The 72,089-nt window shown below is 33.2% G+C and overlaps 4 protein-coding genes across 10 annotated transcripts in view; 2 read left to right on the forward strand and 2 right to left on the reverse strand.

Moving 5' to 3' along the window:
- The window catches only part of LOC108778748 (Malic enzyme b), a 12,060-nt gene extending 7,176 nt beyond the window's left edge, over positions 1 to 4,884 (forward strand). For 5 of the 6 annotated variants that reach the window (XM_018546004.1, XM_018546030.1, XM_018546039.1 and 2 more), the window contains 9 exons: positions 896 to 1,054; positions 1,124 to 1,305; positions 1,701 to 2,010; positions 2,140 to 2,322; positions 2,436 to 2,661; positions 2,720 to 2,862; positions 2,956 to 3,250; positions 3,321 to 3,465; positions 4,719 to 4,884. In XM_018546004.1, the coding sequence (XP_018401506.1) occupies positions 896 to 1,054; positions 1,124 to 1,305; positions 1,701 to 2,010; positions 2,140 to 2,322; positions 2,436 to 2,661; positions 2,720 to 2,862; positions 2,956 to 3,250; positions 3,321 to 3,465; positions 4,719 to 4,761 (1,686 nt within the window). In that variant the 3' untranslated portion in view covers positions 4,762 to 4,884. Of the gene's footprint in view, positions 1 to 895; positions 1,055 to 1,123; positions 1,306 to 1,700; positions 2,011 to 2,139; positions 2,323 to 2,435; positions 2,662 to 2,719; positions 2,863 to 2,955; positions 3,251 to 3,320; positions 3,466 to 3,779; positions 3,938 to 4,718 lie in introns of those variants that run through there. The other variant, XM_018546023.1, reaches the window with a different exon arrangement.
- A 1,522-nt stretch (positions 4,885 to 6,406) lies between these two features.
- On the reverse strand, positions 6,407 to 7,921 carry LOC108779126 (RWD domain-containing protein 1). Its single transcript, XM_018546488.1, has 4 exons — positions 7,720 to 7,921; positions 6,932 to 7,278; positions 6,685 to 6,871; positions 6,407 to 6,593 (listed from the first exon to the last, which is right to left on the reverse strand). The coding sequence occupies exons 1-4, from the start codon at positions 7,787 to 7,789 to the stop codon at positions 6,472 to 6,474; spliced, it is 726 nt and encodes a 241-aa protein (XP_018401990.1). The 5' UTR covers positions 7,790 to 7,921; the 3' UTR covers positions 6,407 to 6,471.
- A 10,343-nt stretch (positions 7,922 to 18,264) lies between these two features.
- Positions 18,265 to 21,628, reverse strand: LOC108779088 (transmembrane protein 230). Of its 2 annotated transcripts, XM_018546454.1 has the most exons (5): positions 21,480 to 21,628; positions 20,351 to 20,465; positions 20,052 to 20,174; positions 19,087 to 19,158; positions 18,265 to 18,457 (listed from the first exon to the last, which is right to left on the reverse strand). In XM_018546454.1, the coding sequence occupies exons 2-5, from the start codon at positions 20,441 to 20,443 to the stop codon at positions 18,413 to 18,415; spliced, it is 333 nt and encodes a 110-aa protein (XP_018401956.1). In that variant the 5' UTR covers positions 20,444 to 20,465; positions 21,480 to 21,628; the 3' UTR covers positions 18,265 to 18,412. The 2 variants fall into 2 exon arrangements, with proteins under 2 accessions (XP_018401956.1, XP_018401948.1); XM_018546446.1 differs by lacking the exon at positions 18,265 to 18,457 and having other exon boundaries at positions 18,966 to 19,158.
- A 4,193-nt stretch (positions 21,629 to 25,821) lies between these two features.
- Positions 25,822 to 40,677, forward strand: LOC108778962 (uncharacterized). The gene is made up of 5 exons (XM_018546296.1): positions 25,822 to 25,835; positions 28,275 to 28,392; positions 37,905 to 38,021; positions 39,402 to 39,904; positions 40,103 to 40,677. The coding sequence occupies exons 2-5, from the start codon at positions 28,282 to 28,284 to the stop codon at positions 40,593 to 40,595; spliced, it is 1,224 nt and encodes a 407-aa protein (XP_018401798.1). The 5' UTR covers positions 25,822 to 25,835; positions 28,275 to 28,281; the 3' UTR covers positions 40,596 to 40,677.
- The last annotated feature ends 31,412 nt before the right edge of the window (positions 40,678 to 72,089 follow it).

Below are 72,089 nucleotides of genomic sequence, written 5' to 3' on the forward strand. Positions count from 1 at the left end.
ACAAAGACGTGGAGAGTATCCAGTTTCATTTTATTTTTGTTTTTTTATCTAATGGAAGCTTATATCTAATGAAAATAAGAAACCCATAAAAATTGATGAATTAGTACGTTATGTATATCACTAAATGAATGAATAAGAAGTGACAAAAGTATATACTTGTCACTATGCCGAAAAGGGTTAAGAGTTCCTCTAGCTGCTTAATTCCTTGGCTCTACGACCTGGAATTCTGCAGATCATCAAAAACATCCAACGCTAACTATCTAATTTAATTCTATTAAACAAACAAAACTTCTATAAGTAATAAGTACGATACTTTTTCTCCAAGTGTTGTGCTGTCTTCCATAAAACGTATAAAAATTGGTAATTGTTGGAATTTTGTTTTCAAAGTGTACATATTAGTAGATTTTGAGTAGAAGTAATAGGAACTGTCGCCAAAAGTGGTAATATTTATCGTTTTTTTTGTACTTTAGAAGAAGAGTGTCATAGATTCTTATTATATTCGCGAAGTTAGTACGCTATATTTTCATATTCCGCAATATGCGGAACTTTTTTTATTTTTATGCAGAATTGTAGAACTGTGAAAAGTATTACTGGAACTATCATTATTTTTTTTTTATGTTAATAGAATGTGATCATTAATAGAATAAATTCACATTCACAGATTCACATTCATTCATTTCGTGCAAAAATATGTCGAATGAGCCTAATTTCATCTAAATCGATGAAGAAGACAGAATTTTTGAATATAGTATCGAAAAATAATATATGTGTACACTTTTGTGTGGCGTGGGATTCCGTTCAACGACGGTATTCTTGCGAAGCGAATTGCTGTAGCGAAAGGGTTAAGTACGGTAAATGTAGTATCTCAACGTGAATATTTCGTAATGAATGACAGGGCTTGGCGTTCACTCTGAAAGAAAGAATAGCCCTCGGAATACATGGGTTGCAGCCTCCCAGATTTAAGACGCAAGAGGAACAGCTGGCGCTATGCAAAGCCTCAGTAATGAAATATTCAGAGGATCTGAATCGATATTTGTATCTTGTAGAACTTCAGGTAAATAATATACCTTTTGCGGCATCGTTATAAAAAATTTGCCCTTAATTATTTTGGAATAATTTCTAGGAAAGGAACGAAAGATTATTTTTTCGCTTGTTAAGCGAAAATATCGAGCAAATGATGCCAATTGTCTATACACCTACCGTTGGTTTAGCCTGCCAAAAGTTTGGTGTCATATATCGTAGACCTCGCGGACTTTTCATTACTATATACGATAAAGGCCATATTTACGAGATCTTGAACAATTGGTTAGTATCACAAGAAAAATATATAAAATATTATTATGTCTGTAAAAAAAAGGTGAAAACTATACGTTTGTAGCCAGTTTTTTTATTGTTCTCTTATAATAAGTCACACGATTAATTAAAAAGTAATAATTAGTTAAACTGTACCACTATATAAATAAATCAAATAAAAAAGGCTAAATACGATCGAGGCTAAATCTTGTATCACTCTGTGGAGTTTAAACGGAAAACACATTTGGAGTATATTTGCTAAAAATAGAATTCTATGCATTGCATGTTTTGCTGCGTTGTATAATGCGTAGCAAGAAAGAAATCGATTGCTGTACATGTAATATGGCGTATTAATTAATTTTTTTATTAATTATTTTTAATCACGACAATTTCCATCGTATTTTTAGGCCAGAACAAGCGGTGCGAGCCATCTGCGTGACGGATGGCGAGCGAATTTTAGGTCTCGGTGATCTCGGAGCTTGTGGCATGGGTATCCCCGTTGGAAAACTGGCACTTTATACAGCTCTAGCTGGTATCAAACCGCATCAATGTCTCCCGATTGCTATTGATGTAGGCACTAATAACGAACAGCTAAGAAACGATCCTCATTACATTGGTCTTAATAAGCCTAGAAGCCAAGGCGCCGAGTATGATGAATTAATCGACGAATTTATGGCTGCTTGCGTGCAAAAGTATGGACAAAACGTTCTTATTCAAGTAAGCTAACATATACGTGTATACACATTTTTAAAAATATATAACATTAATCCAAGTCTTTAATCCAAATTTTGTTAAATGACCTTTTATGATACGTACACGTAATATTGCATGCTTTCTGTATTTTAGTTCGAAGACTTTGGAAACCACAATGCCTTCCGTTTCTTAGACAAATATAGAAATAAATATTGTACGTTTAACGATGATATACAAGGTACAGCTGCAGTTGCTGTTGCTGGAATTTTAGCATCGCAAAGAATAACTAAGAAAAGAATGGCAGATAATAAATTTGTCTTCCTTGGTGCTGGAGAGGTTTGTAAATTTTCAAGATATTACAATAGCCTTATTTTAAACTTTAAAGATACTAAATATTTATGTTTGTTTTGAGATCGCATTGTAACAATATTTATTTCACTCTACTGCAGGCAGCTATTGGAATTGCTGATCTTTGTGTCAAAGCAATGGAGGCTGACGGTTGCACTCAACAACAGGCGCGCGATAATATTTGGATGATGGATATTGATGGGTTACTCGTAAAGAATCGGCCTGAGGGTAATTTGGAAGGCCATAAGATCTGGTACGCGAAGGACTACAAAGTGATGAAGACATTAATCGAAGTTGTGAAAGATATCAAACCTTCTGTCTTGATAGGTAAGCAGATTTCTTCAAAGAAAAACGATCTTGGTACAGAACTGAAATATTCGCATAGGCGCTTCGGCAGCGGCAGGGGCATTTACTCCCGAAGTTTTAAGAGAAATGGCAAAAAATAATGAGAGGCCATTGATCTTCGCCTTAAGTAATCCAACCAGTAAAGCTGAATGTACGGCGCAACAAGCGTATGATCATACCGATGTATGAATATAATACAATCTTAAATAACACAATGATAATTTTGCTTTTTAGCATACTAAATTCATTTGTTCAGATTAAACGTCTATGTTTTAGGGTAGATGTGTATTCTCTTCGGGTTCGCCCTTTGGTGAAGTAAAATACAATGGAAAAATATATAAACCTGGACAGGGTAATAATGCATACATCTTTCCTGGTATCGCTTTAGGCGTTATTGCGACCGGAGTACATCATATTACCGAAGATTTATTCTTGATTTCGGCACAAACTGTCGCTGATCATGTAAAAACTGATGATCTTGAAAGGGGTAGTTTATATCCGCCATTAAATAATATTCGCGAGTGTTCTATTGATATCGCAGTTAAAATAGCTGATTATGCTTATGCTAAAGGTTGGTGTTGTTTTAATTACGGACTTGTGTGTAAAATACTATTTAGTATTATCTATTGTTATATCTACAGGTGGTTTAGCAAGTGAATATCCAGAGCCGAAAGATAAGCGAGAATTCATCATAAGTAAGATGTATGATGCCAACTATGACAGTCCACTGCCAAATCTGTATGAATGGCCTGGTGATTATGCCAAACCACGTATTTTACCGGAAAAGTAAGTAATAAAATTCATGATTATAAGTTAATTCTTCCATGTAACGTCACATTATTCAATCAAGTGAAATTTCATTTTCACAAGCTGTAAAATTATTAAAAAAAATATTGGATTGATATTTTTTAAATATTTGCAAGAAAAATGATAAAATTAATATTATTCGAATTTATGATTATTTTTTTTCTTAATAATTTTATTTTCTCAAAATAGTGTCATGTTAATTGCTGATGTTTCTCATTACAGTGTTGTCCCTTTTTGATTTGCTTATTTCCATAATCAGCGGAAACTGCTGAAACTTAATTAATTTTTTTCAGAGACACAATAGAAATTCGTCACAATTTAAAACATCTGTAATGGATTTCATCGACTGGAATAGTCGGAGGCTATTATTGTTATTTTTAACGATAAAAATACTGCGCGCGCGATGTCTCTCTTCAACATTATATTTAATGTTATTTAAGTCATATACAAACAGCAAAATTTGTGAACAATTTTAATCTTAAGAAAAATTATTTCATCTGAAAACTTTAACGTCATAGTACTTTCATCGGTACAATTTATATGAATTGCTAACAAAGTACATGCAGTATGCATCGATTGACAATGTATTATAATATATATATATATATATATACACATTATAAATATATGTATATGTATGTGTGTGTGTGTATGTATATATGTATACAAAAAGTTGACAATGTAATATTCTAATGTTCTCCTTCATCTATGTATTAATACTAAAGATAGTAATTTTACTGGAATGACAACTGAAAGTAATTAATAGCGTTTTTCACTGGTAAAGCTAGTCTGATATTAAAATGAGATATCTCAATTGATAAAATGCTTATTGTGTTATTTTGTCAAATAACAATAAGCATTTTGTTATTGTGTTATTTTGTCAAATAACACAATAAAATATATTGAAGATTTTATGGTTTTAATTTTTTTATTTTTATTAAACATATATTTCTATGTCGATTTGTGTACAAAGGCATTAAAGTACACTGAGTGCGCACTAGCTCTGCTAGTGAAAAACGTTATAAGAAAGTTTATGCTGCATAGTTTTATTTTGCAAAAATATGTTGTATTATTTTACACAATTTAATATTAGAAAAATGTATGTATGGCAAAATAATAACATTAATAATTCTCTTTATCAAAATAAAACTTAAATTTTAGATATTTTTCTGTTATAAATTTTGTTAAAAATTTAATCAATTTTAAAATGTTTAATAATATAATATGTTTAGATTTCCTGACTTCTCTTTTACGGACGATAGTTACAAGACATGAAAATATCCAAAATCCTTCCTTTGTTTCCTCTCCTGAAGATTCTTTTCAAACTCATCATGACCGTAAAACAACCCAAGACGAGTCAATTTCCAAAACTCCAATAATGATCAAGTATACGCTTTAAGCTCGAAAATGTTTATTTTACAATATTTTATATTTATATACAGATTAATATTTTATATCATTATTTTAATATTTTTTAAACTTTAAATAAATGTGTTTAAATAAAAAAAAAAGATTGTCCAAAAATTAGAATTGTTTCCTTTGATATCAGCGAAAGATTTAATTTTATTGTTAAATATTTAGAAAAAAAACATACTCAAGTTTTTAGTGTTTTCGTAAATAATTACAAATTAAGGGAATTCTAAAGATGATTAGGTATATTGTAAATATACACACATATCGAACATCACTATATACTATAGTGCATCTATAAGTGCGTTCGGGGGGAACGTTATTTGTGTAATTCTATCCAATTGTTTTACGTTTAATAAACAACGAAGATAGAATGAGACAAAAATAGACGCTAATAACGTCTCCTCAAACACATTAAATATCTCACGCAACATACACATAAAGGACACCGCACGTTTCATATGGAAAAATAAGTTCGCTCAAATTGGTTCGTTTTGAAATATGTTGTACTTCTTGTGATTCTGAACATTGTTTCCATTGCCACATTTACATAAAATTAACAAATAAAAAATATAGCACTTTAATTTAAGTACCGCCATATTATCTCCTTAACTTGATGTTTTTTTTTATGTGTAATAAGTATATACAACTCTTGTTTAAAGTGAGTCCCCTCGCTTCTCTCAGAGTGCTGAGTTAAATCACTGATGAGATACTATTAAAAACTTTCGGCTCTTATGAAAATTCGCGTGACTGTTTTTATTTATTATATATAATAAAAAATCGCGAATTTAATAAATGTATTATTGATATATATTTATTGGTATATTTATGTTAATAAATAAAATTTTACCTTTACGCATAAAGTGCATAAAGTATCATTTTATTCTTTATTCTTCGGTGAACGAAGACAAATGATGCATCATACGCTTTGTGCGCAATTCGGAACGCACCCCAAGATCTATCTATACTATTCTGTGTCTATTTTTATCATTGCTTCGTATTGTGTTCAGAGCTTAATATTAACATCGCTTAATCAATGCGTTTATGGATGCGGTTCACTTGACTTTACAAATGTTTCAAAATGTTTGATTGATCAATTAGAAGAAAGAATTTTGCTTATTAATTAATAAAAAATGCTTTGAAGCATTTGTAGCTTTAAGTGGATTGTAGCTGTGTATAAATGTACACTGTATAATAAATACAAAAAAATACAGAATTAATACAAGATATATATTTCTTTAATATAATCAAAACATATGACATAATTTATGTATACATAAGTATAAAAATTATTTAATTCCTTAAATATTGCGCTTTGTGAATAACCTTTCAATAAAGAGCATATTGTGATTGAAAAGATATATTTTCTATTTCAACCATGAGAATTTAGCACTGTCATTTTTTACTAAGTATCAAGAACTTGCAAATGAGAAATTCTAAAATATTTTTCAGGATATGTATGTGTGTATATATGTACATACACACACACATACACATACAAATTTTTTCTTTTTTAATAAATTCCTGTTCAATTTGTTCTATGCATTATTTTGCTAGCTACTGAATTAAACTGGTTTAGGCGCTATCATCCGAGATATTTGGATCATAGTCTGGGTCATCATCATCATCGTCGTCATCATCTAAATCTAAGTCATCCAGATTTTGGAACAAACTCTCATCTACTTTGACAGCATCACCTATTTGATCAAAATTGCACAACATGCAATATCAGTATCTTTTGGAAATACTAATTAAAAGTCAAATAATTAAAAAAAAAACATAAATTACCATCATCTAAGAATTTAAGATCCGATTGATCCAGTGTTTTATCAGTCATAAATAATTCTCTGCCTGTTAATTTTTTGCCTTCACGATCTGCCAATTCTTTCCGTTTTGTATAACCCATTTCTTCATCAAACATTTCTTTCCACTTTAGGAATGATTCCACTGTTACACGAGTTCCTTCAAACCGTCTCTATACATGAAAAAAAGTATTAAAATTGACATCTATATAGATTCATTTAGAACATTTTACCCTTTCTGCCTCTTCTTCCTCTTTCAATTTTTGTGCCGCAGTCTCTTCTCTCCTGAGCTTTATTTTGTCCCATTGTACATTAAGCCATTCTTGAGCTGTGCTAACCAATGTAAAAACCATTACCATTCCAAGACTTTCATTCATCTGTTCTATCAGATGTGCCTTCAACTTCTCGTCGCCATCCTCAAAATTTTCTTGCTCTGTAATTGATATGAGCAGTGGCTCATCTGGATATTTGGATGTATATGTAAATTCTAATCGACAACCGAGACCGTTACCAGTTTCTGGTTCATATTCCTCTGTTTTAATTGGTATAGCAAATGTATAGAATGGTTCTGTTTCTAAAACTGTATGACATATACACACTTGTATTACTTGTGGCAAATAGTAATTCATAATAAAATTCAGAAAGAATGTATTACCATTAGTTCATAAATCTCATCTGTCTTAAGGAGACTCTACATGATCAATAATAAATATTATCAGTTATCAATATTAACAAATACTGAGAATATTACTAACTGTATGTATGGTTAATATTGGATTGACATAAAATATTGATCTGGATTTTGTTTCTCAAGTATCATTGCTTTATTAGGACCTATATTCACACAGCATGTCACAGTGTAATAGATAATATATGTAAAACTAAATCGAAGTACTTATATTGTCAATACTGAATACGTAAGCTTGTAAAAATATCAAAAATATCATACTGTCAGTATTATTGACCGTATAGGGTTACCTCTTGGAACTGAATTACAGGTTAAAATTTTAATAATACGTACTCTCCAATTCTCCGCAATAAATCGACTCCAAAGCCTCAATCTCATTAACTTGCTCATCCTTGTAATCCATGCTTAACAAAAGAAATACGATTCCTAAGTCAATTAAAGTATATATTTCATAATTACAAGCAAGCAGCAAAACAGAGATCCACGCTTACAAAGTCACAACACTCACAACGTCACACGATACACGCGCGTAAAGTGTAACTAAGGATGCGTTCTAAAAGTCAACTTCAAGTTCTTTTATCCTTGTTCAACATTCAATGAGTAACAAGGATAAAAGATACTCAAGCAAAGAAATTGGACAGCACAAACATCTAAAACGCTTGCTTTACCGATAATACAGGCGACTTCAGCATTCTCTTATTAATAATGTGCATCAGTACGCATTGAACGTATTCAATCGAATTTGCTATTAAATTTTAATAGTCCATCATATGAACTTCGTCCATACCTTTATAATAGTAGAGAAAAATTTTGGGAGCATCCTGGCTTTTTTCATGAACCAAACCTCATAGGATAATGTCCACATTTTTGTAATTCTTTTTCATACTACTAGATGTGTGTTATACAGGGTGAAATTGATCTATTGATTACATATGTAATTATCTAATTATTCGATTATTATAATAGATATGCAGTTGATGTGAACTTTACCATATGAACTTTCTCATATGGTAAAAAGCTGGTTCAACGACTCTAATTCATTCTATTTGTCGTCGTTCTATGCAGTAGAGGTAAATTGAAAGCGCTGATGTCGCTAAATATCGATACAAACGCTTGCGATTCTCGAAATGAATACTTGAATGTTTCCGCGAACTGGAGGAGGAGAATCACTAATCAGTCTGCAACAAATTGTGTAAATTATTCCTTTTTATTAACTTTCAGGAGATGACTAAGAAATGGATGTGATGGGCATATGCGTACGTTTTTGGATGCAGGTAACAGATTTAAGAGTAATACGTAATCTGTACGAAAAATTATTCAGTTAAAAGACCCCATCTTACCGAAAGAAAGCATGTAATAGAGAGAATAAAAGACACAGACTAATAGCTGCTTGCTTTTTGTAATATTCTTTTCCTATTAAATTATTGTTTTTTAGACGATATCCATGTATAATATTATTGTGTCTCTTTATCTAGTATGAACTTAACGATACATTTCTATATCAGGTTGATTTTGCAATACTTTCATGCTGCTTGGCTATAATTGAAGAAAAATATGTAACGACGCTTTTTGAGAACCTAGAATGATGAGAATATTCACTGTCAAGTTAGATGCATAAAGGACTTCATTACTTTCAACAGAAGAAATTTGAAAACTGGTTTTTGTAAAACTTTAGCAACTAACGTATGTATAATCAATTAATCAAACAGAATGGCAAAAGCAAAAAGCGTGAGAAACACACAAGCAAAAAATAATAAGTTAAAAACATCGAACAATCTTCGTATGTGTAAAGTTGTATTGGATAATATTGCTTTAGATAAAGATTTAGTTCAACTTTACCAATTGCATTTCTCTGAAAAGAAAACTGTGGAATTAGAACATTCGTCACCATGTATTAATCATACTACAAATCATAATACATCTAATAATGTATGCATGTTAAAGGAAAACGTGCTACAAGATAATACAGAGGATAATACTTGTCGATTAACAAGAAGTCGTATGAAAGAATTAAATAAAAAGCTAAATGAAGAACGTAAAAATGTTGAATTTTTAGATGATGTATCATGCAATTATAAAACAATTCAACCAGAAGAATCTATACCACAAAAGCAGCAATTAAAAGATGATATTAGTGTTAAATCATTTTCAAATACAAGTACTGATGAAATATTTAGCAACTCTTCTCATATACATTGTAGTTATACACAAAAGAAGATTACGTCACTAAATAATAAAATGCATTGTAGTAATAAAAGACCAAATGTTCGGAAGAACAGTAGAATAGGATGTAAAAGAAAACTACAATTTGATAAATCAGGTAACATACACATACATACACACATACGCATTAATATTGTATTCTGTATTATTATTTATTATGTATAAAATGTTGTTTTAACTGTTTTTTATCTAAACAGATACAAGTATTGAATTAATAAAAAGCAATTCTTTTGATGAAAATTATTTTGATGAAGAAAATTTAAACGTTATTGATTGTAACAGCAAGATGCAAGAGACATCCAGTGAATCCATCAAGAAATACATTAATATCAACTTAAATACAATTAATAGCGTTATTAATGGAAAAGTTTGCAATGTAAGATTAGAACAATGTGATATGAATCAAAACAGTAAAGGTACGTATATTATTAATTATATATTCAGTAATATTATAAAAAGAGTAGATATTCAAAAATTTAATCTATAATGCCTTTAAGCAATATTTGACCTTTTTAGCTGTATTCTCAAAAATAATTAACACAGATATAGAAAATGAAATACCAGGAATGTCTAAGGATAAGACAAACTTTAAATCTAAGAACGTAAATTCTAATAATCTTTTTACTTTACATAATACAATAAATGGAGCACAAGATCAGAAAGATGCAAAGAGATCAAATAATAAAATTACAACTTTAGGTATTGATAATATACAAACAAGTGTTTCAAAATCATTCTCTTTAAATACAATACCTATTATTAAAATATCTGATGTTACTGAAATATCCAATTTTCCTACAACACATAATAAAAAACAACATGCCAATAAGATAAATAATACAATACCTGTTACTAAAATATCTGATGTTACTGAAATATCCGATTTTCCTATAACACATAATAAAAAACAACGTGCCAATAAGACAAATAATAAAAGAATAATCACAAAAAACTTACCAAAAATAACTGAAAATCATATTTTACCAAAAGGTATGATAACATTTGTAAAAGTAAACACGAGTGACGAAAACTTACAAAATAATGTTTCTAATGATACTAATAACAGTGCAAAGCAAGTTTCTTACATTGAAGATACCTATCATATGCCTGAAATAGATCAATCAATTGATATATCAAAAGTATCAGAATCTACATCTGTATTTAACAATAATAATTTAAAAAATAAAAGTATAGATGATAGCGCAAAAGTTAAAAACGTAGATTCAACAGAAATATATGAAAATGGAATTTTGAAACGTCAAAAATTAAATGGATTAAATAATGACAAAAGGCATAAGAATAATATTTTACAAAATGATAAAAAATATAAGAAAATAAGTTCTGATGAAAACATTTTAAATAAGACCACTTCAAATCTTGTAGATGTAAGAGAAAGTTGTAATACCAGATCATTAATATTGGTTAATAAAAAGGACGCTATAGAACAGAATCGAAAGCGTATTGCAGCAGAGGAAAATATTATACAGTTGGATAACAAAAAAAAGAAATTAAATAGAACTAGGTGGCTGCAAGATAATGTAACACATACTAAATTATTAAATCCTCGAGAATTTGATTTTCCAAATACATCAACAGAATCAAATATATTCAAAAAATTTCTCATACGAAAAATAGACTCACGTGAACATTTAAATAAAAAAAGATCAAAATCTCCCAAAATATCAACATGCGAAAATGAGTTTAATAATGAAACTAGTATAAAGTCTGAGCAAATAAAATTAAATAATAAAAATATAATTACTCCAATAAATACAATAAAAAATAAAAGATTTTGCAAAAAGCTTTCTTTCGAAATAGAATCTACTTTTAATAAAACGTTATATAAAGAGAAAGATATTCAAACAGATTCTGTTTACAACAATTGTACGCATAGCATGTCACAAAGTACATCAGAAAAAATGCAACATTTAAATCAAATAGATAAAAATATTCATGAACATGCCAATATACTGGAGGAACATACGAATAGCACAAATGAGGACGATGATGATTGCATTTCTCTGTTTGCAGAATCATTTGATACAAATTTGTAAGTATAATTTAGAGAAAAATATGATAAAATTAAATTTTATAACATTAAAAAATTTTTTAACTTAAAATATTTATAGTTTTTTAAATAGATATATTTTATAATTTTCAATATAAGAAATTATGTATTCTAAAAATCATAATGTTTCCAATAATTAAAAGTTTAATTGTTTTTATAGCTGTGAAAATACAGTTTTACATGAACAAGATAAATTAAACAAATCTCTACATTCTGATGTACCATATGTAATGACTGATAATAGTTTTAATAAATATATGAAACAAAATGCAACAGAATTTAATAAGGAATATGCTAAATGTGTAGAAAATAATACAGAAACGTCGAATAAAACTAATAAAAATGATAAAACTGATAAAAACGATAAAACTGATAAAAATGAAATCAGTAATAAATCCGAACAGATTACACATACAAATTGCATACCTAAAACTAAAACTATATCAAAAGTAACAGCACTTCAAACTAAAAACATGCAAGTATCAAAATGTCATTGGTCAACAAAAAATAATCTTAACAGCTTTCTCAATGGATACTGTTTTTCGTTATTGAGGAAAGGTATCTGTTACAAGCTACAACAGTGTAGATTCAAGCATCAGGTAACCTTTCATTATTTTGCTTCTTTACAGTCAGCGACACACGATGTTTGTTTTCCTGTTGGATTGCTAGCTGGATCAAATTCTTGCCATCGAATTGGCTGTGATACTGGCACTATCAGCACAGTGCTTGCCACAGCCAATACAGTGGCAAGATTTTAATCCAGCTAGCGATCCAGCAGAAAAACAAATATCGTGTGCCGCTGGCTTAACTTTTGCATTTGCGTGTGTGTTTGCATAATCACTTGTATACTAACTTGATATAAAATTATATTTCTAGTTGCAGGATCTCCTTAATACAATTCGTTCAGGAGGCTTTTCAGCAATGCTAAATATAATGCAAGATGCGTTACATCTTGGCTATAATTTTTTTTGCAGAACGATATATGTAACATCAATACAAAAATTAACTGTTAATCAAATCTTAACAATTTACGAAATATTTCACGATAATAGTATAACAGAAGAAATGACGCTTTCAGCAAAAAGATATATTATTCAGAATATTATTAAGGAATTGTTAAACCGGGAATTATCATTAAAAGCGATCGTGAATTATTTGGTGGAATATATACCCATTAAAGATTCAAATAATCTTATGAACATATTAGAATGTGTTGAAAAACATATCAAACGTGGTGAATATTGGAGTACCGTAAGAACTTTAGTTTTGAGATTGCCACCTGATAAATGTATTATCGAAAAAATATTATGTGATTGCATAGAGAATGAAACTTTATTTGATGTTCAAGATATTAATGACAACTTAATAAGTACAGCTCCTCCTACGTTAATATCAACATTGGACAAAAACACATTAAAACGTTTTAAAAATATATTGACTGACAAAACTGCAAATAATTCTGTGTTGCAAGTAACTCATTCTATGGTTCAGAATTTCGGAGAAAGTTTACCAAAAACTATTGCTTCTCCCGATGGAAGTGTGAGCTTATCACAGGTAGAATCTCCAAGACATGATACTTTTATAAGTAAGGACCATATAAATATGGAAACAAACGTCGGAAATTATATCATACAACCTATCGGTAATTATTTATTTTATATTATTATTGACTATGTAAGAAAAAAAAGAATAGTTTTACTTGTGCTTGTTTGCATGCGCGCATGCATATTTTATGCGTACATATATTTTTTATAAAATTTTTAAAACATCTATAGGTATATATATATATATACATATTTTTTTTATAGATGATTTACCTGATACGCGATCCGTTTATAGAGATCATGACCATCTTTGGAAATTTTATGTAGATTTAGATCGATTTAAAAAGGGACTTTTACATCATGATTATGATTACGTTATTAATATTTTAAAAACTTACACAGAAAAGCAAGATGAAAGTCCATTATTTGTTCGTTCTTGTTGTAATATACTTCGTACAGAGGTAAAACGTTCAGAATACCACTTAAAAAACATCATACGTCGCACAGGTAATAAATATTTTAATGACAAATAAAATACTTAAAAGATGTTGGAAAATATAGGTTGTATTATAATATATACTATATGTATAATCTGCTTGCTACATTAATCGTTTCCCTTTCATTATTCGTATTTAATATTAATGAAGAAGTAGTCATAATCTGAAGACTTCTAGATCTAAGAACCGTTATTGCTATGTATATAGAGAAAAATACAACTTATATATGAATTATACGTAATATATATATTGCACGTAATATATATAGATTTTAAGTATCAAGAGTTATATATGACGAGTTATATAATTTTATATTATAACAATTAACATTTTCTATACATTTTTTTATTTATTACGGATATTCGAAGATATATTTTTATTTAATTTATAAAGTATAAAAGAATATTCTTTATTAATTGAATAACGTACGATGTATGTATTGCATATATTTTATGTATGTGTAATATAATAAAATAAATAAAATATCAATGAACTTTAGACTACAAATTTTATTTATAATTTTACCTAATTCATACATTTGGACTTCTCAGTCCAAATGGGTACCTTCGATATTCTAGGTGAAATCTTATTTGACATAGGATTAGACATTTTGATCAATTTAGTGGATAACGAAGCCTGGGGGCTTGCATTAGATTTGATTCGAACACTTAATATGCATAAATTACCATGTAATGCCGAATATTTCTTGCTATCGGCCGAGATTTACTTGGCTAACAAAAAGGCAGTAAAAGCATGTGATTTACTTAAATGTGAGTTTATTTTACAGAAATAAATTGCTTTTTAAATTTTAACGTATAAATAATAACAAACACGCGTTATAAAAAATATTAATGAATATAAAAACATTAATAAATATTTTAAATATAAAATTCTTTAACAGTAGACATAATTTATTTCTGACAAATATTAATTCATTATTAATTATAAAAAATCGACATGAAATAGATTTCAAATTATCTTCATTTTTTAAATTATTATTTATCTCGTTTTAATATATTTTTCATTTATTTATATTAATTTTTCAGATAAAAATATTATACATACTAGTCGTGATAAGTGGTTTGTTAAAAGTACCATTAATGATGAGCATGTACGACACAAAATAATTTACATTTTATTGGATTCATTTTGTAATGAATTTATTGAACATGCTTTTTTTCTTTTTCAATTTTTACTTAAAGATCAGAGCAGTCAGTATTATCCCATAGGTAAAGTAAAGGATACCCTTGTGATTATAATACTTATATCATAAATTAATTTTATAATTTTATTGTATTTTCGTAATAATATAACAATTTTTGACTATGTTATACTCTTAATAACATTTATAACAAAATTTATCCTTATCATTTTAGATTTATCTCGTTATGTGGACAAATTAATAATATTAGCTTTGTCAAAAAAAAATGTGAATTTAATCACAGAGATGGCGAACTTAGTACTTAAACATACTTTTGCATTAAGTACCACAACGTGTCGCGGACTAATTTCAACATTAATTCATATAAATGAAAATTTAGCAAGACAGGTATATAATTACGCAGAAGGAATAGGTATCTATCCAGCAGTGAAGGTAAATACATAATCAATTTTATTTGATACAGTAAAAACAGGCTATAACTTTAATTAATTTATGCAAAATAGTTTCCTTATTTATATATATATAATATTTTTGCATATTTTTTTTCTCAACATTAATAATTCTTAAATTACTTTAAAAATTGCATATACAGTGTCCCATTTTAAATGACCTTAATTTTCTCTTAAACAGTACATTTTGGAGAAAAATGTTTCAAATAAAAGGTTTGTGACTTTGAGGGAAACATAAGATCATTGATGACCTTGGATGGCGTTGTCAAAGTCAGGGCAAGATTACTTTAAATTTTTTAAACGGAACATCTCATTTTTCATTACATATTCTTATAGCTTTACCTTGAAAGCTTTCCAAAATACTATAATAAAATATTTTTTTTATTAAGTACCAACAATGGTACCTTCTTATGCCCCCTTCGAAGTCACAAAATTTTTGTCTGAAACATTTTTTTCTAAAATGCATAAGAGAAATTTGAGATCGTTATTTAAAGTGGGACAACTTGTATGTATGTGTGTGTTGTGTGTGCGCGCGTATGTGCGTGCGTGTGTATGATATATATGATACTCTGTATTTTTATTCACATATTACAGTTGTGGCCAGTAACATACATCATTATAAATACTGATTTAACAGAAGAAGAAATGTATCTTACATTTTTGCAATTATTAAAATGTCTTATAATAAATTTTGGACATGCAATTGAATTTGCTAAACCTCATCAAATTAAAGTATATCTTATTTTGGAGGTAAGCACGTTTTTACAAACGGGATTGTTATAAGTTATGTTTAGAATATTTTGGGCACATCTGGCTTATTAATCAATATTTACTAGCAATAACATTCTTTCTATTTTATAATTATTTATATTTCAATTATGTATCTATTAATTTTCAGATAAAATCGATTAATGAACAGTTTCATTACGAAGATTTCCAGAGCTATGATAATAAAATTATTATGAATATAAAGACATTAGTCAGAGATGTTTTGAAACGATTTGATCCACCTATATTATTAATGCCAGGTAAAGGTAGAATATATAAATTACAAAGTAAAAGCATTATAAATTATTTAAAGACCGAACATTGCAATTAATATCATACTTATAATTTTCGGATACTAATATATTATGAGATCAAACAATAGATTAATTCCTTAATTATTAACTATAATATCAACTAATATTAATTATTCCAAAAAGTAAGAGAAAAAATACTGAGAAATGTTAAAATATAGTTCTATTATCCTTTTAAAATTTAAAAAAAGATATTTTATTTTATAACGTTGCAATTATTAAATTCATACTCTATACGTATTGTATTTAGTTTAATTAAAAGCTGACAATTTTTTAATTTGTTGGATGAAAAATATACACATAGTGTTTAGAAAACATATTATCATTAACATATATGTTTTATTTATATTTTATTTCTATGTTATGTGACGTTGCATTTAAAATATTATATAAGGACAAAATTTTGTAATTCATTTTTATTTTTTTTATATTACGGACATTTATATTTTTGCAACTTTATTAATTGTTTTATCATATAGAGAAACATATTTTACTGTTTATGTATATATATATATATGTATATATTTTTTAAATTTTTATTTAAACTCGTCTATTTACTTTGTATGTATAAAGCTACACATAATAAACAAAGACATAAGTAAATAACCTTAAGAATTTTTATACTTATAGGGGAGACCGGAGCACTATGGGTCACAAAAATGCAAACAGTAAAAAATACATTAAAATGTAAGATTTTTGGTCTCATCTTTTTTATATAATTAAGAGATAATCTATATTTTAAGATTTATTGAGCATTTTTCATAAATATTGATTTATTTTTTTAAGTATAAAAATCGAAAAATAAATTTTTAGAAATGACCCATGGTATTCCGGTCACGGAGTACCATGATTCAGACACTGGGGCACTATAAGTCACATAGGAGAAGTAGCTTTATTCAATAAATGAAATTTAAAGAAGTGATTTATTTCATAAATGAAGTCCAAAAATGATTTATTTAATCACTAAAGTCAAACGAATCTCAAACAAATAATCTTAACGAAATAATATGTCTTATAAACAATAATATCTCACAAACAAACAATATATCTCTTGAATAAATAATCTTAATATCTTTTTGTAAAATCTTAATCTTTTTATTTTCTCTTAGAAATCTTCTTATCCTTTTTTCTTGTCTTCTTTTCTATGAGTTTTTTTCTGGAGAAACAGTTAAAATTTTGCTGCTACCATGCTGCCTATGTTTTCTAGTGCTTGAGCGATGTTCTGTTTTAGGATAACCTGATATCTGCAGGACTTCTAAATTATTTCGAGACTTGATCTGCTGCTCCTTTCTCATTCACTACTAATTCTGGAATTGTCTCTATTATTCAAAAAGATATTTGACTCTCATGGTTGTCAAAAATCAAAAGTGATGGAATTACCCTTTGTACTGTGAAAATTTCATAAAATGTATTGTTCGAACAGAGTTGAATATTCATCCAGCCTGATGGAGTGGCCAAATCCAAAGAGTTTTGCGGAACACTAATCATCTGTGATTGTAGAAATTGACCGAGGAAATATCAGAACAGGTGGTAAATAATTTCTATTATAGCACGGATAATATCATATTATCATATAATATCATAACGACACACGTAAAATACGATTACATAATTTTTTTATGCATATACGGTTCTGCAAGTACGCAAATTGTTCTAAACGCTTGTTAACATATGACCCATGGTACCCCGATGAATCTAATATAAAAGACGGTAAATAACATCGAAGTTAAATAATTACCTGCACTGCAGAGAAAATGAGGAAAGATGTGTAGAATCACGTATATAACTCGTATTAAATATATTATACTTTATAGAAACAACATAAAAGAAATTGTGAGAGGTAAAATAATCACTTTCACCATGAAATTCTTTAACGGCATGTGTACGGAAAGATAACGGAAATTGATCTCTGCCATCTAGATATAATACATAGTATGGGCAACTAAATAACAATCATATGATACCAATTGCATCAACCTAAACATTCTGGATTTCTCTAAACAGTCAATGGTTCATGATATCCCGTGACCCATGGTGCTCCGGTCTCCCCTAATAGTAAATAATTATAATAACATTTATGTACATTTATCGGGCTAAGAAAATAATGCATGTAAACGTATTATATATTATAATTACATAATTTTGTAATAAATACTGTTTTAATCACAATTATTTTTATATAAATGCAAATTAATTTAATCTAACTAAATTAATTTTTCCATTAAAATTATTCTTTCCACATTTTAAATAATTGAACATCACATTTTAGTTTTTTGACATTTGTATAAATGTAGAGAAGATATATAAAGGAACGCAGTGGTAATTGTTATAAATTATTAGAAATGTGTGTCATATAAATTTCACTATTTTCATTATATAAACTCACATCACAAAAAATATTTTTTTTTATATTTTTCTTTTTATGTAATTTACTCTTGGATAAACAAATATTTATACAGTATTTCTCTTAAGTTTTTCATAAATTGATTTTTTCAAATAAAATTAATAAGTATTGCACGTACACGCGCACACACACACACACACACACACACACACACACACACACACACACACACACACACACACACACACACACATACATACACACAATTTTAATCGAACTCAGGTATGTCATCAAAAGAATAACCAGGTACTTTCTGATACGCTAAGATAGCTACCCTCATGTGATAAGCTCCCGGTATGAACATCAAGGCTCCTAAAATTATCACTGGCCATATCCGATCTGAATACTATAATGTAACAGAATTTTTATAAAAATATATATATATATGATTTGTGAACAGGTATTTAGAATAATCAAGTAATATATCCAGTGTTGTAATATACGAAGATATAAGCACTTCTACTTTAGCAGTATCTAAATGCATTATTTAAGTCCTTATAGACGACATTTATACTTGTATCTGAGTAATTTTTTTGTAGGATACCTTTCAAGTTTAGATACCATGGAATTGTGATCCTCTCAATTAGATCGGATGTCTATTTAGGGGATTTAAAGAAATTTAGATATACATAGGTATATATAGACATTTATTTATACCCACTACGTGTGTGTGCGTGCGTGTATATTAACAATACAATGTTGGAAACATTACTAATTTTAAAAAACATGACAAATGACAATTAATTAAACATTTTTACAAATACTACATAAATAGTAGTTTAATGTAAAATAAAATTTGTTTACGCAATTTGTTTTTCATAACAAATACTTCTAAATCTTTCAGGTATTTTTTAATGGATGCGTTCCATTTGGCGTTTACAATGCTCGCGAACATTTTTGTCCTTGTTTAACATGTGATAAACAATAAGGATAAAATGATTGTATGAGCGTTGCGAGCATCAAATGGAACGCGCCCTATACTGTACCTATATCTAAGCAATTTTTTTTAATGTATCTGTAATTATAGATACTTTCCTATATCTATACTTAGGTATCTTTTAAAAGGCATCTGTTACATACACAACACTGAATATATCTTTAACTCTATTAGAGTATGTTACATAAGATACACCTCATATTTGTTTAAAACTATTATTTAAAATATAACGTACATATACAAACCACAAAAATATAAATTGGAATTTTTAAAATAATTTACAGCAATAAAATAAATCTTACTTTTGAATCAATGTGTCCACTCACAATTAAACTTCCCATAATTAGCATAACAGTACCTCCAATAAATAGCAGAGCTGCTAACATAATAGCCTTCCATGGTATTTTTATTGGTGGCTTTACAAACTAAAAATTAAAAAATAGTTTTTACAAAATATAATTTTAAATATAACATTACTAAAAGGAATTAATAAAATAATATAAAAAAATAAATAATATATTCTTAAAAGCACAACAATTAAAATTAATAGTACATTATAATAAATAGTGAATGAATTTTTATATTGTTTTTCTTTACTCACTTGTGAATCAAAGAAATCATTATCGGTTTCTGTAAGATGTGTGTAATCCACGTTGTCAAATTGTCTGTCACTTCGAACTTTTTTCCTGCACATAGTCGCTTTATATAGATATAGTCTGAAAAACAAAACACTATAACATTTCTATTTTAAAATTATCTAAATTTCTATATGCACAGAATGGAACTCTCTCCACTTATCTTATAATATCCCTGTTATTTTTAGATATGAAATAATATATTTGCTGAAATTATGTAGCATCAAGAAGGATATAATATTTTTTCTATGAATGCAAGCGCATCAGAGATTACAAAATCATCTTTATTTTTTTAATGGAATTATATTATCTTTTTACAAAATATGACTCTTTTAGTTATTCTACGTATTTAAAAGTATTAAAATAGAAGTATCGACTTGTCTTTTGTGACCAGCCATATATTTATCAGCGAAATACGTTCTATGAAGTTGAATGACAACTGGTGCATCGAATCGTTTCTGCTTATCGTTCGACGAATTTAAAATATTTACATTTTGTATTCAATGACTAATCAGGAGACGCGGTAATGTCTCTGGCCATGTTAAAAAAAAAACTACCAGTTAATTTAAATTATATTGTCTGGAACAGGGCCCCTATTCTGTAACTCTTAACGCAAGTTTCGTTATTGTTACAACGCTTTTTACCATAATAAAAGGCTGCGCAGTGGCGTTATAACGATAACGAAACTTGCATTAAGAGTTACAGAATAGGGCAGACCTCAGGTCTGTTTAATTTGAGCTCTGGAGTTGAAACGCAAAAAAATTCAATGAGAGTAAGATTTCAAGAACTGTAAAGTATTAATAAACGTCACTCAGATGTCCCTCGAAACGAAGCAACTTTTGTTTAGCACTTTTCTTTCTGTTGTTAAAAACAAGTGGTAGACAAGTGAGTTAATCATATGGCCTGTTTTAGATACCTCAATCTGTATGCATATATATAATTAAATTCGCGTTCAAAAATAAGTCTTAATTTTTCTCTTCCTTTCTCCCTTTCTCTTTCTCTTTTTCAGTTCTGACGTATTGTCACAAGTGTTAAATTCTTTTGATTTATGCAAGTATTATCTTATATTACACGTAGATATAATAAGGCTAATACCATCAAATTATGTTGCGATGATCATACTCGTGTGTTAAGAGAACCTTTCGTAACAAGCAATATTATACACTGTCGTTCATCAAAAAGTTATGTCAAATATATAGTATCACCTAGTATCACTGTCAGCTGTCAATCTGTCAACAAGCAAGAAAAATGTGTATATAATATATATATATATATATATATGTCAGAGACTAAAGGTTACACTTTTTTTAGATGAGTTTCGGAATGCAGCTTACCGAGAGATTGGTTGTTACTTATAGATTTATAAATAAGAACCAATCGCTTCATTGTCAGTGAATAGGCTACATTCCAAAATCCATCGAAAAAAATGTTGCTATGATAATGCTGGATTTACACTGTATCCGATTTTCGTCGTATGACGAATCTGCAACCAATCAGAAAACAGGATTTTGCTTCGCACTGATGATACGATTTTTCTGATTGGTTGCAGAGTCGTTGTACGACGCACATCGGGTGCAGTGTAAATCCTACATAAGGCTATTGGATATAGAAAAACTTAAGACGTAAGACATAAACAGTAATGCCTGGTTTAATGGGCCTTCTACAATAAGCCGTAAGTCACAAATCATGTCATAAGCTAGAAATGGACCAATCACAGTCGTCAATTTTTAGTTTCTTACTTCCGATTTATGACTTATGGCTTATTGTAGAAGGCTCACTACACAATAGAGTCGCAATTCATAAGTTGTAAGATACTAACCAATCATGGTCGATTATTTTTGTTATATTCAACTGTGATTGGCCAATTTTTTACAGCAAATTACGAATTTACATTCGACATACAACATCCAATATCCAATAGGAGGGCTCGTTTTTTAAAGATTCTAACGATATTTTGTTGTTTCATCCGATGAACACATCGAACACAGTCAAGGTGCATTCAGAGGCAATCACTAAGTAGCAACCAATCAGTGAGTCGATATGAACAGTGGCGTAAACTGCGCGCGCATGTATTTTTAATATTACTCATAAATGCACAAAATTTGAACTTAACATTTTTTTAAGCAAGTAAAGTGCAATGAAATACCCGCAAAAAAAACTTATGTCAAAAAAATTCTGCTCTACTGTTGCTATGCGTGAAAAATTGTAAACTCATATGAAATCGTTCATGGGTTTACAACTTTTCACGCAAAGCAAATACTCTCCAAGAGCAAGAAACGTTTGGAACATTCAAATAATATATTGCAACATAACGTTTCTTGCATATTAGACCGTATTCTAAATAATCATTACAATAAATAAATAAATAAATATAAGTTTCTTATAATGTACGACAAAATAATTGTATTATCAATTGTTTATTATATAATAATATATATAATAAAATATCATATAACACACAATTATAATAAACAACTAATATATTTTAAGTGTAACGTGCAACTAATTAAAGGACATAAGCTTGGGACAGCAGTCCAGTGCATAAGATAAAATTGTCGATTTGTCGATAGGGTTATAGCCCTATGTCTTATTTGATTTTATTATTTTAATTAAATATACATTTATAAATATAATAAAAATTATTAAAATTTTACAATAAAGTTTTAAAATAAAAAAATTCACTGATATTTCATAATTGTGCACCCATTTGGCAGGGTGGGGGAGGGAAAGGGGGTAGACCATGCTTTATTTGGAAAGGTGTGCGCCCCTAAGTAAGGGAGGGGAGATGAAGTGGAACTCGCTTCGCGTGGTAAGTCGTACTCTTCTAGTTGATTTTCCCCATACCTCCCCCTATTGTCCAAAGTCATCCACTTTTTATGCAAAATAGTGATATTATTACTTTAATTGTTAATAACTTCTTAACAAATAACGAGCGACGGTTAAAACCTGTTGAAAGTCGAACTCAGGGTCATGACTTTGACAATATACATATATCAAAGTCAATTTATTAATTTAATTCTAGTAATATAGTAAATTTCATACAAGTTTCTTTTCCTCGTTTCATAATTTTTCTTTCATTTAACAACAGCATTAATTGTCTAAATAAACGATAATTAGTTGCATCTTCTTCGTTTAAACAAAAATATGGTGCGGCGATACAATGATACTGAATTATGTTAAATTCCATATCAAGTGTTTTTCTAGAAACGTGATCCTTCAAAATTCAATAGTTATATAAATTTATCTGAGTATCTTTCATTTACAATTCTTAATATACGCACACAAGTGTTTCGCCTGACTATTATAAGTTCGTAAAGTTAGAAACACAATGAAAAACATAGGCAATAGAAATAGGGAATAAAAAATTTAAATCTATCAGAGACACCATGTGTACTAGAATGAACGCTTTCTGATAGGTTGAAATCTTTTATTCCTTGTTTCTATTGTCTGTGCTTTTCCAGCTTTATGACGCTTTACAAATATAATTGCTTGTAGAATATTTATTCACGGATATAATTCTTTTTTATAGTATACACAAAAACGATCAACTGTTTTAGAAATTGATCTAAAATCTATGTCTATGGTTTTGCACTTTTTTTCATTAAATTTATGATGACAGTGCAACAGCTGGATCTACCATTCTAGTTTTTGTTGCAACGTTTTCGAGGGTAAAGACAACGCAGAGACTCTGTATTACAGTTTTGCGCAACGAAGAAACCGAGGGTGTCATACAGGGCTGAACATATATATTTGAAAACTTTTATATTATTTTTGTAATGCAAGTGTATTATGTAGCTTGTATTTCAACGGAGAACACATAAAAATATTACGTATTTTGTTTAAAATCGAAAAATTGAAAAATTTTTTATTTTGTAATTCCAATAATAAAATTTATCGTCAATTGTAGCATTTAAAATAAAAAAAAAATTAAGGATTACATACGTAACATTTAAATTCACTGAATTCACGTAAAAGATATACAAACACTTAAGCTAGACTTAAGAGATAACCAATAAGAGATAAATGCCTTTAACACTTTAGTTAGACTGTTAAAGGCATTTATCTCTTATTGGTTGCTTACTTAAAATACTTTCAATTTTTTGTTATTAATACTAAAATATAAAATACAAATATTTGCATGTGCTCCGCTGAAATACAAAATACAATTGTCTTATAAATTCTTCTATTTCAAATTGTTTTTCAAATAAAAGTATTTCAAATAAATGCCCAACCTAATTAATGTCATATCGGGACTCTACAAATCATACGTTTACGTAATCGTCATTATACACGCGCGCGTGCATGATTGTTTTTTTATTATGATTTCCTTTTCCCATTTATCATTAGTGAAACCTTTATATTATATTAAATAATGATTAGAGTGTTTTAATCACAATTCGCATTTATTATCCAACACTCGCATAGGCACGTGTCTTATATCTACAATCAGAATAACGTTCGCATAAAAGCGTTAAATCGGGAGCACAAACTTTTGCATAATGCAACAGGCTCAAGATCCGTAAATTCTGTCCCGTCAATGTAAACTTAGCATTCGTATTTATAGCGTGTCGTTTTTAATGACATGTACCTTCGTCCTCATAATTATACGAATTGCTTTGACCCACCTTAGGGTGTCCGAGCATCATGCAAAATGTTTCATTTGTCACAACGTTCGCTTCTTTGGTAGAGAGAGAGAGAGAGAGAGAGAGAGCTGAGACTCAGCTGTCTCAGATCATGAGTGTACGTCATCTGCACGGCCCTGCAAGACCTTTCAAGAGCGCTGGTGGTTTAAAACGCGGCACTGCCGGCGTTGCGACGCCTGCGCATTGCCGTCCCGACGACGCTTGGTGCACGGAGGGCGACGGTGGCCCAGGGGCGGCAGTGCGGGTTCAGGGGGCGGCGAGGGTGGACGCCTCCTCCACCGTTGGAACTATCCCTTGACAACAGCCCGCGACCAACTCTCGACAGCGGCGAGATTCCGCGTCGCACGGTCTCCAGAATCGCGCGCGATCAATCGGACAGTGGTACGAATCAATCAACGATCCCGGGTACGAGACGTCGCCGTCACGGTCGTCCTCCCTGTGGGAAGACGGGTCCTTACGGCGTGCTCGGACGTAAACGACAGGCTGCCACTCGTTCAGGTAAATCGATTAAACGCGCGTATACGCACGCGAATTATGTGAGACGCATAATCGGCAAGATCGGTCCAAGATGTTGGGTGATGTGACGCAAAATATGAGGGACGTCTACAATGTACATTTGGATTGGACCCTTCTTAAGCTGGGGGTTAAGGGGGAGGACTGGAAATTGCATAACCGGCTATTGGACCGGCACGGCCGGCATACCGTTTGCGGTCTTATGACGTACCGCCGATATATATCGAGATACACTCGCTACATCTCATGATCTGTGAATTCTTCATGAAAGGATCGGCAATTTCTCGCATTACCGGTGCGTATTACAATTCCGACGTTGTTACGAGGATGCTTTTCTCAATGATACTTGACACGATGATAGGTTCCAACCATCGGCAATTGTTATCAAGAATATTTAGCACACTTTGTGTCTTGCTGTGTTTTTTTTTTTTTTTTAATACTTAATGAGTAAAATAAAATACAACTTAAATAATTTGAAATGGTAATTTTGTACGGTTGAGTGTAGAATTTGGTGCAATTACGTTTTAACAGTACGACTAAAATGTGTCAATTAACAATATGTGTAAATGTAAAAGACGGCAAGAATATAATCAAGGAGATGTCGCTATGATACTTTTTACATTGACCGTAAATAATTATTTACGACAAATTTTAATCAATTTATTATGGTTCATTAATGAACGAGAGTTTGTTTACTTTTTTACATTGAATGAATTATATTCGATTTTCCTCGCAGAGAAAAAAGATAAATTATAAAATTACGAAACTATACGTAATCGATCATCAATCGAGATATTTATCCACATCATTAATATTTCAAGCGATTTTTACGATGTTTCGAAACTAATTTGCGCGCACAGTGTAAAGTTTTATTTCAATGTTATTCATATTAGCTTTTTGTTCTTCGAAAAGTGATAATCTATAACGATTTTGCTTTTTTTATACTCGCTTACATAAACGACAATTGGACATCCCACTGAGTTTGCATAACGTAAACATGCCGTACTTGTGAATCAATTACACCATTAGCTTACGAATCTAAGTTTGCGCGTCATTAAAACATAAGAAGCCTTACTATCAAAGGAAATTTTGCTGAAGGCTATGCTGACCCACATTGCGCTAATGCATAAATATCGCCAGCATTTTTTACGTATTACGTAAAAATAAATAACAATATTAATTGGGCTCCCGAAATATGAACTAAACAATATAAATTTTTAAATGGGCAAATAAAAGTAAAATCCACGCGATATAATTCGTACGCTATATTTCAACATTTATATTTCCATTCTTATATAAGTATTATAATTTTACAGTATCGCGCGCGCGGATGTTTTGACTCTCTTTAAGTCATTTTCAACAATGTCCACAACTTACAAAAGTCCATTTACAGTCATCAGTGTATCCATAATTTCAGTTCACATGTGCAGTGGATAAAGCCCTTTTTATTATCAAATTAAATAATTATGTAAATGTTTATTCATTCTTCAGCTAAATGAACGCTCGTGCCGCTGCGGTAATATATAGTACAATGACAAAAATAAACAGCCGTTACAAGACTTGCAAATAATCTTTGTAACGGCTGTTTGATTTTGTCATTACGTTACATTTATTATATGTTCTTTGTACTATTTGTGATATTCACAATCGGTTATAACTACAGTGACGTTTACTTAGCTGAAGAACGAATGAACGTTTGTATTTTTCATTTGGTAATAAAAGATGGATTGAAAGTTATTTGCGAATATACTGAAATAAATGGATTTTTATAAGTGTGGACGTTGTTGAAGATAACTTGAAGGAAATCAAAACGTCGGATAATGTCAAATTTTAATATGTAAAGATGTATCGTGTAAATCATCTTTTGCATCTTCATTACGTGAAAATATAAATATATATGTATTGTTTAATAAATGGAATAGTTGTATGTGATTATATATAAAACGAAAAGAATTTTTCGATGGACCCAACAATAATTATATTTTAAACAGAATTGATTTCTACATAATTTGATGTTGATCCATATATCATTTCATATCGATCGATCGTTTTTATTGTAATGTCTTCAAATGTCTTGCAACAAATTCTGCAATAAAGAATTGTACTTTATTAACAATACCAAGAATTTAGATAATTTAATAAGGATAAGGATTAGCTTAAAATCTAGCTAAACTCCGACGTAAACTATCGCAAACAATGAGCCAAGCCTCGAAAAGTTCAAGTTATAGAATTTTCGCTAATAACGTGTATTAACTTTGAATTGGTTAAATTGCTCGCGCAATTCTTGATTATGCATAATATTTTGTCGATATTCATCAATCTGAAACCGGTGATAATGAACAAGCAGACTATGTCGCGTGTCTATGGCTGTGTTCCAAATTTACTGTCAGCGCTGAAAATCTATAGTTTATATACGTTACGTGCGTTATATTAGATTTTCAGTAAAATTGACTGACAGTCAATTTTGGAACACAGCCTTTGTTAATATCACATAACTTTTATCATAAGTTTTTATATTATTGCGTATCCACAAGTGATTTAACATTTCCCTAAAATGTTACGTATTGATTTCTGACAAAATTAAATTATCGATTTATACGTCACAATGAAATCATGAATTATTTGTTTCCAAAATTAATTACAAGATAATTAGACTTTTGTTCTTGAGGTCGGCGTTTATAAGAAGAATCAAAAATTCACACGCCATTTACATATTTAACCTTTTGGTGATTAGTTTCAGCATGGAGTGCCCCGAAGCGGTAGAACAAGGCCGGAATTTTCGCTTACTCGCTGAAGAGGAACTATCCAAGCTCTTAGATTTTCTCACGGGATACTTGCCTAATTCGTTGAAGGTACTATATTATTCTACATACTATATTATTCTGCATGATCTTTAGTTTATAATAAATAATATATTCTTCTTTGTTCACGATTCAATTTTGATTCTTTAATAAACAAGCATACACTCTTAACTTTGTATCACGTAGTATCTCTAAATTTGAGATACTTTTTAAATGAAAATGACATTCCAAATTATATACTAATAGGAGGTATTTTTTTCTAATAAGAAATATTTTTCTCGATATATATTCGCTCAAAATTCACGAAGTAATAATGAATTAGTTCACACTCGTTTAACAATAATTGTATATCTCTTAATACTTTTATTACGGTATTTAGCGGTCTTTGAATATCTTTGGATTCTGGAATTATACTGGAATTTTATGTATTTCGGAAAACTCGTGAAATTCCAGGGCTGGCCTGGAATTTATTATTCTTTCATTTTAAAGAGTGTGAAAAAAGAAAAAATAAGAAGAAGAAAAATTGTGTTTGGATATTACACAGTGGCGGACAAAAGAAAGTTTAAAATTGGTATCCGTATATATCAGTATTGATAACTTTAGTACTAGATTGTTTATTGTAGTGTCGGTGGTGGTCCGTCACTGTACTTTATGCTTTTTATGCATTGTTTATTAATATAATCTATTTTATTCATAATTTGCGGCGGATAAAAGTAAGTTTTAAACACACGTGTTTTTTAAATTATAATAGACTACTAAAAATTTGTTGATTTTTTTCTTTTTATACATGTTTCTACATATTGTTTCTTCTTATCTGTTCATTTCTAATCTTTATTTTATATATGAATAGAAGTTTGATAATAAAAAATCCGTTGATGTTAGACAGATGATAGGGATAGAAGGAATGGTCTAAAAGATTCAAAGAAATTCTAATAGGATACGCCATGACCAAAGAAAATTTGTGACAAATACGATAAATTTGGCACTGTAAATGATTTCGTAAAATGTATTAACAGACAAGAAAAACAACAAAATGACAGAATGGTAATTCAAGCAGTAAAATAAAATTCCGCTATATCAGCTTGAGTTGTCGAAGAAAATTTAATTTTGACACTATTAGTGCTATTTGTGTCATTCTATTTTCATCGTTTATTAGACATAAAACAAGAATAGATGATACAAATAGCGCTGATAACGCATTTCTCGAATACAGCCTAAAGATGTAAGTAAATAACCAATACTGATATACACGGGTACCAATTTTAAGCTATCTTTTATCCGCCACTGTGTGTAAGTCCTCCCTTAAAGATGCAATAAGTTACCAATAGAAAACTCGAATTTAATGTTAAAATAAAAATTATTTATTTACAAAAAAAGAATGTTTGTTATAATTTTCTCTAAAGTACTCTTCAAGCCATTTAATTTTCAATCTGGACATTTTTTCTGTTTAATAGTTTTGACGGTATTTGCTTCGAAAAGAAAATAAATTTTTTTAAAGAGTTATTTCACTTCCTTGGAATAAAATTCTGTATAAACAAAAATAGTTTTGTATTATAAATGAACTACTCTTCTTGCACAAAAAGTTTCAAAAGTTTTTGAACTTTTTAGTTTTCTAACCTCTTTTATTAATCCAATATGACTAAAGTTGTCAACATCGTGATAATATTTACTTGATATAAAAGCTTAATTTGCAATCTGTACTTACGAAATTGTAGTCCACAAACTAATAGTTTACATGAACAACATCGAATTCTTAGATTAGACTTAAAAAAAAAATCATTACAAAATTATTATACAAAAATTTATGTATGCGTGCGATATTGTAATAATATGTAATGTAATGATGTATCAATGACATATATATGTATAAGTTTTATTGAGTCGATAAGACAGGTGATTTTAAGATTATAAATTGAACGATCTTTGATTAATTTTTCTTAAATCTATATCGTTAATCAAATAATCTTTAATTAAACTTTTTTATCTCACTTTAAATCAATTATTAATCGGAAAGATTTTCATATCAATTTATCAATAGAAAAAATTTAAATCAATTTTTTATATTAATTGTTAACTAGATATAAAAATTAATTTAAAGAGAAATTAAAAAATTACTTGCAACCCTAGTGTTAAGTACAGTTTTAAGATATTATAAATGATTATATTAGCATTTTAAGACATTACTTAAGATGGTCTTAAAATAAGAACGGTCTATGAATATCCGCCATAGACATTAGGGATGTTCATCGTTATTCAATAATATCGAATATTTGATATTTTTTGCTGCTTAATATAAAAATATCAAGTAAAAAATTATGAATAAAATATCGATTAGATATTTTTTAACTATTTATATTCACTTTCCATTTTTATATGAATACTTTTAATTTTCAAAACTTTTTTCTTCGAAGGCTTATCTAGTCGAAACGTATATAACTGTACTGTACATAAAAATCTTTCAATCAAAAGTCTTACATAAAAGTCGCTATATTGTTGAGATTGCATAATATTTGGTTCTCCATTTATCATTTATTTATATGTAATTGAGACTAAGCAAACAAAACCTCCCCTATATTAAACATTAAAAGTGGTTTTTGTTTATAAGCTTTATTATATAAAAAAATTGGAATATCGTTGTTTTGTTAGTCTTCGATTTATAATTCATTCAGAATGAATATAAATAATATTTAAATATCTGAATATGTATGCACGGCAATATTTTTACTCAATATTGACATGTTTAATGATGACCCCTTTATCTTCTCATGTGGAGCATAGGACGTCTATAGGCCTCTTCCACTTTTATCCGAGGCCTATATTCGTTTCTCGAATCAAATTGTTTTCGGATTTGCGGGTGATTGATCCACAGGATCCTACCTCAGATATTAGACACTATCTACTGACATACATATATATAGGACCTACAATTTAACGCCGAATTCGAACGGCGCTGATGATCATAGATCTTTTGATCACCAGGTGGAGCCATTTTTGGCTCATTTGTGGGGGCTAACGTGTCTTGTTGCCCAACAATACGCCGTGCGTGTTTTACTGCAACGATGATTCGTCGATGGCGAAATGGAAAGGTAGGAAAATGCCTATTCGGCAGTGAAAGGTTAATCACTGAATCTGTCTCAAGCTTAAAGATTATTTAATACAAACTCAAATGATTACGAATGTGCTTACAAATTTATTGCCGTGTTTTGATAACAGTACGCTTTACGCGTGCAATACAATGGACGCTTGTCATGCTCTAACTAATTACATTCTTCTAGAGAGAAAACTTAAAACTGAAACTGAAAAAGAACAGACTTGAGCGCCGCAGCTAACGCCTGCAACGCTACAGTACTCCTCCCTCAGTGTTAACGTTATGGAAAGAATACTGATTACAATAACTAGAACGAAAATAACAAAGAGTATAACGTTAAACAAAATAAACAGTAATATATTCTTAATTAGTTGCTTAACTTAATATTGCTTGAATTAAATCTTAAAACTAATTGTCTTTCGCTTGGTTGCCGGGCCCGAGTAAGTCTTTGGTTCACATTGCACTGGTATGTTAGGTGAGGTACGGAAAAAAAAAGAAGAAATCGAAGCAAAAGATCTTCAGCACTGTGGAGACTCTGAGAGGCAACATTGAAATTGCGAAACCTATGTCGATAATGATAGGCGAAGGAGATCTGCAGACCAGCGATATGTTGTATCAAGCAGCTCTGCCAAACCATGCAGAATTTGCAGATCTCTCCCCTAAAAGTTTTTTATCAGCATTCATATAACGATGTGTTTGTCGATGTCTTAAAGGATAAACTTCAGACACGCACGGCAGCACATTGTTGGGCAACGAAACACGTTAGCCCCCACACATTAAACGCGAAAAAATCGGGCGCACGTGGGATTGAACTCGAGTCTACAGATCGCAAGTCAATCGCACTGAGCTGTAAGCCACTCGACGCCTCGACATGTTCAATAGATAAATCTAATTTGATATAAAAATCTTTTATGAAAATTTAAGCGTATATGTGTGTATGTATAAATCTTATTAAATCGGTAAAAAGCGATCCTACCGGTGTTCATTTTAGAATTCCCTTAAGAGGGGATCCTAAAGTGAAGTCTGAACTTCGATGAGATCGCCGTTTTACCGATAAAATGCGACACATCGACATATCTTTATACATATACTATTATATCAGTGTCTCACGCACACACACATATATATATATATACAGGGTGTTCATTTAAAAACTTTCCAGCTGATTATCTCGAAAACTAAATTCAGTAGACAAAAATGTTTCAAATAAAAATGGAACTGTGTCCAGAGGGACACGTTTTAGTCACGTTGTTTTTTTTCTAAGTGGAGGCGCTAAAAAGATATGAAGGTCACCTCCACTGTTTTAAATGGAATTATGTAATTTTTTTTAGATAACGTGATTCCTCTAATTATTTTACATATGAAAGTATTAAGGTAGAGGTACCAAAAAACCAATAGTTTTCGAAATATTTTACACTTTATTTTGGTACATATTGACACAAAATGTTAAAATAACTCGTAAACTATTGATTTTTTGATATCTCTACCTTAATACTTTTATATGCAAAATAATTAGAGGAATCACGTTATCTAAATCACACAATTCCATTTAAAAAAGTGGAGGTGATCTTCATATCTTTTTAGCGCCTCCACTTAGAAAAAAAACAACGTGACTAAAACGTGTATCCCTCGACACCGTTCCATTTTTATTTGAAATATTTTTTCTACTGGATTTAGTTTTCGAGATAATCAGCTGGAAGTTTTCAAATGAACACCCTGTATATATATATAAATATACATATATATAAATGTTCGTAGAGAACAATAGCATTTTAATTAGACGTCTAATGCTGAATTTCTTCACTTTCACTTTCAAATAAATTGCGGATAACTTTATCTAAGAGATATCTCCATTGTATTCTGAGAGATATTTCCTGGATAAAGTTATTCAAAGGTGAGAAAATTTTAGACGTAAGTTTAATTCTAAAAATTCCACGTTGTTTGTTCATGTAAGCGGTGATCTCCATCTAGAAGAAAAACAACAAAATACGTACTTTTCGCAACTGTTCCACTTTTATCTAAAATATATTTTTTCGTATCATTAATAATTTCAAAGAAAATTGTATTGATTAAAACAAACTACTCTGTATAATGATTCCAATTGTTTCTTGTACCGATTGTTGACAATATTTTTAATTTTCGGCTATTTAACGTAATGTTAAATGTTATATAGATAACCAATTTACTAAATAAATCTGTGCTTTTTATTTTAGAGCAACAAGAATTATAACTAACGACGTGTTTCTATTTCAAGGAAAAACTTAATATTTAAATATTAGTTTAACTTTCATTCTATTAAACCGTGAAAGCGAATCTTATAAAGTTTATAGCAAGCTAATAAGAAAACATATTTATGCATATTTATTTAATTATTAAATAAATATGCAGATTAAAAAAATTGAATCCTCTTGTCGAAAATAATGGCTTATACAGCTTATATTTTATTTGGCCAAAATTACGCACGGTGAAGTCTATATTTAATTTTTCCTTTTTGCTGCAACTGGCAGACTCACGAGAGTGCCAACTCGATAGGCTTTATACACTCCCGTTGTTAGGAGGATCAACGTTATGACACGCGATCATGCTACCTTAATCGAAAAACCGTCGTGTAAGATGTGCTGGAATCAAGGCCAGGGTCGCTGCTCGCACACGTGGTTGTCGTCACCGTCGTATTATTTGCAAGTCGCCGCAGTGCCGATCTCGTGACCTCGCTCGCGACTACTACGGCATCCGCGATTTTCTATATTATAAAGCATCACGGAATCTTCTCTTCCGATACTACTCCAAGAGGAAAGCTCTCTAACGCTGTCAGTGTTAATAATTGTCGACACAATCAAAAAACAGCATTCCCGACAGCGGCCTTAATGTTATCATCAAAATTGAAATCATATTTGGCCGGCATAAAAGCCGTGGGCATCACGTGCCACGAGGAAGACGATGAGTTCTCATATTATTAATTTATTGATTCGACCATATAAATGGTCGCGCGCTAAAATTCTAGATATTTTCGTCCCGTGGATAGAATAGTATGTTTGTTTTTAACGTCAAAGGTCGTATATATATACGCCTTTCAATCATATAAGAATACAGCCGCGCTCGGCTACAAATAGAGTAGTGCGTTCCGAATTACGCACAAAGCGCGCATATGATGCATCATTTGCTCTTGTTTTGTTCTCCGAAGAACAAAGGATAAAGTGGTACCTCATGCGCTTCATGCGTTAATTCGGAACGCACCCATTGTTCCGTCTGTCTCGTGGCTTTTCCACCCGCCCGCGCCGCGCACGCTTTCTCTCCGTTCTCGCGGATTAGACCGAATCAGTCAGCGGGAATCAATCGCAATTTGCCAGGCAAATTATTTATAGAAAAACAAGCGAGGAAATGTACGTAGGTGGACAGAAACGATCGAGATTTCAATACTTGAAAGGGAAATATAAAAGAGAGGAGGGTCGAAGGAAACGCGTACCGCGATCGGTATCGCAGGCGGACATTGTGTATTATCGCGACGATCAACCATCAAGCAAACTTTGACGATACGTCGCATGCAAAGTGCATCGATTTCACTCATACGTGCGGTGACGAAAAAGGCAACGGCATTACGTGTGTGCGTCAGGATACTCGACCTTGACCCTTGAATGCTGTGTAACGTAGAAACTAGTGTCTGCGGTTTATTCCGGGATAAACTGTAGGGCCTGCGCACAATCATTTTCGTGTTGGCTCAATCCTTAGAACATATATAAATCAAAGAGGAATTGAGCGTTGAACTGAAGGCACGAAGGCAACATCTGTGCGCGAGAGAGAAAGCTGTAACATCCCAAATGTTCGCAATGCGCATATGCAACATCGGCCCCACTCAGCCGGCTCAGCTCGTTAGTCTCTATAATTAACGATAACAATGTGTGAGAAACATTAAAATAATTGTACAACTCACACCGCCGACGGTATTAACGCATGCGCATTACAAACGTTTAGAATGTTGTAACTTTCTCCTCTCGTATAAATGTTAGCGTCACGACGTTTGGTACATGGATGGCATAGGCAATTTCGTTTCCATGTACATACATATATACCTATATGTTCTAAGGCTCAGTCTAATGGGATAGTGCATCACACGGTGCTGTTGATTCTTCCGGAATCGCTTTCTCGTGGCTCTCAAAGCGATGCGGTCTCGACAAATCCGATACACATCGAAAGTGCACAATCGTCGCCGCTCACGTTTCAACGACGGCACGCGAGATTCGTAAAGCGGCACGTGTACCCGAAAGTTCCATCCGCTTTAACGATTCTGAAGGAACGTACGGGAATCAAGTTGCCACTGCGAAAATTGCGGTGCGAGAAAAACGATATGTCGATGAAATGGAAATTTAGGCAATGTTCTAATTGTAAGTTGAAATATATCAACGTAAAAAAGAGTCGGAGTATTTGTTTGTAATCATTCAGAGAACGTAACACATGAAAATACAATTCCTATACTAATACAAAATTAATTAATAACATGGAATATGGAAGGATATAATTATTTCACTAATTATTATCAGTTTTGAACCTGGCTTTGAAATACGAGTCAGCTTGTACGTATCTATCTTTTTCGTCATCTACTCATAGAATATATATGAAATAATAATCTCGTGGCGTGCAGTGTTGTAACAGATACTTTTTGAAAGATATCCATAGGTATATAAGACAAATGGAAAAATACTTGATTAGAGGGATATATTTTTAAAAATTACGTCAGCACAGATACAGGTTGAACAAATCATTTTTGAAAAGTATCGCGTAATTGTAATGAATTATTTTTTAAAAGTAATTTTCCCAACTCTGACGTTATGAAAAATTGTAACGTCATTACTAAATTATTGTTTAAAAAAATGCATATTCCAACTATATACGTATGTTGTTAACATTAAAGGCAGTAGCTATTTATCGATTATTCAACAATTTTTTACAAAATCGCAAAATTACAAATGTTCAAATAATTTAATGTTTTCCTGTTTTTAAATTATGATGCCCTCAGGCGCCTTTGGCATTTCGATATCTTAGGGCTCAAGCCTTAAAAAAGATTATAGGTTAACTGAATACATATACAAAAAATACCCAAGTACAGACAAAAGTATCTCCGTCTATAAGGACTTAGGTGGTGCACCTATAGGTATTGCTAAATACTTATATACAGGGTGTCCGAAAAAAGTCGGGACCCCTGAATATTTAGGAAAAAATATATTTTACAGGAAAGTGTTTCAGACAAAAGTTGTAGGATTTAAAAAGATCAGTAAATATAGATCTTATTAAACCCTACAACTTTTGTCTGAAACACTTTCTTGTAAAATTTATTTTTTTCGAGATTGGGACCTGTTTTAGACACCCTGTATATCTAATATGTTACAACACTGATGGCATATTTATTATATCGTCACTCCTTGCAGTTTTATTTATAGTTCTCGAAATGATTTATTATAAATATAAGTTTACTTACAGAATACGCGTACTATACCTACATGCAATATGATCGCATCATATCTCATGCTACTGACTAGTATTTAATCAAAATTTTATGGATTTCTACGATATTTTCTCTTTAGACAATTACAATTTTTAAATATTTCAAATACACACTGTTTTTATAATAATTATAATTATTAAATTACCAGTATGATAAATATTGTATTTTTAAGGAAGAAAATATGTTCGTAAAACTAGTTTCACACACAAATCCTTATAATCCGTATAAAAATAAGGCGGTTTAATTATCTAATGACGTCATCTTGATAATTTGGAAAGTCAAAAGTATAGCTGTCGTGTAAAAGTGCAATTACTTTTATCGATCCCTCAAACTATTAGCCTGACTACTTGCGCTCTATTATGCTATTCTTAAATGAGATTTATACATGGTTCGTTTCGCTCGTTATTTTTGTCCAGTATATCCAGTTAAGGAACTCTTCAATACGACGTAAATACACAATTAGCGTTTAGTGTTTGTTTTGAACATATAAGTACCTACTGCCTAATTCAATTCATATATTTATAATATTGATATGAACAATCGTAATTTCTGATATAAAAATATTTCTCTTATAAGATGAGATTTTTTTATACACGTTAGGAATGATAAAGAACTATATACATAAGAATATCTCAAAAGTAGCATTGAATAGTTATCTTAAAGTTCAACGGCCTGAACAGAGCACTGCCTTTGACTATTCTCTTTTATAACTCTTTCTCTCTCTCTCTCTTCTCTCGGTGTTTTAATTTTTCCTCGAAAATATATCTACGTATATATTTCTTTTCAGGCGGCAGCTTTATTAAAGCTGACGCACACGAATATAAATAAACTCTTCTATAATATTTTGTAAATGTAAATGTCGCTTTCAATTCCATGTTTCATAAAGAATATTTAACTCCTTTTTGTAACACTCTTTTCAACTATATAACTATTTATTTAATTAAAAACTGTTTTATTAATATTATAAATTTCTTGCAGTTTCAACAAACCGTATTAACTTACATACGAGACAGAGTTTGGGAATTCCATTTCTACGTGGCTAACAATTGGCCTGAGGACGCAATCTGCTTACATTTTCCCGGAATGACACTATCTGTAAGTATAAATTAAGTTTCTGCTCTGATTTAAGAGAGAAGGAAGTTTATCTGACGCAATTAAACAAAAGTTTTGATTTTTAATGATATTTTTTATTATTTGAGATAACATTTACTCATACTTTCCCATTACTTTCTAGTCAATTAGATTTTTGTAAATATACTTTAAAAGGTTGTCCAACTTTAAAATTCCTTGAATTTATCTTATTTATTTCGAGAAAGTGTGAGATTTCTATTATTATTTACATATGACCTACATCTTTTTACGAGATATATGTACGAGTAAATAATTAAACAAAACTAAGGTTGAACTCTCTCACGTTGGGAAACGTAATTCGATTATTATGACGAATTGTTAATTTGAGCAATGTCGCAAAAATTAAAAGAACGCTTAATATTAAAAGAATGGTCTTGCTACGAAGGACTGAGGACTCATTATTGTGTGCTTCCATACTCGCCATTTCTCAGTACAGGAAGAGTGCAAGAGTGTTGGCCCACATCCTATATGCTTGGCTGTCTGCCAAATATTCGCCTTTATCTTTGCTTTGTCGTCGCTGAAGCGCGTGGCTTGCTTAATACCACAGCTTCCAGCTTCCAAGATGATTTTATCGATGCTTTTTAGTTAATCACCACCTCCGCAGCATAAATTCATTGATTATTACTTATTAATTTCGTGTACATAAAGCATTCTCTCACAAATTTTAAGCGCGCCAAGAACCGCGTTGCATCCTTTGACATTTAGCACCCGCCGCATTGATCCGCATTTGTACTGCGGGTTTAGCGTTAAATGAGTATGTACATAAACATGGATTGAAATTTCAACGTTCATGAACTTGGCATCCGATTTTTAAAAATCTAAGTTTTCAATAAAAAAAATTGTTAGTATCTTGCAGTTGAGTGTAGTAATATTGTTTTTGTACATCAATGTGTCAGCTCGTAAAGAAGGCATTCACTAATTTATATTCAAATATTGTTTTTGTTTGTAGTAAATATTAAGAAATATTTAATTTTGTAAAAGTGACATCCGATTTTTTGTTTATTTGAAAGTCGTGTGACAATTATTTTTTCGAAATTTAATATTTTTAAATATATAGAACGAACATAAACAATCTTTATTATAATCAATACTACAAATAAAATACTGACATTTTTTAAATTGAAATCTTAGACATTTAAATCAATTTCGCAAAAGTGAGATTTTGGCTTTATTATATAAAACATTACGTATCACTGGCCTACATCAGAGCGTCTAATTTATTCCTTAAATTGTGACAGCAAACAGTAAATAGATGATAAAGATTTTACTATCGCCCAGATCGTTCGCTCATAATTTCTGTATCATAGAAATGTGTGCTAATCGTATCTTCTGTCATGCTTTCAGCCACACGGTTTGGTGTACGAGAGCGTCGGTATCTTCTGTCCGAACGATCGACTGGATCTGCTTCGCCTTCTCCGAGAGGAGGACATTTTGATAGACTGGTCGAGACCTTTGTATATTAATTTCGTTCACTCCGACATTGCCGAAGAATTAACGCGTCTTTACGAAGGTACCGGCACCATCGAGACAGTGGTAGGCGATGTCTGTGCGTGCGAATACTTTGAGCAGGAAGAGGGAAGTCAACAACCGGACGAGGAGTCCAACTCTGACGTCCAAGTGCGGCCTCTTGAGGCCGAACATGCCGAGGGAATCCACGAATTGTATCCAGCTAATGATATGGAATGTCCCGAGGTTTTTCTTCGACTTATAAGGACTCTATCCGCGGCGGGAGTGTTCGTGAAGGATAGCTTGGCCGCTTGGATGGTTCAATCTTATTATGGGGCTATGTTCTCCATGCAGACCAAGCCGGAATATCGAAGAAAGGGTTATGGGACAAAGTTAGCAAGGTAGAAAAAAGTGTTCTATACAGTGTTTGCAACTAATAATAATGCTTAACCAGAGAGTCGAGAGAATAGTTGTATTGTTTCTATAAATGAAAAAACTTGATCTACTTATATTAATAAATATTATATTATATCGCGATATATCGTTACGCACACGCTGAAATTGTAATATATAACAATTTATGTATGTGAAATTTTTAGGTACCTGACAAAACGTGTAGCCGAGAAAGGGTATTATCCGTTTGTAGTTATACGTCCAGAAAATGAAGCTAGTCAAAGCTTGTACAAAAAGCTGGGTTTTAGACGACTTTATCAACTTGTTCGAATGATCTTTATGCCTTTCACGTGGCGAGAGAGTGAGAACAATGCAAATATTCTTAGGGATAACTTGGAAAACGCCGTGAAACAACTCACGATCGAGCAGAGAGTAATAACGACGTTGCACGATCAGAAGGAGAGCGAAGAAACGATACGAGATCCCACGGGAATTGCGGAAGGCGAGTCGATTGTCAACAAATCTGAGAGGGGGGAAGAAGTCGAGGAACAACTTCTTGACATCATTGAGGAACAGTCTGCAGACAGTTTATACGTGGGGAATAATGCGGACGATACAACAAATGAAAATGCGCCGGAAGTTGTGGAAATTAATGGATCTTGCGATTGCGAGACGGATGCTGGAGGTGGCGACGAATAAGTTTCTAGAAAACGTTTATGCGATAAACGACGGTCCATAAATTGGCGTTTTGTTTGCTCGAAGACACGCTCTTCGTCGTAGGACATTGATAAATGGCAAAGTATTTAAGAAAATTATAAACGGAAGTTTCATATACATACATGAGTGCCGAAAGTTCTTAGAAATGCTACGCAAGACTTGCTGTAACTTTCCTAACAGTTGTTTGAAATCTACTTAGTTCGATAGATATGAACGTCCATTTACAGATAATGATGATGCATGTGGCAACTTTACGAAACACAACATACACAGCGATACGGGATTTCAGTTATACTATATAATAACGATCATATATCGCTGCATTGATAGAAAAATGACACATTTCAACATTTCCAGCCACTTTTTGGTAGAGCAATTTTTTAATTGCATTTTAAGATCAACATTTTTTACATAGTCAGCTCTAAATGACCTCCGAGCGACCTTGATTTTAATTTTAATCCTCAAGAAGATTAAGGCCACTGACTTTTACCGTTCGTTGTTTGTTAAAAAGTTATTAACAAAATAATTTTTATGAATTGTACGCAATTTTGATATAGTACATACGTACATATGTGTTTTATGTATTCAATCTTAACATAAAAACACAAATTCGCTAATTTCAAATACATTATTTTTTTAGGCGTCTAAGGTAGGCTTCCACTACAATGCCTTACTGATGAATCCAGTAGTGGAAGTTGGAATGAAACGCCAAAATTATGTGATATTCTTTGCAATATATAAGAAATAATTATATAAAAGATCTAACTATTTACAGTATTTTTAAATTATTAGAGTTGTGCGTTTTAAGACCGACGATTGTTCGGCGCGCAATTTTGGGGGGACTACGTATATTAGTTAATAACGAATTTGTGGCTCCGTAGCCCTTTTTCCTATTATTATTATTTTTTTAGATATTTTTTTGTTTTTAAAGTAGAGAATTATTTTTTTTCTTAAGAAGAGAATTTCTGTTTTAAAGCAGAAAATTTATATTTTTAATATAAAAAATTTGTATTTTTAAAGTAAAGAATTTGTAAAATTCAAAAATTGAAATTTAAGGAGTTATTTACATTGTTCAACGTAACAGTAATTTAAGAATATTTTTATTGTTAAAGAATTTGTGTTTTTAGACAAAGATTTAATACATAAGATGTATATACTGTATGAGTCATATTTATAAGACTAAAATCAGTCCTTATACCTAAGGGATTCTAAGACGATTAGTCATCGACGATGAATCATCATAGTGTAAGTACGACTTACATACAGGTGATTTACGTGTCACTGACATATCATTACATAACTATTATAAATGCACACATACACATACTTTTTCATATAACATTTTAATTAGACGTCCAAGTCCAATTCCAAGAACTCCACGTTGTTTCTTCGTACAAACTACTAGTTTGTGGACTACTATTTAGTACTCCTAAATACAAATTACAGCTTTTATATAAAAAATATTGTCACGAAGTGACAGCATCTCTAGAGTGCTATATTAGACCAAATTATATGGTTTAGTCGGTAATACAGACGAAGATCCCCTCAGGGGATGCTGGAGTGACTAAATTATCATTACAGTCGTATAAAAATCTCCGAATTGACTGAATAGAGTTAAGTTCTTTTACGGAATTAAAGTAGGCGTAAAATTTGGAGATAGTGCAATGGACTTTGTACTGAAATTGGAAAAAAGTTAAAAACTTACTTTTTTAAAATTTTAATATAAAGTCTATTGTTCCACTTCCTATTTTTTTCGTCTACTTTGATTCGTCTACTTTGATAATTAATAAAAGATTTTTCTATTCCATTCAATCAATCGGAAATTTTTATACGACTTTAATGTAGATAATTTAATCCACCCCCTAAGAGATTATTGATTGCGTATTTGTAGTATTTTTCCATTCATTTCGTTTTCCTTATGTAATAAAATAAAAAAAAATCTTTGTCTCTCTATAATAAAAGAAAAACTTAAATGTGAAACTATAAATATACATAAAAAAACAAAATATATAAATTCCAATTTTCTTAGATTATTTCTTTACATATACAATATATAAAAATGAATTCAAGTATATATCAAAATAAGTGAGACCTTGACATTATGATTTTAAAGTTTACAAGAGAAATGAAAATACAATCTGAGTGTACATAACTTAGATTTCATGCGATGTATAAGATGTAACAAAGCAAGAAATGTACTTAATAGTTTACTTATAAATGTACGTAACGTTTTATTTAATGTATTTAATGTACGTAATGTTTTATTTGGAACTAAGAACCTGTTATCAACATCGATCAAATTCGGTCATCGCTCCAGCATCCCTTTAAGGGCTATATTTGTAATGTTGGAAAATCTGAAAAGCTATACTAGAAATAAATATAGTTGAAAAAATAGGCTGAAATATATGCATTTTGTACTAAAAAATTGCGTATAATTCATAAAAATTGTTTTGTTAATAACTTTCGATGAATAACGAGCGATGGGAGATGTCAATGATCTTCTTGAGGATTAAGATCAAAGTTAAAGTCAGTCATTTACGGTTAACTATGTAAAAAGAAAAGTTTACCTTAAAACTATGTCATGAATTTTCAAAATTCATAATAGAACATTGCAGCCTTAGTATAGTGTAAATTTCACTCTTTATCAAAAATATTAATATAAGCAAATTGTTACGCGATAGAAAGTGTCATTTTTTTACAAAAATAGATAATATTAATCTTTACAGCGGAGACGAGTTGTTCTCCTGCTTTCATTATCTCGAAAATGCCAATGTATCACTTTTCTATCGACGCAGTAAATACACACACATGAGAGAGGAGCTGCATTCTTCGAGCGATAGAAACGAAAGAAGAGTCAAAAATATATTCTATTTTAAGAGATTTCAACATTATGGCACCGCGTTCGTGCGAGGCTTCAATATTCACATACGCGGAATCAAAATTCCTCGTATGATTCCTCATATCAGACTCTTTCGAAAACGTCGTAAAAATCTCAGGTATTAAATAGCTACGTACGTTTTGGGTTGCCAATGTTATATCTCGTTAAAATCTTTATAAATCTTGTAACATTCTCTTATTATGTTGGTAAATATATGATTTGAAAGAAAAATCAATCGTCGATGTTATCAATGATTCGTTATATAAAAATGCGTTGTTGAGAAACGCATAATAAATTAAATAAAATTGATAGTTGACTATTTATGTCTATATATATATATATATTTGGTACATTTGTTGCATGTTTCTCGTCTACTTCGCTATTATTATTAATATACAAAATATACATTGTGCGGTGTACGACGATATTTAATTATTAGAAAATCTCGTATCAATATTTTTTACGTAGTTATCGAGTTTTAACTTGTAAATTTTATGTAAGTATTGATTTCTATAGCTACTTGAAATATGAATAGACAGACTTTGTTGTACGAGGGATTTAGACTTGACTCTATTTCATGAATTTATATATAAGTCTAAATCGTCACGAGCAATGGAAGGCTAATTTTCATCATACGCGAAGATTCAGAAGTCTGCGGAGTGTGACTCGAACTGTGATTATATAATTTTCATGTATAATGTAGAATCTCAAGAGAAAAAATATAATGAAGCCTCGTGCGATCTCGACACGCTTTCCTCAATATAATAAAAAGTAATTTGCTGTGTCGGTGCGAATACAAATTGTACGTGAGTCTTGACAGAAATTTGTCATGTTAAGATTGTTGATCTTTCATATTTCTCAATTATACATAAGTATGTGTTTGCATATGTTACTTGATTTATAGATTACAGATTATATCTCAAAATCACGTAATTTTGTTACAAGAAAAACGCTTTGCTTTGTGATTGCAGGAAATTGATGAATATAATTTTCTGTACAATTTATACACCGTCATAGCGATTATCTTAGCGTGAGAGTTAATAATAATGATAATATTAATGACAAAAATGGAGTATAATTAATATTATTATTAATAATAACGGTTATACATACATAAATACAAATACGCGCAAAAAAAAAAAAAGGAGTCCGATCGGATCGGCTCCGTTCCCGAGGAACCCCGAGATCTTAGATAGTCACTATTTGTATAATTTTTTCTACGTTTCATAGATGACTTATTAATAAATAAAAGACGGGTAACGTGTAAGACATTGGTTCCGAATGGGAATGAAGTCGGAACGACCGTATGACCCTTTCTAAGGCCCCCTCAAAATCCCTTATTTATTTTTAATTTTGATATTATAGCGGGGGCTAGCTGTGATATTTTACTCAATCCACTTACACCCACTGGTCGTGGTACCAAATAGTTTAGGCGAAGATCGGCCGTTGTATTAACGGCACATTAGAACTCGACGAACTCTGTTTATCCTTCGTACGTAGCGTTGTATCGAAATCGATTTCAATCAGATAGAGAGAGAGCTTATTATATTCGGTGTTTCGCGCGATACTCGCAATCAATCGATTCGATCGAAATCGTTGGTGGCGATCTGAATGTTAACGTGACATCTATTTTTGTAATTGTTCATTTAGTTCCTCTAACACCTCAGGATAAAAGTATTGTCAAATTATCAAACAGAACGAATAAGATGAATCAAACTAACATATAAATCTTATTAACGTTTTCAAAATTACCAATTTATCGAGGTAGACCACTCGTATTCTAATTTTTTTTCCCCGCAAATACAACACTTCATATAGAAAAATATCTAGAATTTGAGAATTGAAGGGTTGAAGAGAACTTGGCCATTACGGAAAATGCGAAGATCTCAGCTATACTTGACCGTGTAAATTAAAGCCTTTAGATTTATTTATTTATTTATAATTTTATCATCTTGTTTTACTGTCACTTGGTATTAAGCTTGATATTAAAACTTGATATGGTTTTTTTTATTGCTTCGTATACATCTCTCGATTGATAATCGATAGTAATTATATAAAGCGATATTTGTACGATCGCGGTCAATACACTGAGAGAAAAGACTGGTTGTATTTACTAAATTTAATTAATGTATGATAAGTTTACAATAGGGCTCTCAAAATTCAAACAAACAAAATTATTAATGTCCGGGAAATGAAAGCATTATTACAGTGTGGTAATTAGAGCGTATTTAATAATATATTTCCGATAATAATGTATGAGTTAAATGTAAACTATTTGAATATTTCGGTTTCCTTCATAATTTAATTTTATAACTTTTAGTTATTTTTAAAACTTTATAGTTGTTTTAACTGAAATTTAATGAAAATGTAGTCAGAGTTGTGCTATTAACAATAGATAATATTCTCATTCTCATACACACACTGCTTGAAAATCTGTAGTTTTTTCTTAACAAACTTTGTAGTTATTATTACACATAAATAGTAAATGAATTTAAGAAAATAGTTATATATTCACTACAATTGCGATTTTATTTATTGAACAAAAATGTTTTTTTTTTACTTATCATTTATGTCTTCATATTTTACTATATTAATATTGAAATTATCATAATTTATAGTACAAATTACTACTATAATAATCTCATTAAAAGAAGGCTCGAAAATAATAAATAAATATTAAAATAATTTAACGGGCAAAGAGCCGAAATAAAAATATTATAATTAAGAAGAAAACAAAGAAGATATATTAAAATATTAACGACAAATTTATTATTATTAACATTATAGCAGTAATAATCATAAAAATAGAGCTACTAACTATAATTATTTTACCATGTAATTATATCATAATATTTATCTATTAATTATATTATTAATATTTATTATAAATACCAAACACTTTTCTCTCAGTGTACAATAATGTCTGTTTCTTATAGTTGATTGATAATGTACACTCTTTGCACATAGATATACATAGTCTGATATTTGATAAAAGCAAGAAAAACCATTCTATTGCAGTCCAATGCAACAATAAAAAAACAAATTCTATTTCTTAAGAGCATTGTAATTATCCGCAATAAAAATTGCAGTTTTTCATGATAAAAGGTAAAGTTAGGCAGTAATGCTGTTAAGAATAACATACTACGATAAACATACACTTACGATATTGAGCTTTTCGCAATGGCTTCATTACCAAAAATCAATTACCAAAGATCTGAGTAAACAAATCTCTTCAACCTAATTTATTTTCCCTAGCACGTGAGAGAGATGCTTTTTTTTATAGGTTACGCATAATATTAACACAATTAACTTTGATAGGGATCGATAAGATAATCGTTCCCGAAAGCTCTTTAAGAATCCATTTTTTCTACTTAAACGAAAGATTGCCATTGTCAGCGTTTAATAGCGTGCATCTGTTTCGACCACTGTAAAACTATCGCGACGGAAAAAAGGTTTTGGGAGATCATTATATAATATACAAAATATCGGTGTGGATTTAACACAACGTGGTATCTATAGGTATAATTCTTATTGTGTTTATAGTAGGGATGCACCAAATCATTGGATATCGGATATCCGAAAAGAATGTGACATCGGATATTCGATATCCGGTAGAGCAATTATTCGACCGGATATTTTCCGGATATCCAGTAAAACTTATCCAACATTTTTTTTAAAAAAAGAAGGAAAAACAAGGGAACGATAGATAAGAGAAAAACGATAACAATTGACCGACTGTGGAATAGGATTGTTTGCAAAACAGTTTCAACATTGGTTAGTAATTAGAATTTAATATATTGATACATTTTTCATGATAGACAATAACATTTCAGCATTATTTCGATCGACACAAACCACCATAACTGTGCAAAACCATAAAACTGTGCAAGAAGTTTAGTTGAAAATAATAAAAAATTTCAGTCGGAAATATTGCCGAAATACTGATGATATCCGGCTATCCGACAGGATTGTAAAAAAAGTATACTGGATAATACCGGATATCAAATATTTTCCGGATAAGCATCTCTAAGTTTATATCAGTACCATCATGGTGTGGATTTAATCCACATCATGGTGAAAAGTATCACACACCGGTATTTTTTAATGCGCGAGAGCAAAAATGAACAACGAACTTACTACACGCTACAACTATATCAGCCTGTAGGTAGGATGCTGATACATTCTAGCGCTGTGTTAATCAGTGTCTAGCGAATTAGGCCTAAACTAAAATCTGCCTGAAGAGGCATACGACACGTATTGTAAATACATTTCTCTCTCTCTTTCTCTCTATCTTTCTCTCTCCTTCTCGTGCACGTTAAGCCTTTTATTGCAACAAAGACAAAAGACTTTTATCTAGAACAACCGCGATTAAACCTCAGTCCTATACGATCTGCGAAAGTTACGAGGAGCGAAATAATTGTATTACCGATATCTCAACAACCTACTTGTTTGTACAGAGCGATCACGGAAAGGAGAATGACGTAATATTTTTCTTGTTTTTTTTTTGTCTATCTTTGAGCAAGAGGAAATCAATCGCGGACATCGATCATAGTTTTGTGAGAAATGGACAATTGGAAACTATAGAATGAAAGAAGAGCTTTGGATAATAAATGGGACAAACAAACATGATTTTTCTAATGATAGTGTCGTTTATTTTGTGAGTATCATACATTCTTTCGTATCGCAGTACACTTGCAAACAGTGAACTTTTTTTTACGCATTTTCTGTGGAATATATTTTTTTCTTTGGACAATATATATACGATATATATATATATCAACTTTAAATTAAATAAATAAGCAAACAAAATATTTTTTATAATCAATGTCGATTCAGACAGATATTTTCTTATATTTCTGAATTCATTTTATGAAAAGTGGAGCATTCTGAATATTTTCATTGCATTAATTCCTTTCCATAACTTTTATATACAGAATAAAAATCGAATCGAGACTTTAGTGTCATGAAAATCGGGAAGCAAAGTAATCACGATTTAAATTTATATATGCAACACGTTACTTGGACAAGCACAATTTGACTTTTAAATGCGGCGTTCCATCGCGATTGACGGACGGTCGACGCGTTATAAACACCGTAAGAAACATTGTCTCTACATAGGTAAGTATGTTTCCCTTTACTTTGCGAAACTCGCACATTAGCTGGCGTCTAACGTAACCAACGCGATACAACGACGTGTTTTCCTCGAGTTCACATTTTATACTCAATCCTGCAGAACGGAGAACGAGAAGATGCCGGATGTGTGGATTAAACACCAGTTCAGTGAATTTGTCCAATACACAATTTCATGAGCGTTATCTCACACGCTACCAATTTCTGATATCGCAACTTCACTTTTACGCGGATTTTATGGAGTTTGCATAGAATCAGGCGCACATCTTCGCCTAAAGCTCACGATACTCCACGCATTGGAGATCAGAATTCAGAACGGGGGGGGATTAAGATTAAAATTATTTGTAAGTAATCAATTTAAGGCAAATGAGAGTACAGCGTACAGTTGTTGACACGTAATTATAATAAATTGTACTGTTGTTTCGTGTATAGCATTTACTCGAATATATTTTACTCCAACGTTTCGACTTTTTTTGTAGTCATCCTCAGCGATACACAGTTCCTCAAATCTTTGACACTTTCCTCATTCAACCATAGGCAGCCACTGACGAATTCTCTATTTGCTAAAATCATTTGACTGGTCGAATTCTAATCTCTAATTCGCAGTCCGCGCAGTGTCCAGTGCGTAATGTGACACGGACTCGAAGACAGTCCGACGCACGTTGCTAGCGTTTCACAGTTTTCATCACCACACACCGACTTCTTATCGTGATACTCGAGAACGACAGACCGTCATCGGTAAAATTCGAAATCCTGGAAGTGCACCGTAAGGGGAAAAAAAAAAAACGATACGAGATTCTCACTCACACGTACGCTCGAGACGTCCACGTCACAGAAAGTCCACGTCTTCGCCGCCACCATTCAGTCACGAAATATGCTTCGTGCAGCACATGTCGCACAGAAACGGTTTTCGGACAAATCAGACAGATGTACATAAGTACGCCGGAGTATCGCGTTCGCTTCGATCACCTTCGTTGCACCTTGCACCACGTCTCCTCGCACGAGACTCATCGACGCGCGGCGCAGCCGGCGGTGGCGGCGGTGGCGCGACATGCCGACATGGCAAATGCGCGTTTAGCCGTTGCGGAGAAAGCGGAGAAAACGCGAGAGCTCGGAGTGGAGCAACGGACGCGGCGCGTGACCAACGACTAAGCGAGCGCACACTCGGGGCGCACTGCGAGCAATCGGAGGAATAACGCGCGAGCGAAGAACGGACCCGAAACTGAACGAGAGGAGAGGAAGCCCGTTCTCTCTCCGCTCCGCGTGAGAGGCGAGTCGTCGGCGAGTGGAAGGAACGAAACGACAGGTGACTAGTCGGCAAACTGGACGTCGCGCCATGCGCGTCGTCGCCACGGTCTCGGCCGGCCTCGGCCGCGCTCGCCAACGCTCGGCTGCCTCCGCCGCGGTCGTGGTGGGGCGAGCAGGGTATCCGTGACGTCATATAATTAGAGTAAATACAAAGTAGTCTTGATGGGACAGCGGCGTGCGCCGCACCGTGAGTCGCTGGTCCGAGCGCGTCAAACTTGTATCGCTTCGATATACGCACACCGCGTTCTCGTGAGTAGCCCGTGATATATATGTATATATATATATATATACATAATATATATATATATGTCTGTGTGTGTGTGTGTATATATATACGTATATATCGCGCGCTATGTGCTGTCAGTGTGTGTGTGTGCACCAAGGGATCCTAGATGACTGTGGGAATAGTGCGTGACACTCGTGCGACAAAGAAATGGAAAAGATAGAGGTGAGAGTTAAGTGGAAGCCGGTACATACACGAATTTCCCGTCCCCCCTCCCCCCCCGTCGCGCCGTTAACGCCGTGCCGCAAATAAATTTCGCGCTTAAAGTTCGCTCTTCTGCCTCTCTCTCTCACTCTCTCTTTCTCGTCTTTTATTTTTTCTTTTTTCCCCTCTCTCTCTCTCTCTTGCCGCCTTCCTCCCTCCTCCCTTCCCTTTATAATCACTGTGCTCTTACTCCCCTCCCCCGCGCTCTCACCCCCCCCACTTCCCCTCTCACATAACTATCAGATTTACCTCGGCAAATACTCGCTCGACCGTAATGCAGAAGTGACAGCGTGGTGACGAGTGGTGGGGAAGGGATAGCCGTTGGTGGGGGGGAGATGATCGTGTAGTTAGACATCTGGCAACGAATACCATTGTATGTATCTTCGATGTGTACCATACTATTAGATAGACTGGTTACTTCTCGTTCCCTCCTCCCTCTCTTCCCCCTTCTCTCTCTCTCTCTCTTTTTTCTTTAAGCCAACATCGTCTATCCGTTCATCTCCGTTTCATTTTCGAACCTCTCTGTCAAGTTTATGATTCCGTCCTTATCTCACGCGTCTCACGCCCGACTGCCTTTTATTTCCTCTCTCTGTCACTCTCTCGGTTCTCTCTCTCTCTCTCTCTCTCTTCCTCACTTCGTCTTTCTCCCTTTGTATCTTTCTCCGTTTGTCTCCCGATCTTCCTCTATCTACCTCTCTTTCTCTCTTCGTCTCTCTCACGCACCGACTCTACTCCACGCCGTCCTCCCTCTCATTCCCTCTCGTTCTCAGTTAGTGAGGTATTTATAGATGTGCCTTAACCCGATTTAACGCAGCCACCTCACTCGCATTGTCCTAACGACTACTTAATGAGAAATTGCATTGTTTTTTTTTTTTTTTTCCGATTCCTCATTTCCTTTGCCACGAAATCAACACATTCACCAAATAGTAATATCACATCATGTCGTGATAAATTTCTGCGTGATATTAAAAAAAAAAAAATGAAGTAAAAAAAAAGAGAAAAAAAAGAAGAGAAGCGAAAAGATAATAGAGAGGCAGCAGAGACATTATTATCCGTCATATGTCCAAGAAGCGAATCGATAAACGGTTACATTGTTATTGCGGTCGGAATAATATCGTTGCATTTCGCGTATACATATATTCGTGTCGAATTGGGCACGCGTACAAATCCAATTCCGATATATGCTTTTAAGATCATCTCGCGAAATAAAATCGCGACTACGACGACGGCGACGACGACGATGGCGGCGGCGGCGGCGGTGGCGGCGGCGGTGGTGGCAGCGACGGCGACGGCGAGGGGGAGGGGATGAGGCGGGGGTGGAAAAAAAAAGAAATGTTTTCATAGTGCTTTGTCGAAAAAGGCATGTACAGTCCGTGGAGAAAATTGTTCGCGAGGAAAGTGTTATTTTCATTTTTCTCTCCGTGCTGGAGAGAGCGCTGCACGGCTTGTTTATTTATTTTACGAAGAATATCATTGCTCCAACTATTTGCTTGCAATACGTGCGGCAAGTCATTGGACAATTTATGTTATACGGATAAATACATCTTGTGTGTTCTTTTACGTTTGTGTGCGTGCGTGACAAGATTTTCTGGCGAGTGCAATTTTTTTTTTTGGCGTGCTCTCTCTCTCTCAAGTGCGTGATGCTCTGCTTGACTCTTTCCGTCCCCTTCCTCCTGTAGGTCCGTCCCTCCCCTAGTCCTCCTCGTCATCCCCTCTCCTGCCCACGCTCGCATTCTAGCGAACGAATTGAAAGTATACGTTTGAGAATTAAATCGATAAACGAGGAATCGCGGAATTGTAGCAATTATTGTATCAGCGGTTTGCATTTATAATTCCATTATCGCTTGTTTATCTAATTCGAGAGCACGGGAATGAAATTTCAGGAAATTCTGCTAGAATAGGTGCATTAAATTAAATTGCGTTATGTAAAATTGAATTGAATTAAATTACGTAACGTAAAATATGAAATATTGTTTCAAGTCGTAATAATAATAATAATACGACTGATATAATATATTGTGAGGTACCGTCGCGTCGCGTCGCCTGTATACACACGTTGCCTTTGAACGATTTCTATATTCATCGCTGATGTGGATTACACTCGTATGTTTCACTCACTCGAACAATGGAGCAGCGCGCCGCGGCCTGAAACCGTCTCTCGCGAACGAATTCTACGACGAAATCAAATTCCAAGGTGGAAGACGATCGCTTCGCGATCCGAGTTGTCCTTGCTTTCGCCTCGATTTAGCGCAATCGAAACCCACAAACGAATTGTGTGAGCGCGGATATAAAATTCGCGCGACGAAAACAATAGGGTGATGATTTATCGCGTCGCGCCTAATTCGCTCGAATTCACTCTTCGTGTCGCGAGCAGCAAATTTTTCCAACCAAAATCGGATAAATGTGCGTAGTAGTGGGATTTTATGCGCCGCCCTCCGGCCTTCTCTCGGCGATTATTTTTACATTTAGCTCACGAAAGGATTGCGAGATATATGAAATAAAATGTCGCGAAGAAGGTCACGCAGCGCTGCATTTATAATGTCACGTATTTACTAACGCGAGATGTATCGTTTCGTAAGCAGATCGGTATAAAGTAACGCGTAGAAAATAATAACGTAGCGATTTGTGTCTCTCTCTCTCTCTTTCCTTTGTGTTTTCGCGCATGGCAAAAAATCAATGTATAATTGAAAAGAATCATATCTATACGTCTGAAAGGAATTTGACACGAAATGATTTTATCGAAATAATTAAAATTTTAGATAGATGTAGATCTGAAAATAATTTTGTTGGAGACCATCAAAATATATAAGACGCTTAAAATGATTGCTCAAAAATAGCAGCTATATATATGCATATATAACATGTACGGGAAGAACGATTTTACTGAAATATTAAAATAATTAACTATAGATACAGAGATCTGAAAATAATTTGGTCGGACCATCAAAATAATTATGTGGGACGCTCAATATAGTTACTCATAGAATGTTAAAATTTCATGCGATACTGCTCATCACATTTGTGAGCGCGTCGTACAATCATTTTAATGGACCAAAAAAGGGTATTTTCAGATCTGAAATCACGTAAATTTTTCAAATCGAAATTTACTTTGGCTAAAAAAAACCGTCGGTTGGAGTCGCGACGGTAAAAATTAAACTAAAAATTTAGTGCATTGTGCAGCATTCGATGTACACGCGACAAATGTGATACCAGTGTATTACGTCGCGATAAAAATCGACGTTTTTCCGGATGATCGACGTGGAGGGAGGGGTCTCCTCCGCGCAACTGTTTCGCTGTTCTCTCGCAATAGAAAATATGTTTTGAAATTCGCGCAATGACGCGGCAATTCTCTTCGAGAGTAATAATATAGGTAGTCGCCGAGCGTTTTCTCGCGGTTTATTTACGCGCAAGGTTACCTAACTTTATAGATACTTTAATTGACGCGATTCTGTTTTTGAAAATTGTATCGAGCACTAAGCTTTGACGTGACGTATCACAACATTAACGTTTAAATATCACGATTCATCACTCGTAAGCGCGACGTTCCGAACGCGAGTTTAATATTTTTGTTACGGTCTAATCGCGCGGAAAAAAAAAAGCGTAACTTTTTAATTCTCTTTAAACCCTTTTTCTTTACTACAATTGTGTATTCCACGTATCATCGCGATAAAATCATATTATTATCTTTACTAATATTATCGTTATTTAAACAATGCAAATACAGCGTGTTTGCATTTATTCATTTATTCATGAATTATTATTGGTTTTGTCCGGGAATGATAAATTTCTTCGCTTCTATATTTCTCCATAAATCAAAATTATAATGTATAATTAAATGTTATATATACATTCAGCGCGCGACAGCCGACAATATTCCGTTTCAGCTAGAAAATTACCAATTCCCGTTTAAATTTGTAATTACAATACATCAAAAGACACATACACACGCACACACACACAAATATTTCGCCCGTGCTTGCACCTACATGCGAAAACTGTCCTTCCTATATATTACAGCGCGAAGGCGGAAAACGCACGCAGTGAGTTTTCTTTTTGTCTCGACTGTTTCTTCAAGTATCCTTTTTTTTTTTTTTTATATTAATTCATCCAGTAATCGCGCGTGCATACACAGCCTGTTACGTGGAATCGCATATCCGACATGTTTACACGCCTGTATCTCTGTGTGAAATCATCGGGATCGCGCTCGTGTGCGTGTCGTACGTATGCGCACAACGATGTGCGCGTGCAGGCCGCGTTGTACAGGGCGAGTCAAATTCAGCGGACAGAGGCTGGGACAGGTGCCCCCAGGTGCTGCTGACGATAGCCATAGCGAGCGGTGAGAACAGGGTGAAAAGTACGCTGTATATAAATAGGGGATTGTACGACGGAGAGCGTTATATTCTCCCTTTTTCGTCGGGGAGAGAATATTTTCTGTGAAATGTGTGTGACCGCCGCGTGCAAGGTATCTCTATCAATTCATCGTGCGCTTAAAACCATTCGTCGGAAATTATTCGTCGTAAAACTGACGCTGCTCCGCCGAGACGCGCGATGCCGCCGGTTTGCTTAAATTTAATTCTAATGAATGCGTGACGTCGCTTTTCGAAATTGAGAGTCTTGCTCATATCTCATTTCCTTCAACTGTAGATAGATATACCATTATATGTATACCTACGTGTATAATATTTGCGTGTATATACGTGTGTGTGTTTCTATATATACACGTACTTATACACGCATTTTGGCTGCTTCGTAATACGCGTATATTAACATGTGTGCGTATATATATTCATATATTATTACGAAGCAGCTACTTTCTGATTAAAATACATGTATAATAACTGAGAAAGAGAATAGAGGAGAGGGGAGGGGGGGGGGAAGGGGAAAGGAAAAAAAAAGGAATAAAAACAAAATTAATCACGTTAATGGAAAAAGTTTCACTGGCGTATTTATTTGAATTTATAGCTCGCGCGGACGTGCGTGCATTTATTGATCTTTTTGTGCTACCCATTATCCATCCATAGAATCTGCCTTACTCTCCCCACTCTCTCTCTCTCTCCCTACCCTGTCCTCTCTTTCTCTCTCGCGCTTATCTCTCCAGCCTTTTCATCGTAGCACCGCGTCAATGTCTGTAAATATTAACGCCGTTAATCTAAATCCTCAACGTTGACTTGACCCGTCTCGACTTTTTCGACTTCTTTTATTTTTCATTTCTCTTAGCTAACGACATTAAATAGAACTACCCACTGCTGCCGTAATGAAATTTATTTTAGACGCTTCATCACGATCTGAACTGCATTATAAGAAATCAAGAAAGAGAGAGAGAATAATGACGACGATTTTTTTTTTTTTATTAATCAAAGATTACGAATCATCTGTTCGTAAAAAAGCATATTGTCATTTGGACAATATTTGTTTGTAAATCTGATGCATTACGTCCGATGTAATTTTAATTAATGTAAATTTGATGATTCTTTTTGGTAAATTTCGTATCGTGTTTCTCATCAAATTATCGCCTTGGCCGCGGCATCAAGGTTATCCGCCGCCCCCTCCTCCTCCCCCCTCCCACCACTCCCCTCGTGTCTCTAAATTGTTTAATCGGTGTAAAGCTCAGATTTCTCCTTCTAGACTCTTGTTCGAGCGCACGCTAGATTCTCGTCAAAATAAGAAGCGGGCGATAAGAATCTTTTATTCAGCCGTGTGATAACATGCGCCGGCGCGAAACACGCTGACGAGCGCGCGATGATTCACTCGAAACCATCACCGTAAAAAAAAAAATTTTTAACACTCGACGACGAATTATGGATAACTCGCTAGTTGATCCACACGATGCATTTCAATCTTGCTCATCGACGTTCATGAAATCGTATTAAAATTAAAGCTCCCTTCACGCCCGCTCTCCCACACCGAGCTGCTGCGATCGCTGTGACGTCGCCAATGCAGCAATGTAATAGAGTTAATGAATACGTGTGATTAGATATTGTGCCGCGTGGCACTGCGATAGCGAGGGAAAACTACCAGCCGAGGAAGCAGCTAACACTCGGAAATTCTGTGGCGGACTGTACATCATGCTAAAATTCTAATCGGTAAAATTAGTCGGGAGGGGGTACAGTCACGCCAGAAAGTTCAGTTGACCGCGATTCTAAGCAAGAAAGTTATGAAATCAATTCAACGTAGGCGCGACTTATATTGTATTATATCGCGATTTTTTCCAGAGATAAATAATTGATAAACAAGCTCCGTGCGCCGTTAATTAATAAATAAAAAACTTGCGCGAATAACTAATAATAATCCCGATGGTAGATAGAGTCGCGAAGGTTAATTATAAATAATATTAATATTATATTTAAACACACGAGAGGATCGCAAGTAATTTTTTTACATTATAAATACGTATATCGAAAGAAAAAAAAAAGAGCTTGTGAAAAATTAAATACTGAATATTACAATGTACAATATTTATACGTTCGATAAATGCACGGAACACTTTGCTCTTAGTTTAACAAATATTTATTTAGTAGTTTACATGAATGTCATTTTCTAATAAGCGCGTTATCACGCGCATCGTGTTTTTCCTTTCTTATTTTTTATCGATTCCCCTCGCGCGCTCGTTAAAATAATTCATCGTTTATTTAGTTTCGCGGATGTAGCGCGCAAGGCCAACATTCGCGAGTGCAGTTATCGTGATTATGACCGCAAACATAACGGCGGCGGCGCTATGAATTTTACTGCGATACAATTGCGGCACACTATAGATGAATGATCGTGAAAGCATTGTACGAACATCGGTCATTTGCTAACAAGCGATTTAATCCAGATCCGGTCCATGTCCGTTGTATAGAGAAATTTTGTCATTACGAAGATAAAGGTACCGAATGCTTTTCCACTTTGAGTCATTAGTCACGTTAACTCGCTATGATCGTCCTCTCGCAATTACATGGACACGTCATTGCTATTTAAGTCCGTCGCGCTGTTATTAGAGAATTATTATTTCCATTATTTATTGCTTCGTATCCAATTCCATCGATGTCTCGATAATATTCACGTCGATTTGAATCGTAATGCGACATCGGATTGAATAATATTTCATCATTGACGTTGCATCAGATTTTGACTCTTCTTTTTCTTTCTTTTTTTTTAATGAGACAATTAACATATAATTTTTTTCCCGTCAAGATCGATAGTCGCTCACTGAGATGAAAATGTCACCTTCCACATTTCCGTCCCGCATTGATATTCCATGCGCTGTTATAATCGTAATATAATTCCTTTTACATTTCTCATTAAATCTTTTTACATTTCGTTCCATATTACTTACCATTCTACCTTTCTTTTCCGATTCGTTTGCTACGTATCTGCATTAGCGCGCTTATAAGTTTCATAAAAGATCTTATTTCAAGGGGCGTAATACTTATTCGTAATTTTATTGCGCAGTAAAATCCATACGTTTTTTTTTTATCTACATTTATATCAAATTGCATTCTACACTTATAATTAATTTCAGAATATCTCAACATCTCCGTCATGATTTATCGCGAGTGAATATTCAATCAGATTTGACAAATATTTATAATTAATTCACAAAATTACATAATTATTCAATAATTATTCAAATCTTTATTCATTATTGTACATTTGTACTACAACGACTGCGACAATCGTTCGTTATGAGCGGACACTGCCCTGCTATACTTTTTATTTATGATATTCCTCTTATCGATCAATAACAAATTACAGTTGTCCCGCACATAGGATATACAGCTTACTTGCTGATCGGACTGTACAGCCATACGCGAGTGTACGTCCGTACGATTACATTGCTCGTTTCAATCGGCTGAAACGAAAAAGTTCAAAAATAAAAGAAAAGACAATAATCACGGTAGCAATGTAAAAGAAAGGCGATCGTATGTTGATTTAATTCTTCTATATCTGTGTGAATTACGACCTTGCGTGTGTTATCTGTGAAAGTTCTCTACTGCATTATCGCGAGCGCCGAATCGCTGATAAATAATATAAGATCTAATTCCGTAGTTATGTGCTGCTCGCTGCTGAGCGATTTAAATGAATAAATTTTCCAAGTACCCCGCCCGTGACACTTTTCAATATAAATTTATTATGTATATACGTAATGTAACAAGGTAGATTATTTAAAGGAAAAGTAAGTTGCAACTTTTCAAACTTTATCAAGCGTTGCGGTAACGTGTTTTTAAATGGTTATTATCATGTTTTAAATTTTCTATTCCCGTTCTGTTTCAAAATAAAATTGATAGATATACAACGCGAAGATGCTGCGCCTTTATAGTTGTAGCTATGAAACATTTACATTGCTATCGATCCTAACTAACACCTGTACGTATCTCCTTCCTTGTACGTGCAGTCTACATATATTCGATTCAGAGCCAATCGATGGCCCGGTACTCGCAAAATTGGCGAAATCATATATCGCATTCTTGTCGAAATACAAGATGCCTGATTGCAGAAATCGGTAAAAGCCGATTTCTTGCCGATTTCTGCAATTAGACATCTGTTTATCCACTTAAAATAGCGATAAAGCGCAATTTATTCTTCATTCTTTTTCGCCTCGCGACATCGCATACACTTGAATTAATGTTTATTCAGCCTTGACACGTACGCTCTTATCGAGCTACTCTCTCCCGTTCGGTATCGTCACTCGCTCTAAAACAGCCTTAATGAATCTCGGCAACATTCTCTCTCCTCGCGCTTTCTCACGAAATTCAACGGTGAATACACCTTCCGTGTGTATGTATACATATGAAATACTTGGCTCGATGAGCTGCACGATTATGCGCTTCAAAATCGAGACGTAATGAAATGCGGTTACAAAATGCAAGTAGAGAAGATATTAGAATCTGTAATAAAATGCAACATACCTATCGTCGTATTGGCGCACAATTTTAATAATTAATATTTTAATGCAAAGTATAACATTATATTTTTTAATATAAAGTTTATTAATAAATAAAAAAGGATTACATATATAATACTATATATATAATACTAAAATATTATAACATTAATATTTATGCTTATGCGTATTAATAAATGATATACATATTGTATAATTATATATAAATATATAAATAACTGTATACGTATATATTTCCAAAGTATATAAAATTATAATTTTTTTTTATCAATATGTATATTTATTACATTTCTACGCTAATGACAATCGAAATATCATTAATATTTCTAAGTTTTATCTGAGCATTGATATTCTATTTTTTATTCTTTTATTCTCTATTTTTTGTTCCTCACAAGTTAGTTTTCAATTGAAACCAATAATAAATAAAGATTAAAAGTGTTTGATGCTGTGTTATGAAATTTTCTTGCTATCTATCACGTAAAGCGGGAAGAAATTGCATTTGCGTAATGCCTCTATGTAAACGTTTCTCACATCAAGCTTACTAAATGAAACCTGTGTATCTTTACAGTATAGCTCCCAGTGTTCTGACGATTTGATTTAATCGATACTTGCTTTTCGCATAGGTCGTCAATTAAGAAAAATCGTTGAAACCGTAACAAGTTTAGCAATTATTACGACATTGCCCAAGCAAAGATTTCATTATTTCGCTAAATACGATATGAATGGTGCTCGCGATGAATTATAATCTTTTCTTACGATATACTTTTTTCAGAACTGTCCGTATATTTACATTTATACAGAAAATGCAGAATTTATAATACACGACGGAAAATTTCTCTTTGTATATAATCTGAGTTACGAATTTCTTTTTAAGTAGTTTTCTGTAAGAAGCGTATGAATAGCGAATTTTTCTCTTCAATTTTCGTTCGCTATGAATTTTTATTTGTAACAATTTAATTCTCTCTTTCTCTTTTTTCCTCCCTCTCTCTCTCTCTCTCTCTCTCTCTCTCTCTCTCTCTCTATTATTTAAATATAAAATAATTTAAAAATAAAGAATTTATATGTAAATGAAAGACAATTTTACGGGATATCTAGCGGTCCTTAAATATCCTTGAATCCTGGAATTGTCCTGATATTTAATGTATCCTGGAAAACCCCTGAAAAACCCCTGAAATTTCAGAACTGACCTGAATTTTTTATTCCATAATTCGTTTATTCTTTTATTCCAAAAAAATCCGATCGTGAAATAGAAAAAAATAAGAAATATTTTCGCGCGTGCGCAAGGACTTCGGCAAGGACTATGATGTTGGTAACGATAAAATTTATGGTGATTTTAGATGAAACTTTAAAAGCAGCGACATTGAAAATCCTATTAATATTTTAATTAAGCGCCTCTAAATTAATAATTCTATCAAATGATGTTATGTTGTAATATATTAATAAAAAGAAAAAGTTGTGCTTGCTATAAGCCGTTCCTTAAAAATGCAATAAGTCAAATTACTAGTAGAAAACTCTTGGATTTAATGTCTATACAATTATAAAATATGTAGAATATGGTAGAAAAATTATTGTTTCTATTGAATATTCGTTTAATATTACTTATATAGCATTAAACAAATATTATCTCGCGTTCCAATTAATTCATCATATAGAATCGTAACTTGAATACAAAAACATGTTACGCAAATTAGTGGAAATTAATTATAAAAAGTTAATCGACCTAGAGAAATCTGAATTTTTACTTGGAATGTCCTAGAAATATATCTTTGAATAGATTAGCAAGAATATCGCTTGGTTTTACATTATTCTTTTTTTTTTTTTTTTTTTTTAAATAAATTTGAAAGACTTTAGCGATCAGAAATATTTTAACTTGATGTATTGACTGGATTTCCATGCGCATTTGTAATAACCCTACATATCAATCGAGTCATTTCTGAAGTGCAACGCGTCGATGCGAAGAAAGCGTGATACATATTTAGCTGTCGAATATAGTCTAGCTGTTAAGCATTACACATCGTTGTCTCACCGGGCTTTCCCTTTGCTTTCGGTTTCTCTCTTTCCTCCTACATTCGTCGTCCCTTCCCTCATCAGCAGTTTCCAACGTAGTCTGGCAGATAGTCACAGGGGAATGTATCTGTATACAAAGTAAAAAGTAATTGGCAGTAAATTTCCCCGATTCTCTCGAACTGGACGTCGTGTCAATGCTACCGTGATCTATTGATTCACGATCAAACTTATCGCGCGATCGAAGAGATTCTTGACAAGCCGTATACGGAACACGCATATCTAATTGAAAATTTTAAACATGATTCAAAATCGACGATTGTGGATGAGAAATGTGGACGAATACGCCGTATTTCAATGTAACAGAATATTAGTTATGTAAGCTGGTAGGGGGAGAATACTGCGCTGTGTCCTGATTGCGCGGCGGTATCGACCTGCGACACTGTATCCATTATCTGGTTCCATTTTCAACGAGCGGCTGTGTGATATTTAATTGGTAGAGTGAAAACGCGATGAGTGGCTTTTCAGGAAAACAGATTAATTCCGCGTTCATCGAACACGCCAAGTTTTCGAAATTTCCATTTGTTTATTCGCTATCTATAAAGGACAGTTTTTTTTTTTTGCATCAGCTCGATTTTATTGTGATTCTTGATTAATTTTGTCTCTGGAAATTGTATCATATATTTTACAATTGCAAATATCATTACTTTTAAAAGGCAATACATTTGCAGTGTATACAATTATTTTTTTACATACATTTAACACGAAAATATAAAATAAAGGGCTCGAAAGCTTTTATTCACAGAGTTATGTATCAAATCGTTAATGGCACAAAAGCATTTTGGAATTATCTTCTAAAAGACAGTAAAATCTGATAAAAGTAGATAAGCATTTACGAGGCCTTAAAATATTCTTTTATCATAGAAAAGATACATTGAAACTGTTTATTGTATTTTAAAAGTGACGAAGAAGTCGCTTGAATAAAATTTATTAGTAATTTTTTAGAATTAATGTGTAAAACATTCGTCGCAAAAGGATTATAAAAATATTGTGTTAAAATATATTCTGGAAAAATGTTGATAATTTTTTACACTATTTTTTAAACGAATTGGCTTTTTGAAACATGACGTATCGATAAAAAAGGAAATAATATTTAATCCCATTCGCTACTATTACTGGATATCTATTACTACTACTACTACTACTGAAGATACGAATATTTACGATAGCAAACAATATCTCTTTGCAATGCAGTGACGGTGCTTATAATTACATTATACAATCATAATTGTTCATTGAGAGTACAAGCACAACCTTTAAATAATTCATATATTCTGCTCAAAAGTATAAACATTATCAGAAAAGGATGAAAAAAAGCCCCGATCTATCTTACTACTATTAAATACTATTATACTATTATTAACGAAAAAATATTTTTTTAATCCAAAATTCTTCGTAAAGTCTTAAAATTGTGTGACATTTTTCAATCATCCGCTATGAAATGATCGAGTAAATTGTTTAGAACAGCTTTGTCTATCTTGTTAACGTAATTATGGAAACGAAGTCTAGAGAGAGAGAGACTTTGTGCAGCTGAATTGAATAATTTCAAGCTTCCCGGATTTGCATACAATTACAAAATTGCTCTGCAGTCAATTACCTGGTTGTATTGTGATCGCGACAATGCCGATTCCATCCGTCTCACTATTTTTCTTATTTTCAAAGCATTCTCTGCGTAAAGAATTGAAGCCCTAAAGCTCTGCCGAATCAGGTCAAGTGGGAAAATTGTTCAACCGACGATAAGCATTTCGTTCACGAGGGATCGACGAAGACGGGTCCCTCGCGCGTGCCATTAAAATCGATATCTACGCTTGTGCTGCACAAAAGTATCACTTCTCTCGCTGTTGCTTATTATATTATTAAACGATATATCTTTCGTGGTAATTAAGTTTTTTATATTTCATAATTTTGCTTTATATCGCGTATCGCGGCTGTAATAATAATTCGGATTTGCATCAATACACACACACACACGCACACGTTTATGTTGATTAAACGTTTATTATTTAGAAAGTATGACTTTTGATTCGAGTCTGAAAGAAATCTTTATTTTTATAACGAGCCCCGTTGCTCGCGAGCGAGCAAAGAGTGCGGGAATTCACCGAAAATGTGTACAGAAGCAATTTTTGCTTTGACGGCGATGTTCGGGGCGCAACGGGGGTGAGACAGAGGCGAGAATGGTGCAGTGAGGGCGGACGCGCGAGGGAGGATGAGAGGACGGAAACGACGTACGATGGTAAAGCCGATAGAAAGGCCCGATGTAATTACTGCTGGGAATTGGACCAATGGAAAATGTATTCTATTATTGTGCCCGGCTTTTCCGAAAAGGCAGACCTTCTGCTAGAATCGTGTCCACATATATACGTTTTCTCTCGTATGTATAACCGACGTTTTGTTAATGGACTGACAATTCGCGGTGAGGTTTAACAAATAATTCAGACAAGACAAATTCAGTAAACGATGCTATGGCGATATTCAGCGAATTTTTCTCCTCGGTTCTTGCACGACAAAAACCAATTTTTTGGTCTAAACGACTCATATGGATTGCGTTAGAGATTTTAATGCGTCTATTATCGCGAAATTATTTAAATAATACAGTTTTTTTCTCTTAATAACAAGACTGAACAATCTTTTTTACAGACTTTAGCGACGTTTTCCACGCCACGCTTTAATCTGGAAGAAGCGATATGCTATGTTAATATATATTATTGAGAAATCAATATCTTAGTAAAAACGTGCGCCTAACTAATTAATCGCAATCGGACTTGACGTCACAAATTGAATATGTGTTCTTGCTGCTATATTTTTAAATACTGGGATAATACTTTTAATATAATCTATATATATACATCGCTTGATATTATCGTTTCCAAAATTATTTTAATACTAAAAGAGATGAATTACGATATAAAAGCGGTAATGCCTTCTAATTTATGATACAACTATACGTATACTCATCAGTCTGTTTAGCCTTGTCACAAAATGGTGACTTATAATAATGATGATTTATATTGTGGCTTGTAAAAGTAGTTCGTTGTCTTTTCTTAGATTTTTAATTATGTAAGTATATCGAAAGGCGCGAATGGAATTTTCGGTGAAAACGATAATGAAATATGTTATTTTGCGTGTGTGTGTGTATATGTGTGTGCGCGCGCGCGCGATTTTTGTATTCTTCCCGTTGTTATTATTAATTAATTATGTTATAAAAAATTGTTTGCCCACTTTTCACGTACGGATGCATCGGAGCTGATAATCAGCAATAATGCGCATCTGTTGCATTATACCTTCATGACAATTATGATAATCTTTCTGCACCGCGCGTCGCGTCGCAGTGAAACACGAACGACGACAACTCTATTTTCAGGATAATAAAACGTTCAATCGCATTACATTATTGCGTGCCTCCGAAAATTCCTGTCCGCCATTCGCGCACATTCTATCGATCGTCTACTCCTCCTATCCGACGCGGAACCTGGCAAAACAAGCAAACAAAAAAGTGATAAAATATCCCCGTCGTTTATTAAAAAAAAGGGCGCGCGCGAGAGAGAGAGAGAGAGAGAGAGAGAGAGAGAGAGAACGAGAAAGAAAAATGGTAAATTGAACTATTCTGAAAAATAATACGCTTCCGACGGAGAGGGGGTAGGTTTTTATCGATCTGGTCGCTTTTTTGCAAAATGTTATATAAACGTTAACCGCTTCTATCTCTTTCCCTCTCTCCTCTCTGTATATCGCGCGTGTTTGCATACACGCATTACACACACGCGTGTCTACCTAATACCTACTATATGTTTCTGCGCGCACCACGTGCGCACGCGCTCGCGCGTTCCGCGAGAGACATCCGCGCAAGAAGAAGGCAAATAACGCTTATGCACGCGTTCATAATATTCTGTGAATGCGGCGCGCGCGTAGAGTTTGCGCGATGCGACGAGATACACGATCGTCATGCAGCATGTATAAAACGGGAAATTACTCCCCCCCTTCCCCTCCTTCTCTTTCTCTCTCTCTCTCTCTCTCTCCTTTTCTATTACCGGATTCTAGAAAGAGCGAAAATCACGGGTAGTTATACTCGCGGTCGTTTTTCGACCTGATAGAGAAACCGAGGGTATTTGTATATATACACAGTCCTGCGATTCCACGAATACATTATCGAAGTTGACAATAATCAATAGAGAGAACGATGAAATAAATTTCATTCAATTGTGTTTATATGGCGCTAGCTGTACGCCTAGCGAGTGCATTAACTCTTTGTACAAACACTGTTATCTTCTCGATGGTAAAGTGCGCGAAAAGAATAAACACAACTTGGCAAATACTTGCCGATCGTTGTGTGACGTGGTGCATCCAACGTACTTGAAATGTTCGCCGGTGGCGAATATTTCACTCGTAACACGGTAGAATCTAAACCTAAATTCATTACAAAAGTATCTCCTGAGATTTGTGATTTTCGCTCGCCTTCGAACTGTCAGTCCGTTTGCTTTTTGAGCGTCAGTTTATTTAACACGATGTCCCAGGGGTGTCGCTATGGGTACGCGTATATACTTAGTCGTCATCCATGGAACAGCTTTTTGTCTTCAACAGAGTGATCTCTTCGTATCCACATTTCCTCTACTTTTCGCTTTCTCTCTCTCTCTCTCTCTCTCTCTCTCGTACATATATATATATATATATATTCTCCAAGGAAAAATAATGTTACTGATGTTATCATTTTAGTCTTAGACTTGCACGTACTTAATTCTATTTTCGAAGTTATTTTCGTTATTATCTTTGTAATCTTTTTTTTATCGAGATCTTTAGATTAACACATTGCGTGTAAAATGATGGTACTACATTTTTTAAAATGTCGATGTTTATTTACGATGTTTGTAGTCTATATATTTTTACAGTTTGCAAGTTGAAGAAAAAATATTTTACTTCCGACTTGTTTAAAATATTATTTCTCTAATTTATTATGCGCCGGTATAATAATAATTGTTGTCTTGCAAGAATTTTAATCTTAATTTTAAAAGATAATTTGTAAAAAAAACTATATTTTTCAGCAAATCGTGGATTCGCGTATTGTATTCTTTTTTATTGTCCAACTTTTTTATTGGTGAATTCGCTCATATTTGGAAATACCTAGTGCAAGCCGGAAGAAATAAATAAACGAGGCGAGAAGTCGCCCAGCGAGAGTTGCTCTTCGGAGAAAAGTGAATTGAATCCAGTCAAAGGAGCGGCGGGTACGTAGGTGAGGGGAAAGAAGCTCACGGAAAGAGTCGGATCTGTGCCGCGAGGGTGAAACAGAGAGAGGGAGGTTCGGTCGTGAGAGGGGAGGCGCGGGGTGGTGCAGAGACGAGATTAATCTCTTCATAAAGAATAGAATAAAAAATAACGAGGAATAATATAAATTAAACGACGCGGCGCGCGACAGAGTGGGACTATAAAAAAAAAAAGAAAAAACTACTCGAAATGAAATTCATAAAATTTATACGTTTCTTTTTTATAATTCAGAAAATCCTCTTCCCCTTTCTCGCATTATACGTCATGGTGGCGTAAACGTCATTATCTCGAGAGTGTTGTTCACCAACAGCGTTGTCGTTAATGGCGCGGATTAATTCGTGTCCGAGGCTCGTAACGCGAGGTGAGCAGTGCGTTAAATTTTTGGTAAAAATGTCGAATCACGTTTGCGTTTTCCACACAGAGGACTCGCGAATTGTAGAAGGTAAAAACTAGAGGAGATAATGATTCCGCCTTGTCCTGGGAAGTTTCTCAATCGTCGTATCTCTATCATGAGACCCGTTAATTTTACGACGCTAGCGAGCGAGAAGCGCTCTGATTTAATTTTACAATTACGCGAGATAAAGAGGAATAAACGCAATTTGTGCGCGCGTGCTCGCGACCGTTCAATAATGTTTTTCTTTATCTCTTTTTTCCTCTCTTTGCTTTAGGATTTAATAATACTAATAGGATATCGAAATATGTGTATATAATATACATATATATATATATATGTCGTGTGTATGCGTGCGTGTGCGCATGCGTAGGTCGCGTGCGAGCCCCTCTTCTCTGTTTTTCTCCCCCCCCCCCACCTCATCCCTCTTGACATGGCGGGAAGGAGGGGGGCAGAGGGGGAGAGAGAGAGAGAGAGAACGCAAGCCCGCGGTAGAGACAGAGAGTATACCTCTTCTTCTCTTCTCTTCTCTTCTCCTCTCCTTTCCGCACATTCACTTCTCCAACTGTGCGCGATTGGGAAATCGTAACTGCAATAGCGCATTGCATTATCTGCGCGAAACTACATGTAAATGCAAAAATGAATCCGATGAGACGGTGTTGTGTGCTCGATTGGTAAATATATGGATTAATGTTATTACAATTTTTTTTTTTAGATTCCGATGCACGACAATAATCTTCTGCACTTTTAGTTCTTTTTTTTCGTGACAAAGTAAATATGAAATGCAACATGACCGAGATTCATTCTCTTTTTCCTACGACGTTGAAAACTGATTTTTTTTTTTTTTTTTCTAAAGTTGCGATCCTCTCGATTCATTCTCGATTCCTGATCGGCATTCGCGATGAACGTGTTGCTTGACGTAATCATGAATCTATAGTTGTTTGTATCTTATTATTTTCATTGTATGTAAGATTAGAATGCATGTTTTATTGACATTGATAGTGTGTGTCTTGTATGAAATCGCAGCATTATATGAGACATCATTTTCCCTCGGCACGACAGTACAATTTTTGCGATAATTTCGCTCACCCGTGTCTGCCGTAATTAGTCTCATAGGCCGCCGAAGAAACATCGTAAACTTTAACGAAGACAGCGATTTATGAACTCACGTCACATACCGACGAAATCGCTTTGTAACGTCAACGACTGTATCAAATACAACTACAGAAAATCCTTCGTACATGAAATGAAACTTTGATTACGTTAGGAATTACATTGTCTAAAAATTCCAAGAATATATCGGATGATATATCGAAGATGAAAAACGTTAGTAATACCTATTTGTAATATTTACTTGTAAAATATTACTAATATCTATGTGTTTTCATATATTATCGCTTATTATTATATTTATGTTCCCTTATCATTCAGAGATGTATCGATTTACTTTTTACAAGATTATCGATATCTACTCTTTTTTAGTTTGTTATAAATTAATGTTATCGTATTTATTGTGAATCTTGATATATTTGAAAAATTTCAATATATTTATATTCCGATACAAATGTCAGTTCTATAATTAATTCCCTTTATAAAAAAAATATGACTTTTTTTCTCGATTTACATTAATTGTTCAGTTTATTCAGATTCACTGTAAATGCTATCACGTGCAACATCGTTAAAACGAGTATTACGTAAATGAGAGAGAAACAGTTCGTCCGCTTTTATAACTGTTTTACAAGCGTTGACAACATAAAGAACATGCAAATTGGAAACGCAACAACAATTTTACGTAAAATTTTATTTTCTCGTCGCAAACGAGGAAGGAAGCATCATATTTAACGTAAAATAAATTAATAGCCAACGAGTTGAAAAATCAAATGTTTTTGAAAAAAAAAAAAAGAAGAACGTGTATTATTTTTGGACAGGAGATAATATTTCCCTGCCTGTACAATCATGTTATAAGCTAGTTCGTCGAGAACACATTAAGCTCGTTTATCATACACTTATCATCGTGTCTAAGTATGTATTGTAGATAATCAACGGGCCATAATCTAAATGCGCTGATAATGCCACGTAATGACGTTGCATTTTTCCCGCGCCTGATAAATGTGGAAATAAACATTGATTAAGAGACCCGTGACCAAAATACGGACCCAATTTCATATATCCCAAGAACCGGTTTCATTTTGGTTGCCATCGTCAAGGTGACTTCTGATGTGCAAGATAGGAATCTCTCTTTCTCTCTCTCTCTCTCTCTCTCTCTCGATTTTATTTGTCGGAGTTCGGATATCTTTTATTGCCGATCGACGCGACGCGCCTTTCGCGAATGAGAACCTTCCGCAAGAATAACGACGATAGTGACCCTATGCTGTATAATAATAACTCGATGAGAACGATGCCAAGGGGCTTTAGCGGGGAAACGAGAAGGAACGGAAGGAAAGGAGGCGAACGGAAGAGAGACGACGATACGGTCGCGGTAAGAAAACGAACGGTGTGCGAGCGCGACGCGTGCTTTTGAAGGGCACGGTATACATGCTCTCGCTTGTTCTTTTTTTTTTTTTTCGTGTATAAATCCTTGAAGTAGTTTTCAGTAAATTCTTTTTTAACTCTCTGTGAGAGAACGGAATTAAGGACGGTTTAAATGTATTTGTTAAATTTTATAATTTTCTTTAATATTTATAAATATTAAAAAAAGAACAGATATGAATTACAAATGTTTAATTAAAATAGCATGACACAAAAAATGACAGAGATTGTGAAAGCACATTTAAATTTAATATAAATGTATAAAAAATTTAAATTTATTTAAATAAAATATACATATAAAATATATTTTATTTATATTATTATTTAAATCTACGTATTTCTAAATTAAAGAAAGATACAGAGTACGATGAAATTTTCGCTATAAGCCACTCCCAGCTCTGAATGAAGGAGTCTATAAATTCTGGAAAGAAGTATATTCTTGATGCGTGTGAGCGGTGTTAGGTATACGTCCGTCCTTGGTATAGCTTTCAATGAATCAGCTTTCGTTAAAACAGTGATATTAAAAGATACGCGTCTAACAGTTTTTATGACTAATCGCCTCGTATTTTCTTTTCTTTTTTTTTATTAAAAAATTGGAAGTACGAAAGTCAATTATTATATTATCAATAAACGATTAATTTATTATGTAGTTTGATGAATAATTTGGTTTATCGATTGATACAAGATTCAAACGCGCATCTAGATAACATATATCTATGGATATATATGTACATTTCGTACATATAAATATATTTGCCAGGCTCAATCGATTTCTGGCTATACCACATCAGTTCCTGCATCAGTTGAAGTATATATAACCACACAATAGTTTGCTTTCCTATTATAAAATTTATATCGAAATATCTCAAAGTTATATGATCGCATATATGACAAACACACAGTTTATATACTAACAAAATTTAATCTAATCGTGCGTGTGTGTGTGTGTGTTGAAAGTGAATACAATATGAAAGTATCGTTAAAATTTTCGCGACATGCACGTCATCCGTATATTATACGCACTTTCCGCAAGCACACACATTACATTTGTTATTAATATCGTATTACATAGCTCTCCCCTATTCTCTCTGTGTGTATGTTTTACTCGCTCGGAATATCTAATGCGCGGCGTGTTTCTTTGCGGAATATCGTTCGGTGGCGCGTAATTGATTCGCAGCACGCACAGGGGATATGAGATACATGGATATCGGTAACGAATATATATATATACAGATGGAGCAAAAATCCAGCGGTCCATTTTGGCGGGAGGTAAAACCTGGGCAAAACGCCCGCGATTACGCCCGTAGACGTTCTTTTACGTCGTCGTCGTCGTGGTCGTGGCGAGGCACAGCAGCGAATACTCGCCCAAATGAAATCTTTAAATGCCTACGAGAGCGGCTTTGTGCGAGGTGATGTGCGTTGACGAGTCAAGTGTGCCTATCCGTTGATTCACGCGCGTCCGTGTGTGTGTGTGATGTACCTGAGAGTCGAATTCCATGTATATTATGCGTGGCCGGGCTGTTTGTACGCACGTGCGTGAGAGTGTGCGACGACGGTCACCGACACGTACACGCGCAAGGGGAACACATCGCGGACCCTCCGCGTTGACGTGTGTGCACGTGCAACGTGGGTTTAAGGCTCGCTCACACGATGAAAGTTTTTAATTAAACACTGGCAGCGAGAGATAGCCGTGGCCGAGATATCCGCTCTCTTCATTTTGAAAAATGTAATGAAAGCGCGGGATACATCTCGCGCTCTAGTCCCAAAGTCTTATCTTTTGGCTCGTTACGCTAATTTATGAGACGCTAATTTAATCCGAAGGAACGTAAACGCGAGTGAAATATTATATCGCCAACGAGAGTAATATTACTCGCGTTAGTATTTTGCTTTGATATCACAGAAAATAATTAGATATATCTAATCACTGTGTAATCAAAAAGTGATTTTTTTTTTATTTCTATTTTATCGCGACGCGCGTTTCACTATTTATATACCCTTAGCTAAATAATGTACAGAGATAATAAAAAAAAATCGACTCTCTCACGCGCAGTGCGATGTTACATACAGAATAAACGAATAATGCATTCTTTGTCGTCGTAACGTTAGTTAGTTACTTTCTGTCTGTTGGATTCTTGAATCTCGGTATTATCGGACGACGTCATCCCGCGTTTCTTAATCTCCTGACCGCGGTGATTCATGCGATGTGATGAGCGCTTTAAAGCGGTTATAGTAAAACTCATTCGCCGCGAATGAAAGAGAAGGAGAGGAGGACACGGCGAGAGAGAGGGAGAGAGAGACGGCGCAGCGGGTTCTGGAGGAATATCATCGGAAAGCGAGACAGATGGGCAGAAATATAGACACGGTAACAAGGAGGGGAAATAGAAGAGAGTGGGACGGCGCGGCGCAGAGGCTTTTCGGAATAGCTTCGTGTATGTGTATGCGATTACACGCGACGGCGAGGGTATACAATGACGGGGGTGAAGGAGAATGGGGAGCATTGCCCTATATATATATATATATCCTATCTTTTTTTTTTCTATCCCTCGAGTACA

The sequence above is a fragment of the Cyphomyrmex costatus genome, unplaced genomic scaffold, assembly GCF_001594065.2.
Source record: "Cyphomyrmex costatus isolate MS0001 unplaced genomic scaffold, Ccosl1.0 scaffold120, whole genome shotgun sequence".
Taxonomy (NCBI): Eukaryota; Metazoa; Arthropoda; class Insecta; order Hymenoptera; family Formicidae; genus Cyphomyrmex; species Cyphomyrmex costatus.

Excerpts from the sequence above, each read along its gene's own strand:
- LOC108779088 (XM_018546446.1), bottom strand. The coding sequence starts at position 20,443 with ATGTGCAGGAAAAAAGTTCGAAGTGACAGACAATTTGACAACGTGGAT. Across the intron at positions 20,175-20,350 it reads ATGATTTCTTTGATTCACAA|TTTGTAAAGCCACCAATAAA; the intron begins GTGAGTAAAGAA and ends TTTAATTTTTAG. Across the intron at positions 19,159-20,051 it reads GTGGACACATTGATTCAAAA|TATTCAGATCGGATATGGCC; the intron begins GTAAGATTTATT and ends GTTACATTATAG.
- LOC108779126 (XM_018546488.1), bottom strand. The coding sequence starts at position 7,789 with ATGGATTACAAGGATGAGCAAGTTAATGAGATTGAGGCTTTGGAGTCG. Across the intron at positions 6,872-6,931 it reads AGGAAGAAGAGGCAGAAAGG|AGACGGTTTGAAGGAACTCG; the intron begins GTAAAATGTTCT and ends TTTCATGTATAG. Across the intron at positions 6,594-6,684 it reads TCTTAAATTCTTAGATGATG|GTGATGCTGTCAAAGTAGAT; the intron begins GTAATTTATGTT and ends TTGATCAAATAG.
- LOC108778962 (XM_018546296.1), top strand. The coding sequence starts at position 28,282 with ATGGAGTGCCCCGAAGCGGTAGAACAAGGCCGGAATTTTCGCTTACTC. Across the intron at positions 38,022-39,401 it reads TTCCCGGAATGACACTATCT|CCACACGGTTTGGTGTACGA; the intron begins GTAAGTATAAAT and ends TCATGCTTTCAG. Across the intron at positions 39,905-40,102 it reads TATGGGACAAAGTTAGCAAG|GTACCTGACAAAACGTGTAG; the intron begins GTAGAAAAAAGT and ends TGAAATTTTTAG.